Here is a 72,089-nt window from a genome sequence, read left to right on the forward strand (position 1 = left end):
GCTTCTCGAGACACAACATCTGAGGAGATCAATTACAGACTTAATTTAGACAAATTTTTCATAGCCCTTTTTTTCTTCATAGTACATTATCTTTCTTGTTCCATGAAGTTTTCATTAACTCCTGTGGAAAATGAGACCTTGATTCTTCAAATCATAATATGGATGTAAAATATCAGTGCATTTTGGGTATGAAATGATGGATTAATCTGAGACACTGACCAATAATAGCTCCCAGTTGTTCTGTTTGTAATTATACTGCCAACACTGTCTAAAAAATTATACACTGAAGACTGTTATTGTACTATTCTTTTAACTAAAGCTTCTCAGAAGAGTTCCCTCTTCCCAGGTCTCCATCCTAGAGCAGTACCTGCAAGCCCCAGGTGGGAAGCAATTCCACCCCGGACTCAGGATTACAGAATGGAGGTCAGGATCAGTGCCACTCCCAGGGCTTTGGACACCTCCCTGCTCGGAGGGAGCCGCGAACCAGACCTTGGTTATACACACAGCAAGGCACAGCCACAAAGGAATTTCTCACAAACACTTAGATAAAATTTTCAGCCCAATCAGACACATTCCTCCAATTTTCAATCATATCACAGATCTTAAAGAGGAAGGGGAAAGGGAGTGAAAAAGAAGAGAACTAAACAGGTAAAAGATCACTGCGTTTTGGTTCTGCCCCAGGGAATGCCAAGTATTGAAATGCCACTTGCAGTAAACACCTAAATCCTTCCCATTTTTAGACAAGACTACAAGGTCATTTGTTTTGTTGTGCCAAGACAATGAATATTCAGTTTTTGCATACTGAGAGCAAAAATCTCCAGAAGGCCCAAAAGAGAAAGCTTCTCCATGAATTTTCTGATCAGATTATTAACTTGGGGGACACTGAGGACCATACTCAAGTGCAAGTGAATGCTCTCAGCACTGAGACGTGGAAGAGCAGAGGGACTTGGCGAAGGCAGCGGTACCGTATCTGCCCAGCGACTCACAGATGTGCCCCTGACCGACTCAGCAAGCAGACAGTGGGGAGGAGCGGAGCACGCCAACAAGCAGCACTTGGCTCTCAGAGGCTACGTGCTGTAGGAACCTCTCCAAATGCCAAGAGGCAGGGTTTTAAAAACACAAGAATTTTACCAGCATGTTTAACAACATCAACCCATTCAGGGTCAAGCAGCAACTGGCTACAAGTTTGGATACAATAGAAATTATTACAGAAATCTCTGGAGATTCATGTGCCCACTGGAGGGTTCAGCAGGACCTCTGCTTTTTGTGGGTGTATCCTTAAAGCTCCAAGGATTTATATGCCAAACTCTGGATCAATCTGTTGAATGAGCTCTTCCACTCACACCTCCTGCGTGATTAAGTGCCATACTGAATCAAGATAGCTAAATTTATTACTGAGATGCATTAAATAAGGGTGATGACTTGGCAGCCATGTAGAGTCGAGTATGTATTAATAGGTCCAGAAAATATTCAAACCTCCTACTAAGTAGCTCGCCTCTATTCCACAGTACACATTCCTCAGACCTTCTCTCCAACTCCCCCCAGTGCTGAAAGCAGGCTTCCTGCTGTAGCATTCTCCAAGAGTTTACATAAGGTCCAGGCAGCATTTCCCCACCCAGTTTGGGTTACAAGCACAACTATAAAATAACAGTTTAACTATACTGTGTTATGTAAGACCAGTTAATGCTTTTCTGCAAGAAGTAGCAACCAGCCATTGCTTTGTGTATACATCCCCGCTTCCATTTCCAGCACAAAACCAGATTTTTTAATGTCAGTTTCATTTATTACTAAGATGTAGAACAGTGAGAAATCACTAAAGACCTGAAAAATCAATTTGAGCATTTTAACTTTGAGATCACTCTTCAGCTACTGCAATTTGTGTAACACAAGATGCTGCTAAGAGGTCTCCATAAAGTGAATTAGAGCAAATAATTTCTTTGTTCAGCTCAATATGCTTAGAAGATGGCTTCTATATTATATTACATCAAGGGTATTTATCATTAATACTTCAGTAACAAAAGCTGGGAACACAGGAAAAACTGTGGTAAACTACACAAATCAAGATTTGACCCTGGTTTTATTGTAATAAACTCTCTTTAGAATAGTTTTTCAGTGAAGAATATTTTTTTGTTGTTGTTACAAATAAAGTATTTAATTTAATTTCCTATATGGTGTTTAGGAGTTTGGGAGTATAAAGTTTAATACTAAATATTGCGTTTGATGTACAACAACTGCAGACAAGAGAACTGATTTTATACATTGTGTTGTAGGGTTTTTTGTTTGTTTTTTCTTCAAACATTCATTAGTTCATTTACAGTGTCTTCCATTCTGTAAAGATTCAGATACTCACTTATATTTTAAAAGCAAGTTCAATACTATAACACGGAAAAATCTATATTTCAATATATGCAGTCTGTGAGCTTGACATAAAAGATAAGAAACAGATGTAGGTCCAGATGAAGAAATGTGTCTATTGTGAAGTTTAAGGGAAGATTTGGCACAAAAATAATTGAAGTCAATATGCAGAAAGAAAATCTGTCAGCAAATTTGCAAGTAGACTGTATGTGGTCTACCAGTTTAAATGGATTAATATTACATTAGAATTCTTCTACTGTACTTCTGCCAAAGTATCCACTCTGAATATAAAACAAAGAAAACGCTCATTGAAGTTGAACCATAGATCTCTTAATAAAACTTTCATTTGACAACCCCTTCTCATCAAAGGGGCCAAGGCAGCATGGCAGGCTCGCCAGCAAGAGCATTCTGCTGGGACCAGCCAAGAGACCAGCCTCTGCAGATCCCCCTTCCACGGACTTTAACACAGACACAAGAAATGTCTCCCCGTAACTGTGCCCAAAAATGGGGGGCCAAACAATTTTCAACCCAGAAAGCTTTGCAATATCCATAATATTGCCTAGCAATTTCATAAAGATTCTAAAATGAGTAGTCATATTTATTCTAAGTTTTAATCAACAACATCTTTCTACAATCTTTGATTAAGGCCTCCTGCCTCCCCCCATCCCAGCTGATATTACCTCGAGTTCTAAAAAGCTAAAACCTTAAGTTAATAGCAACCAGAAGGCAAATATGGAAAGCCAAATACTGCTTCAAATGTTTCCTCATCCAGATCAAAGGATTTTTTTTTTACATCTTATCTTTTACACTGTCTTCTCATACTCTTATTGATGCTTATACTATTGCCTGAACTCCTGGAATATTCAAAGATGCCAAAATCCAAGTGATGAATCCTTTACCACATTAACAGAATTCATCAGAAAACTTCCTAATGAAGAGCCCTTATTCAGTTTGTCATGGTACCATCTTACTACTTCCTCGTAAATGTTAACGCTTAATTTAAATGTCTTGAACATCCTTATTATTTAATCGAATTTATGCATACTTCATTCCCAGGTCTGTTTTAACAATCCCATAATGCTTCTCTAAAAGAAGTCTAATATTGTCTCTTAAAGTATTTTTACAGCAGAAGCACTGGGTTTGCAATGTGTGACACTATAGATAGAAAACCCTGATTTTGATTACCTTATTTCTTTAGGCCTAATTCTATTTACACATGGCTTGGAAGGGAACAACTACTCATCCTCCAAGTACAATCCTATCCCTTCACTGCTTCTGTAATAAATGAAGCAGTCCAGGGAAAAACTACGGATTTTTCTAAACTCACAGCCACTACAACTGGAGCTCTTGCTACTTATCAAGTTTTAAGCACAAACGTGCTTCCTGACCCATAGAAAGCCACTTTGTGAAGGAAGTTAAACCAGGTCTGATGGATGCTCAGCATCTGAGCACAGTGCAAAAAGTGTGAAAGATACAGGCTGTAATTTTGATTTGAACTTATTATGACTAGGGCAGGAAAAAAAAAAAGAGAAGTAAGTCCGAGAATGACCACCCACTATAAACAACATCTGGAAAGTAGCCACAAATATCCAAGAGCGTGGGGTATTTCCATTCAGTGCCAATTCTGCAGAAATTAAAAACAAGTCAAGAAAAGCTGACTGTGATGTAACAAAGACACATATTTTTTGAAAGATATGTGCCTTACTCCGCTGATACGTGTTGAATTGCATATTATTAAGTTTACCTTACAATATCATGTCTGGGGAAAGAAAAAATAAACCCACACATACCTTGCCAGTGATATGCAAGGTTTTTTTAGACACCCATGAGCTTGACTATAGATTTAAATAGCCCATTTAAACACCTCTTGTTTAATAAACAAATGAGACCAAATATTGTAAACCAAATTTGCTTTTTTCAAATTAATTTTCCTTGGAAACAGGAGTTCGCCTTGGCTGCTTCACATGGCTTGCTTTTTTTTTTTTGCAGTATCAGTTCAACGGGAATTCTCGATCATTCCCTGCTGCTTGAGGCAGTTTCAAACAAGCTCACGCACTTTCAGCACAATTCTAATTAGCTTTGTTCTTATGAGTGGTGAACTTGTTTCAGTCCCATTATATACATGTTAATTGTTATCTTAACAAAGAATAATGAATTTGCAAAAGTAATGGTTGTTTGACATCTATTTAAAACACCCTTTAATCCTCACTCTGGACTAAAAATAATTAAAATGGGTTTTGTTTTGGAATTATTTTTAATTATCATGCCTATGTTACATTTATATTTACATATTCTTACTTATGTTATCTGTACAGCATTGTTTTCCACATAATCACCGCTATTACAAACTGCCTGGAGTTTTAGGGCAGGGCAGGAAAGACTTTTTTATTTTGTTTCTGCAATGTTACCTTTCATTTCTTTAAAATATAAATATTGCATGTGCATGTGTAAATATATAAAGAAATAAAAAGCTCAAAAGCCAATACAATGAAGAATTGTGTTTCACGTTTTTCAGGCACTGAGCCACCTTCACTCCCAGTAGCTGAAGTTTCATCATTTACAGCAGTAGCACAGAGAGCACGTTCCCACAAGGTCACCAAAACTCAGTTCTAGCTCTTTAGGAGCTTGACTAGCTTCCTGCACTGCAATACACAGTGCACAGCCAAGTCTGCAGCCAGACAGGCTAGAAAAAAAATTAAAAAATCTGCTAACATCAAAAGTCTACATACAGTATCCATGTGATACCCAACTGCTATACCCAACTGCAAAATAGCGACAATTGGCAAAAAACGTATGGAAGTAATTTTTCCTCTTAGAGAAGTGAAACATGATAGTTTAATAGCCTCAGAGTTAATTTCCTAACTCTTGAGGGGAAAAAGGCCTAAAGACGTTGAAAATTTCAGAGGTTTGGGAGTGAGCTTCATGTAAAGAGAGGCCCTTCAGCCCCACACATCCACAAGGGTCATTCACCGGGCATCACCACAGAAAAATGCCACTTCATGAACTGTACCTTCAAATGCCATAACTACTCCTTTCCATCACAAGTCAGCTGCTCCTCTACACATTTTTTACTGGTAAATATCTGGTAAGTACTGGTAAAATTACTGTGACAGCTATTTGAGGAACAATTATTCAACAGCAATTTTTGCTCACCCCCAAGGAGTCACAATACAATCAACCATTAGAAAACTAACACAAGACTGCAGTATTCAGAAAGACACAGCACCTAGAAATGAATTGTTTTAAGTTCTGCGGGATTTTATTGTATCCTAGAAGAGAATATGAAAGGCAGTAATCCCAAAGTCTCAATATTTGATACCCCTTTCAATAGCTGTGGTGATAGCACAGTAGAAGTATATATTTTAAGTGAAGGAAAGAGAATTAAATCTGAAACAATACTATAGCTGAAGAGTTCAGAGCCAGCCCTGACTTACTATTAGCTCCTTTTTCTATAATTAGGCAAGCCCCAGGAAGCCCAGAAAGAACAATTACGTTGCCTGAACCAATCTGGGTGAACCCGACCTGATTCAAACGCAAAAAGAGAAAAACTGGATTTATGGTGCTCACATTTTCATGGAAGTAATTCTTCTTTCTACTTTAATTCCCTGCAAAGCCTTTGGTCTCAATACATCCCGTAAACCATGGTTTTCACATTCAATATTCATGAAAGTATCATAATACAAAAACTAATATTGTGTTCATCTATCTTACAGTTATCTTTAAAAGGCTGGAAAAATAACACTTACCTACTGGTCGTGTACGAATGAAAATGCTTGGTTACATGACTGAATCAGCCTAACAAGTGTGAAGGCAAACGTTACCACTCTTGAGTCACTCACCGCAAAATAAGGTGGATTGGTTGGCTGAAGTCACTCTGAATTTTTGATTTAATAAAGTTACATAGCAGCCAACACACCACATCTTCCCAACCGCAAATAAAGATCTAGAATATTTAATTAGTGACAATCTTAATAAAGCTGCTTTGGTATTAGTAATCCTGCCTCAAGTGACAATCCTTCAACAGAAGTTAAACTTTCATAATTCAAGGCACTGCTTTCCATCAGGAAGTTCTGACAAGATATAGTTTATCCTCCTCTTCCTCCAGCTCTCAATCATAGAAGCTAAGGAGAAATGCTAAAACATGCCAAAAAAAAAAAGTAGTTATATGGTAGTATATTAAAAATAATTTAAATTTTGAAAGATAACAAACAACCAGTTAAATAAGCAAGAAAAAGGAAAAAAAGGCAGGAGTTAACTTTGACTAAGTTAATTAGACACTCCCTCCAAATTCACTGATGTGAAGGAGGGGGACAGTTTCTGTAAACATCCAGCTGTTCTTCTCTGCTTTATCTCAACTGATAAAACAATACCAGGATGCCTCTTCATGGTCAGATGCTTCAAATCCTTGGAAAGTAAAAGTTGCAGAGAAAATTTTCCTCCAACTTCTACATAGGTTTTTGGAGATGGGGAGAGGAGAAAAGAGTTGATGTGTTTTTCTCTACTAGAATGCAAGTGTCAGGTGACAGAAACCAGAAAGTGGCTTGTTGTCTATGAAGCAAAGAAAACTCCATAGTTTGGGTCCTCTTCCCAGTTAGTTAACATATAAGTGCCCAAGAAAAGCCGTGCATACGAGCTACCCTGATGGCATGGAGCCTCCGGCATATCCTACTTCCATAACATGGACAAGAATAAAAGTTCACCTTCCAGCTCAATTAACAGAATATCTTGCTTGTGTCAGACTCAAAACTCTGCTGAAGGCTGAAGCAAGAAGCACTGTAAAGGCGTATTTGTATACAAGAACCTCATCCACAGACTGGAAAAGGGAACGTCAGCATAAATCTCTCCTACCAACAGCTGCAGAGTTTCAGAGCACTGTTAATAGATTTTTAGCATGTTTGACACTGCCTGCCTATGGCCCGAGTAAATAGGCTGAGACTACAAAAAATACTTTCCATAACCTGTTTCTCCTAAAGAATTACTGCAAGAAAGAAAATTGTATAGATACCTTCCTGTTAGCGCCTAGATGCACAAACTCCACCAGCAAAAGAATACCCCATTGGATGGTTTGGAAAGTGAGGAAAAAATAATTAGGCAGACTCTCAATAGAAAGGAAATATTTAAAAAAACTAATTGAGCTTTTCAAAATTAAGGCAAGATCAAAACAAGCAAGAAACGAAGTGCCTTGCTTTTGAGTTTTTACAGCTGTATCCCCCACTGAGCCACCTTTGCAGGAAAACATCTTCTGCAGTTTATATTCCCGTTACTGCATTAATCTGTTCTGATTATTTATTCATATTTAAAGGAGTTTGCTTATTCCATTTTGTAATTTGGAATTGCACAGGATGGGGGGGAGAAAGCCACTCTATATTCACAGGCACTGCAAAAGGAGACAGACACTTATTTCTCTTCAGACAGGATCAACCATCTTCTGAGGTTAAGATTGTTTAACAGTCATACCTATAGTAGGAAAAATAATTATTTTAACCTTCATTATTAATGGAAATGGGGAAAGCCCTGCTTTTATTGTTTTGCCTTAATGCTACTTTCTCCCTTGAAAGTGATTCTTTCGAAAGACAGATTCTCAGCTCAAGATTCATAAACTACTAGGAACCTATGGACACAGCTACGTAACACAAGCAGACACTACTAGCATTTGACATAATAAGCTCTCTCAGTAGCCAGCTGCATTTTTAAGATCAGACCATAGTAATTTTAAGGATGTCTTCCTCCTATTTCTTCTCCCTACACAGTTGTTCTACATTCCTAGCACCTAAAAAATCCTTTCCACCTCTTAATCAGCATAAACAGATGCACTCTTGATGCCTACAGGGAACACGGATCTTAGGGTTTTATTTCTAGAATTAGTAAAAAAGCACTAGTATTCAAATTTATTTTAATTATTGTCTGAAATACTCAAAAGCAAATCACTTCCTCCAAGATTTTCAGGATTTTAAGGATCTTAAGCAAACGGGCAGGAGGCAATCCATTATAACCCACTCAGCAACTTGAAACAGGCAATGCTCATGACTGCAGCTGAGCAAACTGATAATAATTTCTGATAAATCCCTCCTCCTCCTATCTGCATATTATCTGAAAACAGATGGGAAAGACAGCCAAACAAACATTAGCTGAATAATTTCTGCCCTGTCCTTACAACACCACCAAATGCCAGGTGAGAAGGCATAAAGGTAAAGTTTGAGGCTGCTTTGAATGAGCATCTTGACAGAACAGCACGGGTCAGTTCTGGCCAGATGCATGCCTGGACTGGGGTCCCACCAGTGGGAATACTTGCCATCTTATAAAGATTTTTCTGAACGCACATTTACTGTATTAGCAGAAAGCATTTGAGTATGGCTTCAAATGAACGTTGGAGCTTTTTGCAGCATTTTCTCAGATGGGTGATTAAAAGTAAACTTCTAGTGCTCAGAAATCTCTCCCTAGCAAACAACTTTTCTGTAAAAAACGGTATCTGGTTTCTTTCAGTACTTAGCAGCTGAGGTGATTTGTCATCTGTTAAAGCATAACGATAAAATGCCATGATCACACAGGTCTTCATAACACAACTTTCAAAGCACTCTTCAGAGTGTACTTTGATCAAAATGTTTACAAGGCACTAGCTTTACAAGAAGTTCACGAACATCAATCTTTATTAGGGTTATTTACCAACACTGAAGTATTATGGAGTTGCACTTCTAATCCAGATATTAAATATCTATGTTTTTTGTGTTAGTCTCAAAAAAGAAAGTTTTCATTAAACCCAGAAGACAAAAAGACAGTATATGGAGCTTCTTAACCTATTTCTAAGGAAAGCCTGAAATTACAGACACAGAAAAAAGGTTGCTGAGAAAGCATGCATAATTCACGTGTACTTTTAGTGAAAAAATACAAGGAAAAGAATAATACTGTAACGCTTGGGAAACTAAGAACATACAGAACATGATTTAACATAACTATAGCAAATTGTTGCAGCAAATACTAATTAGACTTATGCTTCTTAGTCTTCACAGCTCTGCTTTCGAACACTGCAGAACTAAGATTTCAAGACAAACAAACAAAAAACCCAGAAAAAATTAAACCTTTAAAAAAGCCACAGTCATTTTAATATAACTATGATTCAGCTGGAAGACATGAAAAGGTGCACAGCAGAGCACATCAACTAGCTGAAAGAAAACAACCAGGAATGCAAACAATGAGTCAGAATGACAGACTTGATTACAAAACCCTTACTGTTCTTCAGAGGGTGTACCAGCAAGGACTGATAGCAAATCCGACCAAAGAGAAAGCTTTTACAAGGTGATTGCACTGAAGATTATTATTTTCGGACTCTAGTGGCCGTTACAGAACCATTCACGTCAAACATCAATATTCTGCAATTCATCTTATGAAGTGCCAAGAAAATAAGGCAAGCAGAAGTTTGTTTCTACATAGAAACACGTTATACAGAAAACAAAAAAAAGCATACACTCATGCATCACTTCTCTTAATTCAGAAGATATTTCAGACTTCATTTTCCTCTCTCACTGACTAGAGCGATTTTAGCGAAGTCACATACATGTAAAGGGGGGCAGAAAGGTTTTATTTAAAAAATTGCACACCTGCTCCATACTTCAGATCATATTTTATATACCTGTATGAATGGTGGTAGCAGGACAGCAAGATAAATACCCGTAATTCAGTTCTCTCCTTACTCTTTCTACGTGCCTACTACAAACCTCTCTATTCCTTTATACCCTCACATTGCAGGCTTAGGTTGACAGCCTTCCCTCCTCAGTTCATGCTGATTTAATATAGCTGCAGCATCTCTCCCCTCCATCTTTCCTGAAATCTTTTCTAGCTTCTTGACAACCCCCAACTTTCCTATCTGCTTCTACTTGTTATTTAATTCTAATTGCATCACCTTTGGAATGCATTTGGGGTACATATTGTAGTAAATACTATACAAAGAGAATTGTGCCACAACAGGAGGAAAAGAACATAATAGCTTTGTGTGCTACTAAGATGAAGCCACTAAAGGAGGAGTATTTTTATCTCCAAGCATTATGCATTAACAAAAGGAAATATTTTTAGCTTCTGTATTCCCCAGTCTGTACTGAAAGGATCTGTTCTCTGATAAAGAAATACAAAAAATACTTCCCATAGTTCAAATTTGCTTAGTTAAAGTTATACCTTAACAGATTACAGATTTCCCATATCTTGCCTTGCTTTCATTCCAGATCTCAGTACATAATACACTGCCAAGAGAGATTATTAGGGGATAAAAAAACCATCATAGACTCTACACAAGCGTCCCCCAAAACTACCTCACTGGCAAGGTCACCATCGACTCACATATGTGCCACATTTCTCTAGGCTATTAGAATATATTACAGAGATGGAAAAACAAAGCCATATTATTGAAGTACGAGACAGAAGCAATTTCACAGCAACAATAAAGTCCTTTTGTTATTTTGCCCGAGCAGTAGAATAACGCAGAAGGCAGCAGAAGGAAAAAAGGGAAAAGAGCACAAGTGATGTTGAAAACTGGGTAAAATATACATGGGACTATTTCAAGCCACCTGGTAACTACGTCATGCCGTACAACTTCCATGTCAGCCTTAGTAGATCGCCTGACAACAAATTAAGAAGTATTCCAGGCGCAGGTAGGAAAGGAACTAAAATTGTATACTAGGCATCAGAAACAGCTGCAATGGTATGTATATGCATGTTATTAGATACTACCATTTGAGGCCAAACATACCATTCATATATGTCTGACAGGGTAAATACATGCTGGCCATTTCCAATGTTCTCTAATGATACAAAGCTGAAAAACTTTAACATTTATACTAAGTTTCTTTTAACGTACAAAAGTTCAGTGTCATTAACTACAGCCTATGGCTATTTTTCAGGGATATTAAGCAATTTGACTTATTTAACTTCTTTACTGTGATTTCAGATTTTTAAGAATCCAGTTGTGACTAAGTTTCTTGTCATCAGTGTTTTCGACACTGCATCCTGATTTATGTAACTAGACATTTTTGTGCTTTTCTACATGCACAGACGCCTACTTGGTCATAAAGGTGCCAAAGACAGGAAGAAAAATCATGTACCACTGTCCAGTCATATTTTAAGCAAAAAAAAAATCATAGAAAAAGGAAATACTTGCAAATAAACTCATGCAGACATAAAAAGATGCAGTTCTTCTGTAAATAAAGGCAAGTATGATGGAACAAAGTGAACTGTAGTATTTTAGTCTTAAATTCTTTCCAGAGTTTGAATTTCTGCTGGATGCAGATCTAACCTACACTTAAACTAAGCTGGCAAAGCTTAGGCATCATGATTTGCTTTTGTCTACCTGGTATTTTTCCAGAAAGCAATGAACTTTTTTGTAAACTAAGTTCACAAGGGCAAGACTGGATTTTGAGAAATCTATTCATGGCTTTCCACCAATAATATGCCATTTTTCCGCAATGGTGCTGTTTTAACTTCATGACCTTTTTCTCCCAAGTCAATATAAGCTGCTATAAAGAAGCTTGCCCTTTTAATAAAGACATTATAAAGGAGTAGGAAGGAGATACTAAATGCAGAAAGTTAAAAAAAAATCGTTTCAGAACTGAAGATTTAGAGATTAATAGGACTATTTTTTTCCACCTTAAACTGATTAAAAACCTTTTAAATAATTATCATTATACCACATAGAGAACAGTCCTTCACCACTTGGAAAACAGTGTCCCTGCTGCTTGCAGTCACACTTCTCAAACATTACACCTCTTCACCCGTGAAATCAAGAAAAAAAAGACAGTTTATATGGAAAAAACATTAAAAACATATTCCCCTCTTCACTACACTGTATACTAAACACCTTCAAACAATTTCAGAAAGCTGTATTATGCTTCCAACAATTTCAACTTCTATATTTAACTGTTTTCAGGGAAAATAGAAAGGAATTTTAAATACAATGATAAAGATCTTCTTTTGTTAATTGTAAGATTGGGCTGCAGGTTGTGGTCTCTTACAGGCACGTCAGAGCTACCGGTGTGAGCTCCCTGGACTGCTGAAGTAACTCAGGACTGCAGTCACTGAAATGCAGTTACACAGAGGTGAAACTTCGGTGCAGAGTTGGATACAACATATACAGACTCTAGAGGGAGTTCTAACTTTGCCGTATTTTTCCCCTTACAAAATTTTTACCAGTAGTTCAGAACAAAGCAAACAGCAACAAAAAAAGGCAAACCCAGGCAGGATGTTTCTTCTGGATGTCTGCTTCATCCCCTTCCCCTCTGTTACTGGGCAGAGTAGGAATTGCCCGGCATAATCAAAGACCTGCTTTCTGCTGACACTGACACGTATTTCAGTTTTCTTTTTTACCCGGTCACAATGTATAGGAACTCCCTTAATTCAGTTGTTCTTGGGTGACTTTGGTGCACCCTCAGTCTGAATACGGCCCCAGTTCATGCAATGAAAACACTTGCGGTGTTTAATGAGGATGAACTATGCTCAGATAACCAGTCTTTAAATAGCTAACACAACAAAAAATTTGTAAAGATCTTTTCACCAACATAAATTAGCTCCTTTCTAACGCAGCAATGCTGCCTATGCATTCCTGTTGCCAGTTCACAGAGGGTATGTTGGTGTGCATTATGCTGGGACACACGCTAGCGCAGCCCGGCACAGGAGTAGCTGGATCACAAAGATAGCCAGCACGTCTGCCACACTCTCATGAATCCCTGAACTAGCTTTGAGCTTTGCCAGGCCTCTTGAAGCAAGGGGATTTGCTTGGCATTACGCGCTTGGCAAAAATGCCCCCAGGTTGTAGGAGGAACTACTATAGAGCAGCCAAGAATGCAGCTGTAGTACCCGCATCATCTGTCTTCATACAGCATTTTACCCTGGCCTTCCAGCATTGAAACAAACGTCCTTTCTTTATGGCTCTGATTGAACTTTAATAGCTCACAGATACAGCTAACTGACCACTGGATCTTAAGAAGCCAAAAAAAAAAACCAAAAAATAGAAGAGGGCAATATACGTTTCCAATATTTCTTTATACTGAAGGCAAGCTTAAGCAATGTAATATTGCAGTATTTTTGTGCTTTGAGGCACAGCATCCTGTCAGCTCATCCTAGCTGAAGAAATTCATAACAACTGGAATGAAGGCTGGTAATCCTTTATTACTGTGTCTTCCTGTTAATCTAACATCTACTTTCACTTTTGTTATTAGTGTTTCAAAAACAGATTAAAACTTTCCTCCTGCCCTCTTGGTAAAGATGACAATTTACAGTGAGGAAAAAAAAAACAACAAAACTCACAAACACACTTATTCCTTAGGAATGTCTTCTACCTGTCCAAACACTCATTAACACACAAAAAAAGGGAGAGATTTGCATTTCAAATTTTTCTCAGAGGATAAACATAGCACATTGCCCGGACATAACAACAAACCATCTGTAGAAAAACTGAGATGACTTCTAACAAACTTCCATATGTTCCCAGGGAAGAAAGAGGTACACTTAAGACAGCTGTCTACCTCTCAGCCTTCACCTCTCACTTCTACAGTGTTTTATGTTGCTACAATGGTATCAGAATCTACAAAAAACATATACACACACACACATATATACAAAAAATAAAAGCTATGAACTACAGCTGCCCCCTGACCACTCAGTGGTTTCATTTTAATTCAAGGAGTAAAACCAGCCAAAACCTGGACACTGCAGCAATGAAGAGAAGAAGAGTAAACTGCATTTAAAGTGATTTTTGAAGGAGTGAAAAAAGTGTGCTAAGCCAGATACTCTTTATTTTTAAAGTGCTCTTTCATCCTATTTCCCAAACTTGACTCTATTTCAAGTCAGTCTTGCAGGATGCAACTGTGCTGAACTTGGGAGATCATCAGAAATACCCTGCCTGTCAGCATTCACCTGCTGAACCCACTGCAAATGCAGAAGTCGTCTTTGCTATTTTTCTGCTCCACTTTGTAGAGCAGTGGATAATTAGAAAAAGACCCGCAATACAAGTTTCAGAAGCATTTCTGGGGTGATTTTCCCCTGAAGTAATTATATGGCAGGCAGCACAGAAGTCTGGAGGAGGAGCTCCAGCAGTCCTATCTTTTTGTTCTTTCCATGTTTTCAAACCATCTCCTTGGCACCCAGAAGTTAAGCATTTGTACAAAGTACATTTCTTTCTCCTCAATATTGATTTAAAACCATTTTTCATAATAGGCTCTGAATAGCAGAGGGAAAAAACATTTCACTTCTGTCAAAAAGAAGCAATGGAATAACGGACTGACTGAAAACATGTATTCCCTAAAGGCTGCTGCTCTTGGACAAAGACGTTCACACTTAAGTGAGCCGCGTGAAGTAAATTGCCTGTTTGCGTAAATATGCCAAATGACTACTTATACCTCGCTGGCTGGTCGCAAGCTGAAACATTCATTCCTAACTCTAGATCACAAGCTTTTTATTGGTGCTGGCGCAGACTGTGACAGTACCAAAGAGTTTTCAGGGTACTGCAATGCTGAAAATTAGTGCTCTAACAGAAGGGAACGTGAAGTTGTTTGAACAGAGGGGTATTTGCCTGAGCAAGCATCACAGGGCTGGTAGGGACAGTAAGAATAGCCACAGCCAAAAAGCCTTTGCTATCAGTAATTCAAATCCATAATCAATCAGTAAAACAAATAGAATTTACTAGGACTTGGTTTTTTGGAGAGAAAGGTAGTCTTCCTGCTAAGAGTTATGTTTGATAATATTCTGATTGCATCATTAACATTCATAACTCTGTACGCTAAAACTTCACCAGACCTAACAGTACATAAGCACGTGCTCTGTTCCATACATGAGCAAGGCTGCCAAACAGTGCATAACAAAATCCAAAGTTTTAAAACAAAGATCAGATTAATGGCTGGGGTTTTGGGGTTGTTTTTTTATTTTCTTTTATTCATTACATCTTCAACATACCTGGGGTACAGCAGGTCACCTTTGCTCCTTCTGACAAGGATCACAACTGCAGTCAAGCTCAAACCTCGACTGCACTGTGCTGGCGTGCAATAATACAGCTCTCTGGCTGTCCACAACTGCACTGTAACATTTTGATCTCTCACAGTACTGAGGAAAAAGCAAGCTTTAATTTCCAGTTGATTTTTACAATCGTTTTGACATGAATTATACTTGCACTTGAATTATTTTACAGTTATAAGCCAGTGCATTTCAGTGACCGCTGATCGATTTGTGTAGCTTATCATTTGTTATGAGACACTGATGGCTGTTTAATACGTCCTAAACATAACCTTGAGACAACAGGAGCTCAAAGCATTTCATAATTATATTCCTCAGCAGGAAGCAAGTTCCACAGTTGACATATGGAAAGACCAAACTGTTCTTCCATTCAAAATAAACAAAAATATTTCCTGTTCTTTCAACTGTTAACTACTGAACATTTCAACTGTGTTTCACCGCAAAGCACTCCATGACTTTCTGAAGAGCACTTCGTAATTTCCTCCCCACTTTTAAAAGGATACAGAAGAGGTAGAGAAGTATAGAACTACAGCTGAAGTAGAGACACAGAAAGAAAAATCTCAGCATCCTAAAGACACCTATGACTTATAATCACATCACAATTACCATCCGGCATCATTAAAATGGGCTAAATAATACAGCCTGCCAGTAGATCAGACCAGAAGGACATGCTTTGTCATCACCTCCCAGCAACAGCCGTCCTGAAAACCCCTGTCAGTTAAATAGCTCCAAGTGATTTCAGGAGACAGTGGCCCTTCAAGATGCACTAAACCTTTACTATAAAAACCAACCAGCTGCTCCTCATGCAGATCTACTGAGGTGCTTACAAAGGTTTCATGAATAAATGGATAGTTGTGGCTCAGACACCATAAAGGACAAAGCTCAGCAGCTCCCTTCAGTTGGGAAGCAATAGAGAGAAATACTTTGACTTGCATATGCATGGACAACTATAAATCAGTAAGACTGCCTCTGAGCTTCTCTTCCAAGCCTGCACTCAAGCAGTAGTTCATAGGCTGTCTCTTGTAGAAGAGCACGCAAAAATTTCTAAGCCCGAGAAAGGACCTGTAGAAGACAAGCAGATTTATAGACCGAGCAGCCAGTTGTCAGTGGAAAAGTCAGCTTACTCATTCGTCTGCCTCCATATAGGAGAAAAAAAGAAAAAAAAAATTAAAAAAACCCCAACTATGACAAAGTCTTAACAGCAGTAGTTAAGATTAAAGGTAACCTCCAAACCCCCTTAGCCTCTAAAATACAGACTTTTATTTTTAAGGTGTCCTTTCATACTATTTCCCATGCTTTACTGCTCTTCAAATCAGCATTGCAAAAGCCATCTGTGGGGAACTTAAGAGGATTTTGGGGACATCAGAAATACTCTGCCCATCCATACTAGACTGCTAAACCCACTCCAAGGGCATCGACAAATTCCTTTCCAGGGATATCTTCCCTGCTTTTTTGCTCCACACTGTGGTAAAGCTGAGGTAATGGGCTAGGTGCATTTAACACCTAACTACCCATCAACGAGCTGTTAAGCTTGGCGTTTACCCGTTTTCAATAGCCGAGAGCCCAACATCTTTATAAAGATGGAAATCTTTAGGTAGGTGCTACAAAACAAAGCCTAAGCAGAAGATCATCTGCCAAGAGTCCAAGTAAGTAGGCTTGGGGGTTCGGGGCGGGGGGTGGAAGTAAATAAAGTTTTAATAAATACAGTTCATATATATACATATAAATAAAGTTCCTGAGGGCTCTGGAAACTTGCTTTTTAAGAGCTTAAAATAGAAGACAGTCAAATAAAAAAGAAATGAGGAGCTGAAATCGTTGTTCAAAGGACAGGAGCAACTCAGAAGGAGTGAAGCAGAGAAAGGAGTCATTTCTACCTCCTTCATAAGACTACAGAAAACCTTCAGAAGTTGAGAGGAAGGAGATGCAAACTAAACACCCAAGGTAAAACCCGTCTTCTCTAGTTACGTCTGCTGCTGCTCTGATGGAGAGAGCACTCAGATGGTTCAGACAGACTTCTCCAAAGACCCAGGAGAAGGAAAGCCAGCCTCCATCCTGAGCAAACCACCTTCCCAGCGTGCCTGCAAGGCTACACGAGGCCTTATTTGCATGCAAACGCACACAACGGACATTTAAAAAAAATAAAAAAACAAAAGAACTGCCAAGAAGATGGCCAACTATCAATTTTAGCGAGTTCCTGAGGAAAGGAAAGGCCTAAGCCCAAACTGCCCCAAGTTCGGTGAGAGGAGCTGTACCTTGGCAAGGAGCACCAACATCTCCATATACTCGTGCATTATGTAGCTTAAAATATTTATTAAGCAGAATGCTAACGATAACTTTATCCTCCTGTTGATTACCTCTCTCGGGCAGCTAAATATTAACACGAGGTTGTTCTTCCTAGCTAATTTAGCAAGCAAGAGCTAATTTAAACGAGCATCTCCTTTAGGAGTAATCCATGTGAAGAATGATCCTAACTGGTTTTCATACAGTAGTTGCGCCTTATTTAGGCTTTCACGGTACTTTAGGGTTTCTAAAAGAGGCACTATGCAAATTACCCTGCTTAGTAACAGCATTCTGGAGCAAGTACCTCCTGTTCGTGTAGTTTTTATTGACTTGTTTTGCACCGCTTCTCCAACATGCGCTCCTACGTGTAGGAGGGAGTTCAGACACGCCAGATAATGCCTTGTAACATCTTCCTACTCAAGCGTCCTAAGAGATGTTTTCCCTTCATTTGTCCTTTTGAGATAAGCGTGTTGTTCTTTTTATTTTCCAATATTAAGACGAGACGCTTGGTGACACAGGAGCTGAAATGCAAACAGCACTGCACCCATGGAGCAGACTCGCGCTTCTCTCACGTTCAGGCTTTATTTACTTTTCCCATTTTGCTGTACTCATCCTGTTGGGGTTCAAAACCTAACACCACCTGATTTCTCAGCAAATCCCAAAACATAGGGAAACTGAGCCCCTCCCGGCCTCGGGCCACTGCAGGGGACACCGCCGGCCCCCACCTCAGCAACCGCCACGTCCCTACGGCCGGGTGAGGCCCCGCCGGCTGCCAGCCCCCCACGCGCCTACCTGGGCTCCTGGCACAGCTCCCCGCCATGTCTTCCCTCAGAAAACACAGCTTCGCCCAGCGTGGGCCTTCCGCTCCCTCAGAGGACAGCCGCCTGCTGCTCCTGTTCCCCACTGCCCCCTAGGGCGGGACAAGGGAGGCGGCAGTCCTTAACGAGCTCGTTAAGGGCTGAGCCGGCCCAGTGAGGCGGGCCTTGCCTCCCTGCTCCGCAGAGCCACATTGGCCATGAACCACCCATCTCTTTTTTTCTTTCTCCTTCTACCATTGAGGCCCAGTTAACCCTTCCTTTACCAGCCCCAGCTGCCAGGCACCCCCCAGCCGGGCCTTGCCACCCCCAGCTCCCCTTTCCTCACCCGGCTCCTCACCCCCTGCACTACTCCTCCGATACAAGACCCTCCAAGAACCGAATGGCAGCTCCGTTTTCTTGTTTTTCCTATCAATATTCGACTTAAGTAAATTACGAGCCAAGTTTAACAATGCCTTTGCTATTGTCGTGGTGGCAGAGGCAAGAATTGCCCCCTTGCACATCTGCTGGGCTTTATATATCACAGAATCACTAAGGTTGGAAAAGACCTGTAAGATCATCAAGTCCAACCATCAACCAACAAACACCACCATGCCCACCGTGCCCATTAAACCATATACTTGCAAAAAATAGCAAAGGGAAACCAAGAGGGCAACCAAGAGGGCAGGACGTGTGTTCGGAGGGAAGTCTGTGGCCTGTCAGAGTCAGGGGCACTGCCAAAACCTGTCGAGACCCAGATTTCCCTGAGCCGTCACAGCAGGGAGACCAGCCGGTCACAGCACACAGAGGTGGCTAATCAAGGGACAAACAGCTTGCCGGTTATTTTGCGTAGTCAAGAGACAATGAACTGAAAGTTTAATATTCCCCCAGATCCCTTCAAGATCTTTTTCGCATCACAGCTGTTCTTCTAGCATAGTAGCCTGCGTTTCCTTAGAAATTCCCATTTTTCCCAGTTTTTTCCCCCAGAGAATCTGTTTCTGGGTGAAAGATTAGCAAATACATGCATACACTTGCTGGTTTTCCCACTCCCCTTTGGAGTTTGTTACTGGGTATCTGGCTGTGTAATTAATATCACTGGACCATTTTATACCATTAACCATAAAAAGTGCCAGTAGAGGATTTTCTGTGGGTACTAACAGTTGTTGCACTGAAAGACGCCATAAAGCTGAACACTTGGGATGTGCAATCTGTCCAGAGTACATTGCATTAATGCCGTGACTTTTTCAAAATGTAATGACCTTGGTCATTATTTAAATGACTGCTGTTCAGATTTTCATCTTCGCTATTACATAATCATTTATGAGGTGGCATCTCATGTCTTTTCAGACTCCTGCTGGGTTTCTGCAAGGGGTTTCTGAACCCTGTAAGCAGCCGCCGTTAACGATGGCGGATCTCACGGACAGGCGAAGCGACACTGACCCCTGTGTAAACGTCACGGGCACCCCGAGGGAAAAGCTCTGGAACAGCGTGGGACTTAGTATAAAACATGCTTTAAAAGAGAAGGAGGGCTGATCTGGTCTGACATTTTGTGCTCGCTTGCTCACCTGTCTTCTCCGGGCCACGACAACGCTGCTGCGGCTGCTCTGAGTTGCCGTCACGACCTCCCTCCCCAGTTGAACAGCCAAGCACCTTCTGCTAGGGCTTTCCAGCACGTTTTAGTCTACCCCAGCCAGGTGAGCTACGGTTGGTCAAGAGTTTTCTGCTAGTTCGACTCATTTTGACTCAACCCTTCACACAGGGAGCCTAGATAGCAGATCAACGTGGTAGTAGCTACGGACCAAGAACAGAGAAGAGGGGGCACCACGAGTGCCAGGGCAAAGCAGAAGCACAGTCAGATCACTGAGTGTCACTGTGGCTGTAGCTCGTTAGCTGGTCCCACAGCCGCTCCAATCATTCCTGTAACACATTACTCAAATCGGCTCAGTAGGAGCTTGTGAACTGGCTCCCTGTCTGCTGAAATTATCAGATGTTCAATTTGTCTTTATGGCTGAGAACTGCTGCAGCGCTCCCAAAAGAGTCAGACCATGGAAAAGAGAGATGCTTCCCAAAGGAAGGCAGGAGACCTTGCATACATAGGCAAAATTCCCTTGATGCTAAATCCAGTACTAGAGTCTGCTAAAGTAGCCTTAATTTCCACCTCAATATATAGTACAGACGGTCTCAAGGACTGATGCTCACTGCATGGTGCAGCATGGCACACAGTATAAAACTCGTTCGAAAGAGAAAGGCTTCAGTTCGCTTTGCCTGACTTTTTTTCAGTTGCATGAGGCTTGTTCAAAGCCTTCTCCCAGCTACAGCTGTGCCAGCTGAAGACATTACCACTCACATTGGGATGTTTCTTTCTTCTTCCAGTGCCCAGGTCAGGATGAGGTGCTGCTAGGTCAGATTCTTTTTCATGCCATGGTGCACAAGTCCTACATTACACTGAGTTGCTTTGCCTCTACGCTGGCCTAGGTCTGGGAAGCTGCAAAAGTGGTTTTGAGGCACGTTCCTCTGCCTTGTTCCTCTGAGCAGCTTCAAATGGAGGAGAAGTATGAGTGAAGACTGAATTTTGCTTGTGTAACATTTCAGCCCGTCAGGAATATTCTGTAAAAAGCATGGCTGGGAGGAGGGGAAGAAATATAGAGTATTACATTTTTTCTGCAAGCTATCTGTAATATTGTGACCAAATGATTTCTGCTTCTCATTAGATCCCAAGTAATATGGAAAAGGGTCAGTACCTGACATTTTCAAAGCACAGCAGTGCTGACCACTTTATCTTCATAGGGACTTCAGGCAGATTACTGTGCAATTTAGTTACCTTAGTAACATCAGACAGCATGTAGACTTGCAAATAGTTGTTATGTCACCTTGCCAATCTGCTGCTACACCTCCCAGGAATGCAGAACAAGCAATCAATTACAGGGAAATCACTCAAATTCATTATACTTGTATGTAAGAAAACCATTACTTCTTTGCTTATGAAATTAGCTTAATTCCAGTGGGAGACCCCACATCTTTTAGTATGATTTTTTTAAGTGAAAAGTATCCTTAAAAGAACTGGCTACTTATTATTTCTGTTCCTCCTGAAACCGCTTTGCATAAATGATATGACATGGCCTCAAAACAATATCGTCCTGATTTTCTTAATATTACACACACTTAATTTTCAGTTGGGAATTATATACTGAAGCAGCAGTTTTGGAAATACTGGAAACTAGCGAACCTTGCATATGCAAAGAAGGGAAATGCTCTTTTCATAGGTATCATGACCTATGGATGACGGTGAAAAACGAGACTAATATTCACTGTTCTGCAAGCAAAAGGAAGTCTGAACGAAGCCTTTTTAAAAAATTATTTTCTAAGAAACAAATACCAGTCCATTATAAATGTAACAAGAAACCAATTAAAGAGAAACTTGGACCAAGATAAAGGCATATACAAGGTTTTTTTATTACTTTCTAAATAACGAAAAGAGACAAAATGCCTAAAATCATCAGCTGGTGCCTTAAACCACATGTGTGAAGGTGGTACTGGAAATCTGAGGATGATTTTGCTGTGAGCATCAAGACTTTTTTCTGAACCCAGTGGTATTCCTGCAACCTTTTTCATGTCTACCTCCATTACAGCAAACACCAGAAAACTGGACACACATGTATACCTATTATCCAGTTGACCACCCAGTGTATTAGTTTAAAACACTGACAGGGCTGATTCCTTGTTAAAATGCCCTGTTTGGGGAGGACGGTGATTTATGTTGGTCAATGTGCAATTAGGATGATTTGTGCCGTCTCTCCAGCAGACAATTGCACTGGCAGCTGGGGTAATAATGCCTTAGATCACAGCTCCTAAATGGGTGGGATGGAGCACATTTGTTATAGTCCTGCTGCTGGGGTCATCTCTTTTTAAAAGGAAAGCCTATCTTGAAATGACTGGATTATCTCCCATGTGATAAATCTCCTGTCTTGAAAGAAAAGTTAAAAAAAAATTCAGGAAACTTTTTGTGAAGTTAGTTTCTTTCTTTAATTAACAGTTAACAATAATGCGAACTAAATGAGGCTCTTGACTTTTATGTAATTTAGCAGGAAGCAGAACCTTTCTCATGACGCTACTTTACATAGGAATGGCAGCAAGGTATAAACATACTGTCCTCAATTCAAATTTCACCCTCCTTCACTTTAGTGCCTTCGCTGCTTCTTTTATTCAAAGTTATTCTGAGAATTGTATTAGGTTAGCACCAGAGCCCATATGTTCATTATTTGGACAAGAACGAGGGAAGACAAGACAGAGCTCTTGCCCTTTGTTTCCTCTGGCTGTCTGGGAGAGAAGACGGCACAATCTCCTCCTTTCTTCACCGCATCCCTTCTGCCACTCGGGCATCAGCACATAATACAGCCCTGTCACATATGCAGGTATGGAGCTCAAACGATAACTAATTTTTCACGAGTTTTCAGCACCCAAACTTAAGCTAGAACATAGTTCAGCTCCTCAGTGAGAAAGCCAGATTTCTCAGGCAGCATCTTGGGAGGCTTTAAAGGGTTTTCCGGGAACATTAGGTTAGGGTCCACTTTCAGAAAAAGCATTTAGTATCCCTTGGTGCATCAGGTTACATGGATAGATAGATAGTATTTACCAGGCTGGATGCTAAATCCCTTCTGGAAACCTGGCCACAACTGCAGAAGTGGAAGCTGAGGCTGAAGGTTTGTGTTGCTTTCTTTAAAACGAATGGAAGCAGCTGGAGATTCATCTGGTAGCTCCATTACAATCCCAGTGAGGACAATACAATTATCCACCTGAGTGGCTAATTGCAAGAGTCAGACTGCTGTGCACAAATATGTGTATTTATTATACATAATATATGGATATGTATACTAAATTTGTGCCAAACAGCTGTTTATTTTAGAGGAGACAGCTGTTATTGGGATTCAATTTCTGATTTTTTCAAATGTCACAGGAAGAAACATTGCATGTTAGCTTACAGTTGCATAAACTGCTCACTAGAATTAATAAACTTTCTGAAAACCACATATAGAATTGCATTAATAATGAAGACCACTCATTACCATTTCCACGTTTTATGCTGTGACTTGATGAAAAATACATTAAAAAAACGCATTGACTAAGCACATAGCTATTTTTCCTAATCTTAATTTTAACATATTATTGGAAGCAGTGTAGTAAGTTTCAATTAACATTTAGAATTTCATAATTTCATTCAAAATTATTTTTAATTGCAAACATGTACTAATGGCACAGTATTTCAGTAATAAAAGTTTAGCTAGGATAATAGCCCCATTTTACAAGGTCCTGTAAAAATACATAGCGAGAGACAAACATAAAAGTCAGATTTTAAAATGCCAGGCTAGAACGAGGGCAGGCAACACTCCTGTTCCTGCATTGCAAATGGAAAGAAGTAGACATGGTCAAATTTTTAGAAATGCAAGTCTTTTCTTGTTCTCATTGAAAGAGGTGATTAATGCCTTTGGAAACACTGTGGGGCACAACTTTGCCAAACCAAAGTCTGAGCTTTTTAGAAAAGATGTTCAAACATGGGCTTTAAATCATTGCAGGTTTGCCCAGGTCAGAGGAGATGATTGGAAGATCAAGCAACTGAAATGCTTAGTCCTTTTTCTAGCGTGTCAAGAATAAGCTTTTCTTCTCTGCCTGATCCTCATTTCATCTGGACAATAAAGGTTGAGTTTTGAAATTTTAAGTATTAACTGCACAATATATTGGAGCAGTAATTTTTAACCTAGTATGGCTTAAAAATATTTAAATAAAACCCCAAGAGAATATGCAATTTTCTTGCCATTATGCCAACCCTACCTTAAAAAGAAATCTTTGTTTTCATAAAAAATAATGACATAAGACTACATAACTTAAATAGCAGAGCAGCATATTCACAATTTGCCAAAATTAGAGGGAACAAGTCTCATTATGAAGACTGAGTAAAATAAAAAAAGTATTTGAGTTTTCATAATGAATAGTAAATTGGTTTGAAAGCAATAGTGCTATAACCTCTCTGATAGCTCTCTGTTTGTTCAGTGGCTCAAAACCTTTCTTGATGGTGTGCACACTGGGAGTTTGGCTGCTCCCATGCAATGACACCCATCCATCACAACGCAGCCCCATAGCAAACTTACCCAAGCTAGCCCCAAGGGTGCAACCTGGCTACTGCAGGTAGTGCCATGGAGCCTGTGTTAGGGCTTGTTGGGCTAAATGACCCTCCTTGAAGAGGACTAAGATGGATTGACTTCCTCCAGGGCGTCTACAACTTTTCCTGCTACCCTCGGCTATCTACCTCCTCTGTGCCATGCAGACATACTGAAGTTCAATTTGAAGCTAAAAAGCCAGTATGACAACTTGCTCACAATTGCCTGTCTTGGGCTCCCACGCTGTGTTTGCCAAAATGACGGCAGTTTCCCTCCAAACACGACTGCGTGGTCAGGCTGGCCATGCCATGGCCCCAGCTGTCTCTCCAGCATGGATGCAGATGCCCACTTTTCACAGCTGCTCATCCAGTGCCAAGGAAGAGCCATCGGCACCTCCAGAAAACAGTCTGGGTTATTAAAACTTATAACTACTGTAGTTTGGCTTGTGCAGCACGGAGACCAGGCCGTGCAATGGTCATTGATTTTTCAGTTAGGGATGTACTTCATAGGCATTGCTTGTACTTTTCCTCTGTCCCGCTTGTACAGCCTCCTTCCTCCTCAACTGCACACACTCATGCTGGCTGTGGGTGCGATGCCCCAGCTCCACACCGCTTTTTCCTTCTCCACCTTTCATCCCTCTGTCCCCATCTCCATGGCCATCAGGCCTGTTGCTCATCCCTCCGCCGGCCCTGGGCCAGCTTCTGCCCCACATCGGCACAACTCCTCTTCAAGCCCCGCTTCTGGCCAGGGATCGCCATCTGGAACCACACTGCCAAAGTTGTGAGATTTGGGGAGGAATCTGCCTCTTCTGTGAATAAGAGTCTGAAAATAGCCACGAAAGGAAAGACAGACTGCCTGATTTAGGCGATCAGCTGAACTGTATTTAATGAAAGATGGAGCAAGTAGAAAGAATTGCTTGAAAATAAATCGCTGATATAACGGCTATAAAGGCAGTTTGTACATTTAACACGTCCTGTAGCTGAAGCCCCGGCACTCTAAATTGTCATCTGTAGGTCAGATTCATTCCCATTTAAACCAACACTCATACTGTAGCGATAAACCATCCTAAGTACCAAACAAGGTTAAATGTTTAGACAGACCCTTGTTTTGCACATCTGACACATCTTATGGGAGTGAATCCTGCGCTTCCTGGAGTTGTGGTTACACTTTAGAAATCAAAAAACCTTGAAGATGTGTGTTATGCTCCATTTTCTTTAAATGAATGCATCAAGTTATGTAAAATACATAATAACAGTTCTTAGCATGGCTGTAAGGCACTTTAAATGTCCTGTTACTTCATACGTTAAAATAAGATAATTGATCGAGCCTGTTCCAATGAACTATGAACTTACAGCATTTTTACTTTTGGTTACAGCTCCTTCCTTCAACATAAAAAATGACGTGTCTGAGATTTCTATTTTTAGTCATAATTTTAACTTTGAAATAGCAAAAATAGAAGCTGTGTAAATACCAGCAGTGAAAATATGTTTCCTACTTCCATCCTACTCACACTTCACGGGTTAATACTTCATTAGCTTGAGCACCGAGGGGTAAATCATAGCAGCACCGAGGGGTAAACCACAGCAGGACAGAAGCACTGATATCTCAATTTGGGAGCATTTTAAACATGATTTCTTTAAAGTGATATTTTTCTAAAGGGTCACTTCAATGCAAATATTTACATTTATAATAGATACAGTATTTTGGCAGGGATTGCCATGCTGGCTTTTAACGTACAACATTTTTGCTTCTCTAGCAAAGTTATTAGTTCAAATATAGACTGTAAAGTTGAAATGTTGGCAAAAGCTGTGGCAGCAGCTTTAGCGCGTGATACAGATGGATGTTCCTACAGGCCAACCTTTCAGCCTTGGCCATGCAGGAAAGTAGATCTGATCCTGGATATGCACTTCCTAATGGGATAAGTTTGAACTTAATTGCCAGTTTGCACTGTCAATTACCTGACCGAGCGTGTGAGCACAGGATTTTATGCACACAGCAGTGTGTGGGTCAGGACCTCAGCGACCCATGGGAACAGTGCAGCTGCAAAGCAGCAGATGAAAAGACATAAAGACATTCAGACATTGGTCTAGCTGATTTCTCCTTCTAGTTTCCAATAATCTGATAAATTCAACAAGAAGCATTTGGTATTTCCTCCAATTTTCATGGCTTCCTGGCAAAGTTATTTTACGGGATCATCTTGTGATTGAGGCACTGAACTAAGAAACAAATGAGTTCAGTTCAAGCTCTCGGTTTTGCTCCAGACTGCTTGTGTCATGTCATGACAGGTATACCATGAGTAACCTCATGGTATCTCAGGTCCCATCTGTATCATGGGAAAAACACAACCTGCCTAAGAGAGACTATGAGGATACAACCATACCTCAGGAGATTCTCAGACACAACAGTAATATGGCCTGAATAAATACACACAGTGAAATAGGTTTCCGTTCCCCTCCTCTTTATAATTCGTAGGTTGCTACTTCATTACCTTTAGCACTCAAGGATAATTTATATCAGCACGAAAAGGAAATAAACATTATTATCTTAATTCTGTAACATTTTATACACTGTTTGCTTTAAGATGGTATTGGTCTAGAGCCACACAAATGCAAAGCAATAGGGAAGAAGATCCTTTGCTTTTAACTAATTCAACACAAGTGCTTAATTCCTAGCACTCCAGAAGGCCATTTGCCTCTTAAATCCACTGTATTTAGCTTTAAAACCTGGTAAAACATGCAAAGTAAATACCTAATAGCATGCCTGCGCCATGTTCGCTGCTGTGATTGCTAAGTAGCAGAGGTTTTTCTGAGGTAGCTTTTAACTTCCAGACCATACTGCACGCTGGAAAATCCCCCCACCTGGCTTTTTGGGTGGCTAATCTTCTCTGGTAACTCAGTATTGCCTTGGCCTGTTCATCAACTTATTCAACTCAGTAAAGCAGAGGCAAGAGGTCATCAATTAGAGGCTAAGGTGCCTTAGGTGTATCTGCACTGCAGCCATAACAGAAATATTAAAAAATAAGAGGCACGTACAGACCTGGTTCCTGCCAGCAGCACTGGCTGCCTCTAAAGCACAGGGCAGCTGCTGCCCGCGGCCAGCGCAGGGATCCCGGTGCCCAGAGCAGAGCCGTGTAAGCCCAAAGACCAGTGCCTGTCTCTCAGCTCTTGACTGATGAAATCAATCTGGGCAGTGCCCAGAACAAGTGGAAAAGGCAGACATTTACAAACCTTGCAAGGAAATTCAAACTCCAGGCATCAGCTGGGCCCTGATAAAACACGGACAAACTCCTATGCATATGATGAAGCATGTGGTGGGAGCTTCACACTGAACCTAGTTAAATGAGAATAGAGGAAGGATACGTAGAACACAAAGTTACAGGCTGTCACTTCAGTCTGTCGCTTCTATCCATCACCCACTCACAAATGCCGATCAGCGGGAAGGGCTGCGTCCATACGTGAAAGACAGAGGCAGACAGAGAAAGAGCTGGGTTTTGTTTGTGGGTTTTTCAACCCAGAAGCCAATGTAAAAGATAAGACTGGTAAAAGAAGTAAAAATGCAGATGATTTTCTCAGTCACACTTAATCCAGTACTAACTGGTGTTGGAGCCACAGTTCCTTTTGAAGAAACCACAGAGAGATTCAGAGTGGTGCTTCCAGAACAGCAGTCTGGATTAAAATTAAAGCCTAAACATCAGCAGCCAGAAGTAGTCTAGCAAATACCGGAGTCAAACTGGGAGGCGTAATGAGCCGTCCCCTTATAACACACACAGAGCACTGCAGGAAGTTTTTTTTCTGGAGTTTCATAAGAATGTTGTGATTTAAGTATTGTACGCTAGTTTTCCTTTGCATTTATTGCATTTCAGAATGGAAATAGCATTGCTTTTGACTTTGTTTCCTTTTTCATACAAAATGTGCATTGGATTTCTTATTCTAATGAACTATTCTAATTAATGCTATTGTTTTTATTTGTTAGCCTGGGTTGCTGTCTTTTTTTTAGGTTTTTGCTTTGTTGAGATAAAGAAAATGGTATACCTCATCTGGATTTAGCTTTCTTAAAATTTAATCATGGTTATTCCATAGAACGCACAACAGCTAACGAGAGATAGCAACTTTTTCATATTTTGGACTGCAACCGCATATGTACAAACATTTCTCGTTCAAGTCACCAGAAGATTTTCAAGAGGAGAGCAATTGTAAGCCACAATAGAAGATCTGAATTTTCAGTTTTACTGTAGATGGCATGGAGCCTGAAATACTAGGGGTTAAATCACAAAAGGCTGAATGTAAAGAAGCAAAACAAGCAGGAGGAGGTGGAGGAGACTGAAGCAGGGATGTAATGTAGCTTTAATGTTTGGTGGATGGGAGATGAGAACGGTGATAGCAGCAGTGGCATTTTGGAGGGCCGAATAGAAGAGGCTGCAGGGCTTGCCAGCAAAACCTGGCCAAAAGAAGTGTTTCTGCTTTAAACAGAGTAAGGGAGATCATTTATAGTAATTACTATTATAGTTAAAAATTAAAGTGTATTGTAGAAGAAGCCAGAAGAAAAAGGAATGAAGACAGCTGGAGGGCTGACTTACAATGACATTTGGGGAGAAGAGAATACCAATAAAACAGCAATTCTGCTGGGCAGAAAAACAGGAAAGAGGAAAGGAGAAGGCAAGAAAAAAAAAAAAGATTTTAAGGTAACCAGAAAAATAAAATACAGCTACCGTATAACTAAAGCAGATGAGAATCATAACCTAAAGTAGCTGCTGTTCAGAGCTATCCATAAGTTCCTCGGGTATGTACTTCTCTGGGAGATACTGCAGACTTCGTACTGACATAAACGGTTCCCACCACACATGTTATAAGACCAAAAGAAAACTGGTTCAAATACAAAATGAGCGTATCTGGCACAAAGACACTGCATGAACCAAATCCCTGGAGCACACACTGATGGGGGAGATCAGAGCTCCACCAAGTCCCTCCTGAGCAACAGGCCTGCTGCACTAGAGGCTTTCCAGAAATAATTCATAAATAGGCAAAGTTCTTCTGACACATCCTATCAGGACAAATGGTAGACATAATGTCTTATTTATGACAGCCAAATATGGGTATCCACTCTTCAGTGGTTTTTTTTCCCAAGGATGCATAACCTTTTTGTAGTAAACTGAAGAGAAACATCTTTTCTATTCATGAGTTTTAAGAGATAACATGGAATAAGTTAGCAATAAGTCTGGATTTAGCAACTTCCTCAAGAGCACTGCGTGTACAGTCTTAATCTCCAGTGCAGCACCCTTTTCCTCTTTTTTATCCTTTCTAAGCAAAATACAGAGTTATATAACAATAATTCAGATTTATCACTGTGATCCCAAATTTCTGTGCAAAAGATTAAACCATGGCTTTAGTGCTTTCCAAAGTCACAAATTCCTGCTAGGCATCAAGGCAGTTCAGCAGGCTGCTCGTTATAGACAAACTTTACTCCTGTGACCCGTTTCCAATTCTCATCCTCAAGTCCCAAATTCCAGCACTTTGACCAGTTACATAAAAATGAAACATACCATGTCAACCCTTTGAATAAAACATTTATGTTTTCCATCTTTCAGGAGGCATCACGCTGGGTTGCCATCCAGATGCTCAGCAGATGTTTGCTGACTCTGTAGGACCTGTGGGATACACATAGTTCTGTACACTAATGCCGTTATCAACACAGTGACTAAAATAAAGTTCGTACAGGTTCATCATTAACACTAATGAAGTGACAGTGCTCTGCTCAATAAGCCTGTAGGCTCCAGCCAAGACTTAACAGGAGCTCCCTTACAAAGCCGAGAAATGGCAAGGGCGATGTCAGTTTTATAGGGTGAGGGATTTTCTTCATGGACATGTATTAAATAAATATTAATTGGCAAATTTTTTAATTAAATGTTTGTGGTCTGTTAGTGAAAATGCTGTTCTCTGATGTTATGATATCAGCCTATAATTAAGTCTCCTTCTACTAAGGATGAGGCTATGAGGCTTTCATATCCCATTTTGCTGCTACTGGTTGCTGATATTTCTCTGTATTGGTAGTAAAAATACCTTACAACAACGGGATGTACCCAAAAGGTAACTATATATACTAAAGGAGGAATGCAATCACATGTAACGACAGCAAGGAATGGATTTTTTTAACGGATCTGTAACACCCTGGATATTTTAGACAGTGTATTCACTCTGTTAACTAACTGCGACTAAATACCTCATGTCTCAGCCCCAAAAATCAACCCACAAGTTAGAAATTATTCTCCAGGTGTTTTGTTCTGAGAGCCTTACCTTCCCTGGGCCCCAAGAGGGAGAAGAAAACATCACATATGTATGTATCACAAACACAACCACTGCAATATAGTACTCGAGAGAGAGAAATTTCTGCTTCTACTATCTTCACTAGTGATATGGGAAAAAGGAACAAATGGCAAATGCCACCCAGATGAAATTAGGAAATCAAATACAGCGAGGAGCAAGTTAGAGACATTAGAAATATGAATAAGAATGAACTTCAAATGCTTCAAAATAACATCTCTTTAAAAAAATAATTGAAAAAACATTAATGGGACAGAAGAACGTGTAAATGTGAGAGGTGCTGGAGCAGTAAGCAATGACTGATGGAATATTTCTTAGTTATGTTAACGAGCATAAGAACTCTATGGCAGCAAAAGGAGGTCAGTGCTCAGCTAAATAAGCTAAAGACTAAAATGTTGGGCCACAGAAAGAAAGTTTTCACACCTACAAAAACTTTCAAAATTCTGTGTTATCTAACCTGTTCTGCATACGCAGTTTATGACAGTTATCGGTAAAAATGGAGGATAAACATGATTTTACTTGAAAACATTTATAGCAACTCTAAGGACTTAAAGATTTCCTTTTATAAATACAGAATAATAGAAGATGGAATCTAACGTATTTTTATACACCGCATTTTTTAAGATAAGCACTGCTCATAGTACAAAATATTCTTTGCACATTGATAAAAATCAGATGATCGCGGTGTATCCAGTGACTCAAAATTTTTTCCAGGATGCAGTGAGCAATAATTACCGCAAACACTTTTTTGGAACTATACATGGTTGGTCAGTTCCTGAAGAAGGAGAAATATTGTTATTAAAAGTACTGTAATGTGTGGATGAGGATCCTCAGAGCACGATGTATCCAGCTGCTTCCACCGCAGTGCTTGTTTCCTTCATCTTCCTTTGAACAATCTCAGCCACAATATTTGTTTCATGTGTTTTGAAGGGTCTGCAAATAGCTATGCCTTTATTTCATCTTAGGGAGTTGCTGGGACTGACATACCTTGGTGTTGTGCTAATATTTGATTTAAGGAATGGGAACTATTTCAAAAGACACATGAAGCAACTTATTGGTAGAAATTCAACACATTCTGTTTTTCAAGCACTGCTGATTTGTGTTATTTGGAGGGACATAATTTTGATTCTTCTCCAAACAAGCTGGCATTAGTGATTATCCAGCATAGCTGTGAAAATTTATGTTTACTGACACAGAACTAGATATATTTATTAAAAAAAGTAATACAGCAGAGATTATTCTTTCATTTTGCGGGTTAGAGACTGAAAGTTGTAATTAATACAAAGGGATCATCATATTCATTGCTTCACTAGTAGTGAGATCAAGATTTGGGTAAATTGCTAAAGAAATATTACAGAACTTGATAATTTTGAGTGGATGTCAAAGTTAAATCTCAAGGACAAGCAGCATGATATACCAGGCTTGACAGAAGGGCCATATAATTGCAAAACTGAAAGATCATAGAATAAAATCAGAATCATTTAGGTTGGAAAAGACCTTTAAGATCATCAAGTCCAACCATAAACCTAACCCTGCCAAGTCCACCACTAAACCATATCCCTAAGCACCTCATCCACATGTTTTTTAAATATCTCTAGGGATGGTGACTCCACCACCTCCCTGGGCAGCCTGTTCCAATGTCTGACAACCCTTTCAGTGAAGAAATTTTTCCTAATATCCAATCTAAACCTCTCCTGGCACAACTTGAGGCCATTTCCTCTTGTCCTGTCGCTTGTCACTTGGGAGAAGAGACCAACACCCACCTCCCCACAACCCCCTTTCAGGCAGTTGTAGAGAGCGATGAGGTCTCCCCTCAGCCTCCTCTTCTCCAGACTGAACACCCCCAGCTCCCTCAGCCGCTCCTCAGCAGACTTGTGCTCCAGACCCCTCACCAGCTCTGTCGCCCTTCTCTGGACACGCTCCAGCACCTCAATGTCCTTCTTGGAGTGAGGGGCCCAAAACTGAACACAGCATTCGAGGTGCGGCCTCACCAGTGCCGAGTACAGGGGCACGATCCCCTCCCTACTCCTGCTGCCCACACCATTTCTGACAACAGGCCAGGATGGCGCTGGCCTTCTTGGCCACCTGGGCACACTGCTGGCTCATATCCAGCCGGCTGTCAACCAACACCCCCAGGTCCTTTTCCGCCAGGCAGCTTTCCAGCCACGCTTCCCCAAGCCTGTAGCGTTGCATGAGGTTGTTGTGACCCAAGTGCAGGACCCGGCACTTGGCCTTGTTGGACATCATACAATTGGCCTCGGCCCATCGATCCAGCCTGTCCAGATCCCTCTGCAGAGCTTTCCGGCCCTCGAGCAGATCAACACTCCCGCCCAACTTGGCGTTGTCTGCAAACTTACTGAGGGAGCACTCGATCCCCTCATCCAGATCATTGATAAAGATATTAAACAAGACCGTCCCCAAAACTGAGCCCTGGGGAACACTGCTTGTGACCGGCCGCCAACTGGATTTGACTCCATTCACCACGACTCTCTGGGCTCGGCCATCCAGCCAGTTTTTTACCCAGTGAAGAGTGCACCCATCAAAGCCATGAGCAGCCAGGTTCTCCAGGAGAATGCTGTGGGAAATGGTGTCAAAGGCTTTACTAAAGTATAGGTAGACTACATCCACAGTCTTTCCCTCGTCCACAGATGAAAATATTAAATGAGATGAATTCTGCGCCAGTGGTATTAATATGAGATCACATATTTACACATTTACAGATGTGTTTCTTCTCCTAGTTTTTCAGTAAGTTCTACTACAGTGCAAACATAAGAAATAAAAATGTTTTCTAGCTTACGGGTTAGAAATTTATCTCAGAGCTCTGAAGAACCTTCAATATGCTGCATTATGATTATTTTAGCTACAGCTCAATAAGCAATACTAAATTTAAGATGTTTCCTGTCTTTTATAAATAGATTCTAACTGAAACAATATGGAACTCACAGGACTCATTAAAATGAGTACTTTGAAGAGCAGCATTTAACCTGAAATGAAATTAGACCTTGAACGCGGCCAAAAACTGACAAGATACCTCAGCAAACCATATAATCTTTACATCAACCACGCTACATTTCAGGCTTTAAGATGAAAAAGACGTAGTCTACTATGAGCTAATTTTGATGCAAAATTCATGTAATCTGACAGAACCATGCCTAAGAATGAAGTATAAAATTAAGCATTTTTCACCTTGAAAAAAATACATGAAGTAAAGGAAAGACAAAGACCTTTGCAAAACTGATGAAAAGGGTATCTTTATTGGTGGTACTGATAAGAAACTCAAATTCTGCTCTGAACAAATTCATCCACTAATTCAAATGATACTTATAAAATGAAAACATTAAATGTGCTTTACGGTACTATAATATAATGGTCTTTCACCTCTGATCAAGAGGCTCAGCCTCCTTAGCAGATTGATTAGCAAGCACTATGGTAAACAAACTTACTGAATTTTGATTTTCATTGAAAATACCAATTTCTTTTGTTTTCAAGGAAAAGATACTAAATAGTATTTAACTTCGGCTCCTGTAATACATGTTTACCTAAGGAAGGTGAGATAAGCAATGTTTCTAGAGCAAGGGAATGTACCATTCATCAAAATAATAGGAAATATTCAGGTGCATAACTAAGTATCTGGCTTAAGACTATACTTGTAAATTACAGCTCTGTAATAAAGGGAAGTACAGTAAAGAAAAACATCTTATTTTAAAATGATTTTCTGTTCTGTTTCTTGTATTATCAGAAACAAGAAAAAAAATTCATTAGATCAGTGTGGGTTTTTTTGCTCCTCCCTTACCTGGCAATAGCTTGCCAATTGCTAAATATTTGTTATCACCTTATATTTATTACTATCAATATTTGCTCACAAAATTAGCAAGATTCCTCAGATAAGGCAATGATTTGCACTGTAAAAGGCCAACTCATCTCACTCAAAGAAGTATTCACTGCAAGCATCAAGTCTTACAATCAAAGACCGTAAATTGATAGTTCTATATGACTCTAAAGTTCCCTTTAACTGTTCAAGGATAACATAAACGGTATCTGTGATGCACAAGTACCTGTGCGCTGAACCTGTCCATATGCTTAGTGAAATAGGCTGGCTTGGCAGACCCAAATTCTAGATGAACAGAAACTGCTCCAGAGATAATCCTGCTTGGGTTTATTGACTCCTGCACGAGGCACAACGTAAGGGTGTCGAGACCCTGATCTCAACCTGAGGACCAGCACTCCTAGCATGATTTCTGGTACCGGGCAGTGTTTTAAGTGGGCTGGAGAAGTTTACGTGTTGATTTGAGACAGGTTAACGTGGCTGTATTTAAAGATGTCGTTTATGGGTTAGTATAAATGTGATCCCATATCTATGTTTAATGTGTTATGCTGTTTTTTTTCCAGTCAGTTTCAGTTTTAATATAAATTTTATTTTCTATTTTGTCAGTCACGGTAAGCTGGCTTCCCATTATGGCAACCTGACAATTTTCAACAGAACTTTGAATATACCCTAAATAAATTGTTTTCAATTCCACAGAAAATTCAAACCTAGCTTTTCCAAAAGGTGCGGGGGTGGCAAAATGAGACCTCAAAGAGAAGGGATATTCCCAAACCACTAGAGGGGGAAAAAAAGTCAGGTTTCCCAATACAAAGCTTTAGCAATATCCAAAAAAATCCAACAGAACATTCACTTCTTTTTTAAATTCATTTCTGACACCACTGACACCAAGTTCTCTTGTGCATTTTCATGTCACAGAGGAATTGTCAAAAAGAATTTTAATTAAGATCATTTTGCCACAACCTACCTGAACATTAATGAAGTGTAGAAAACATTGTTTCTCTAAATGTCTTTTGCCATACAGGTGGCCTAATTGCAACATATTTCCAGGCTGCTGCACCTACTACTTTGGGGTATTCAAGCTCAGAATAAAAAAATGTCTTTAATACTAGCAAAGTACTCCTATCTGCTAGGAAAATACAAGGTTTGATAACGGACATTAACATTCAGTGCCAAAAGGTGACTTTAAACCTCTAGTCCTGTGTGCGTTCACTTTGGGTCTAGACAAACATTTCTGCTGTAATATCAGAAGCTGCTTACTTTGCTTTCTGCTCTGCTAGCATTTCACCGGCCTGCTTGAAATTACCTATTAGAAACATTTTATTGCCCATTTGCTTTTATTAAAACATTTGAGATGGAAATGTACATGCATTTAGATGTGTGCATGGTTTAGAAATAAGCAAAATAAAACACAGCCTGATTACAGCTAAATCAGTTTGGGGACGTAGGAACTATTTTCTGGCAAGAAACAAAGAAATAATTGAATCTGCAAGTTCCCAATTTCCTTTCCGACCATTAGGTCTGCAGCAGAATTGATCTGTGTGTGCTGTCCACCTTGCTAAAACTGCTTCACCAAAGCATGCCTGCCGAGGTCCCCCACGCTGCTACCGCAAGCTGCCCCCCCCACTCCTGTTTCTATATCTGGAGTCATAAACTTAATGGATGTGTAGGAATGGGCTTTTGTGGAAGCATCTGGAGGATTTGTACAGAAATTATGTGATTCCATTTATCCTGCCCATTACAGAATTGAGATATATGTAGTCTGGATGCATAAACTTCTTCACAGAGATACTTTTGGGGCTAAGAAGACAAGAAAAGCCTGATGGTTGTCCCTGAAAGGAGTCTTCATTCAAATAGTCTGGTATTGAACTAGGAGAAAAATGTCTCTGCTGCAAGAAGTGCATAACCAGTCCTACAGTGACTTGACTGCATTGGAGATAAAGTGTGGGGAAAAAAGCCAAAAGAGAGGAACAGAAGTGAGCTGTTACATTGCTTTAAAAACAAAAAATCCGACACATTCAGGGAGAACACCCAGCTGACATCCACATCGGCCAGGGCCAGCAAAATCTGGCTCTGGAGCCCCAGAAGATGGAAGAAGGGAAAAGCCTTGCCCAGGCAAACACCCCCAGAAAGGGGCAGGAGGGGATGGGGAGGAGCTCAAACTCCCCTCAGGGCAAGCCAGAGAGCCTGGCAGATGAAACAGGGAACAAGGAATTGAGCTGAGCATTTATTTATTTTAAACTGCAAGAAGTCTTTGGGGCAGAAGCTTTCATCATGCTCTAGCTCAAACTCTGTACATTAAAGTTCTCAAGTAAATGTAGTTACGGGTGGAGTAGTGCTTTTTTGTTATCCCTTTTAAAATAATCATTAATGGAATAAACATATTCTTCAGAGAACTTTTTAGTCCTGTTGGAATTTGGAGGGTTTTTGCCCGTAGGGAGCAGCTGCACATTTTAGCTTAGTCTTTGGTGGAAAGATACTGTGTGCTCCAAGATGGGATGTTTGGGGACCTCATGAGTATCCTGATTAGTTATGACTCGCTTCAGGATCTAGTTTTTCTTTCTTTCCTACAGAATGCTATTCAGTAGGTATTTTATTTCTTGGTATATTGGATACACACAGTTCACAGAAAACAATAAGCCCTCTAAATAGTTAGCTGAAAATCAATTTTTACATCTAAAATGTATTAGTGTCATGTATTAGCTGGACCCAGTTTCTCTTCAATGAAAAATAGAGAGCTCAATTTCAGTATGCATTAGCCAAATAATCAAGCCCAGATTGTCCCACAAGGAACATTAATAAGTAAATTATACAAGACACAGTAAAAATTAATCATTTTTACTTCCATCAGAATGCTAGATAATGTATGATAGATAGCTCCCTGTGGCGTATGGCTAAAAATGACATTGTTTAATGACCTTTGCATCTGTAGAGTTAAGACCATATGGGATAATTTAAATTTATAACATGTTACTGCTTCTGTCATTGTTCTAAGTTACAAGAATTGATTTGCTGGGGGAAATACAGCTTATTCCCACAACTTTCTTTACCAAAGGAGTGGGAGTGTTTCGCAGATAGACCCAACATAAGAAAAATACAAAGCTCAGTTTGTACAAGAAGCCAGGAGCCATGCCTGTTGCTACTCCTAGTATATGTAGGTCACCATTATTTGTAACATTTATCTTTCCAGCCTTTGGTAGCTTCCATTGTAAACTCTACTTTATTTAACACATTACTGGTCATGATATGTTGTCTCCCTACTATGGCCTTTTAGAATCTTTTCCATATAATTTTGAACATACCCTAACTAAATCCTTTTCAAGTCCATGTTATTTACAATAATCCTGTTCATTATTTTCTGCCCCACATAGCTCAATGAGCTCTGTGCTGTTCCCAGCTGCAGGTCACTGGACTACCTCGGTCTGGAGGAGACACCCGCTGCCACGAGACCCACGGGCTCCCCTCCCCTCGGCTGCCAGCAGCTGGCTGACTTTGGAAAACTTCACCAGCGCTAAGATGTTCCAGCATTTCCCTCCCCAGTTTGATGTAGAAAAGTGACTGAGTTGGAATAAGAAGTACAGATTAGAGTCTTTTAGGGATTTAAAAAAACCCACACACGAGGAAATAATGTAGAAACCTGAGAAGGGCTGGACCAGCTCAAACTGAACATGGATGTTAAGTCCAACATCCTCCAACATTGCCCACAGCCAACATTTAGAGAACATAAGCAAAGGCCAAGAACGCAACAATATTTCCCACAATAACTTCCCAGCCTGCAACTATTTGTGGTTCAAGGATATCCCAAAACTGAGGTGGAATCTTTGCATGTGACAGGGATTTTCTTCCACGTTTTTTTTCTACCAGTCACTTTTTGAACCTATGCAGATTTTTAGCCTATCCTGCATCCTTTAAGGTGGAGACAAGACCTTACAGTAATAAACCACTGAATACACATAATATCATTACAATTTGAATTTGTAACTTAGATTCCCAGGGCTTATAAAAACAATTCAAAAAACCCCCATTTTAATTATTGATATTTCTGTAACAACAGCTAGATTTCTCCATACCATCTTTTACAGAGAACTCTTAAGCTTCTTCATAAATCCCTTGCCTGATTGCCCAGCAAGAACGCTCCAACAGTTTGTCTATGTGGTTTTCAAAGCATCATCAGGGATTTGGGATAACATTGTGAGATTGCGCATGCAAATAGTTCAGGAGAAAAGAATATCAGTAACTAAAATTTAGTTTTATGTGATTTGAAATTTGAAAAATTTGAAAGATAACTCAGCAAGTCACCATTACTCAGTGTTAATTACCATAAAACACCGATTCAGGAGAAATTTAGAGACAGATATATACTATTATTATAAACACTTTTCAAGATTCATAGCACAGCAAACCTTTGCATCTTGTATCTCATTAATAGTCAAAAAATATTTTGGCTAGGCTCAGCTATTTATTTCAATTGTTACTCCTTATGTTTAACTGTTTATTAAATACCCTAAAAAATAAAAATATACATGAACTAAAAAAGAAAAAAGGAGAAAAATGGCTCAGTGTCTGCACGAGCACAGCATCTTCCTCCTCACAGAACTACATCACAGGTCTGGGAACGATTGCTATAAAAATTGATATTTTTCAATATACATAGGAGAGTTATACATCAAGGATTATTTTCATTCAGAGAGGAGGAAACAGTTACTTCAAATATAATTGTACTGTTATTCTAAATATAATTGGAGCAATGGACAACAACGTCAACAGTGTCAGTTCTGGAATTGTTAAGATAGATGAGTTAGAGCTTGCACTATATGGCTGTTAGGAATTTTAACTTGTTTTCTTCTATTAAGTGGAGAAGTTTGAGATATGCTTGAAGACAAGAAGTTTTAAAAAATGGCTTATTATATTCCTGAATGCCAATTAATCAGTCAGGAAGACAGCTGAAGTACATAAACCTAAAATACCATTTAATGTTAGCCCAGTAAAATTATTCTACAAAACCTAATGTGTTACATGCAACACCACAGATTTGTATTTTACATACTTATGCCAAGCCTGCGAAAGGCTGAGATTGAGAACACGTTCTCCTAGCCTACCATACACACGGTCATGACAAATTTGAAGAAAAAAATGTTAAAAATCCCTCTCAAACATAGACAAGACTTCCAGCTTTGGCTCTGCCTTCACGCTTCCTCCGCAACATCCCTTGCTCCTGACAAAGCAGCAGAAACTTGGGGAGAAGCCTCACTTATATCATCAAGGATTTCTACAGTGTATTTCTAGCAAAATACATGTTAGGCTCAAGTCTCTCATTTGTAATATTCACAATTTTCAGGAGTGTACTAGTAAGACTGTTATTTATATATTTCTTAGTAAGAAAATTGCATTCAGCATAGAGGGTGCGAAACTCATCTATAAAATAGTGCGACAAGGATTGTTATTAATAACAGGGGTTGAGGGAACGATACAATAAAAATACGCAGGAGGTTGTTTGAACATGTTTTACGCCCTATATTTTTAATATATACACGCACATACCTCCAACATTATATTTAATCTATTATAAAACAAATACGCATCTCTTCAAAGCTGTATTATATATCAAATTGGAAGAACTGTCACCTTGTCTTCATAATCTCAATAGTATACTTTACTGAAACAAGAGGTTACATTTAAATACGTTTTAATATTTGTTTGGTGAGATGAAACAACATAAACATCAAAAGATTGTGCTTCAGTAAACTTTGTGTGAACTCTGAACAACTTAAATAGAGGACCGGCAAATGCAGAATGAGTATTTAAAAAATTGCGTCGTAGGAACAGAAAAGTTAGGGAGTTAAAAAAGAAAGCAGAAAAAAGGTCAAAGAAAGCAACCGATAAAAGGGATTGGAAAAAGGACAGAGGGAAGACTTTTGCAAAGGCAAATATAAGTTGACCAATCAACACTGAAGATCAAGGAATAAACAAAGTGGAAAAAGTTATGTCCAGGCTCCAGAAGATGGAAAATTGCATCTTTAAAACCAGTTGATTCTCTGTCCTTATCTGATAATTAAAATGAATTCATTAAAAATTGACAGTGGTGACCTTTTAATATATTGCTATAAGGATTTAACCATTAAGTTCAGAGTATTTCTAATTAGAAGTTGGGTTAATTTTTAATCATAGCTTAATGCAATTTCATATTACAAAAGCAGTTCTTTCCTTTTACAGTCTGAGCAGTTTAATAGTGAAATCTGTGTAAACCATCACAACTGCAAACCAAAGATGCGCTGTGCCTGTTTCTCTTCCCCTTATTGTTAATGGGAGTATTTTCTTAGTATTCTCAACACGACTAAGTGAATTAAATCGCTTATATGGCCTTCATAGAGAGAAGTATGGCAAATTAGTTATTTGTGCTCTCGCATACATGATCTTGAGGAGGCAATAATTGCACTGAATACACATTAACTTCAAGAAAGACCCTGAAAATTGACTAGAGAAGTAACAGATTAGATAGCAAACGTGTCATTTGAAAACTTCCTCTGACTTAATACAAACACCAGCCATTGCTCTGATCACACTGCGCTGGTGTGGTGAGCTGTTGTCGCTGTACCCCAGTCAAACACCATATTTGATGAACAGAAAGTTCCTCGATGCTTTGATTTCTTTTTTCCTCAAATACCAGCACATTTTTCTTTACAGAAGTTAATTGTGTTTTGAAATCTTGAAATGATTTCACATGTGTGAACAGAAATATCTATTTTTAAATCATTATTTTCTCCTCAAAATAAAATAAGATTCAAACTGGCCTTTTAACAAACAAACCAATCATGAAGTTAGATCATCCCTGTTATTAATAGGAAGATTCAAAGAAAGGATGGAGGCTCCTCCCTTTCACTTTCCTATCTCTGGCTAACTAAATCCCAGCAGCCAGGAGCAAGGGGAGAGCGGGCAGAGGAGCCCCAAGAGCAGCCTGTTCCCCCACTGCCAGGGCAGAGACCGATGGACCACGCTCAGGGGATGCTCCACCCATGCCCCACCATCAGCCAAGACTGTGCTGGGAGAGCCCTGCCACAGGTTCACCTCCCCCTTTACCCACTGACTACACCTCTCTATTTTCAGCTGTGCACTATTTTCAGGTAAGCATCAAATTTTAACTTTTGTGATTAGCCTAGCACTAATTTTCCCAGCCACACCTGGCCAGGAAAGGAAAATCCTAAGGTGCTCACAGGCTGACAGGGGCTGGAAGGGACCTCTGGAGATCATCTGGTCCAACCCCCCACCAGAGCAGGGTCACCTACAGCAGTTGCACAGGAATGCATCCAGGGGAGTTTGGAATATCTCCAGACAAGGAGACTCCACAACCCCTCTGGGCAGCTTGTGCCAGTGCTCTGCCACCCGCAAAGGAAAAAGGTTCCTCCTCATGTTGAGATGGAACTTCCTATGACCAAGTTTGTGCCCATTACCTCTTGTCCTGTCACTGGGCACCACTGAAAAAAGACTGGCCCCATCCTCCTGGCACCCACCCCTTAAGTATTTATAAGATCCCCCCTCAGTCTTCTCTTCTCCAGACTAAAAAGCCCCAAGTCCCTCAGCCTTTCCTCATAAGATGTTCCAGTCCCCTAATCACCTCCCCAGCTTACGCAGACAGCCGTATTCTGCAGTTGTGCAGGCAGTGCTGGGGCACAGCAGGGCAAGAACACCTCTCAGCATTTTCAAATGAAAATGGCTGGGGACAGCTTGTGAAAATGGTTAAAAGAAACATGTATTTTCATAAGAACTAGAAAAGATCTAATCAAACATCCACAGAAGCATCCTCTAGTGATAAATGTAACTTACCCTCTAATGTTAGGCGTAGGACATTACATATGCACAGTTTCATACCCATCCCACAGCAATCTGGGTTTGATAGCTAGAATATATATTTAGCTCTTATCTTGTGGAGTGACTTTTAATGACATTTAGAAGTGCTAAGGCACTTTGAGGATTAGACTCTTTATTAGTCCCAGTGTTTCCCTGTAAGCAGTTGCTCAGATATTAAATGCTGCCTCTGCCAGGGTACATAAAACAAACATTGAGCCCATTTGATATGATGCAAATGTTTCATGTAATTTTGTTTCAATGAGTTTATTCTTGTCACCTTTATACATTTATCTGCATACAAACCTTCCTGGTGTAGTAATTATTTACTTCATCTTGTAATTGATAAGTGCTGAGTCTTGAGAAACTGCCTCAGTTTTTATTCAGCCTATTTTTGTTTCTCAACCAGGCAAAACTTTCTTGGGAAGTACACTCTTCCTATTTTTCTTATTGGAAAAAGCGCTGGTTAGCACTTAAACCATAAAACCCTCCCTCCAAAACAAATAAAACAGCAGTTAGATTAAAAGCCCTGCGTGCAATATCCACTGTCCTTTCACAGAGGGTAACTTACAGCAGTTTTAACCCAGCTCCTTCCGCAGTAATGTGTCACCTTAGGCCAGCAAAGGTGACGGAACAAATCTGTGCGTCAGCGGTAGACGGTACTGCTGTGATGTAAAGAGGCGATTTCTCAGAGGGGTGGTTTGGAGTCCCCGTCAGCAGCGGCCGGGTGCACAGATAGTCCCACTCACCGGCTGTGCCTGCCACCGGAGCGCACAGTGAGCTGGTAAAGCATGATTTGCTTCATTGGAGAAGTTCAAAGCACAGGATTAAGGAGATGGATCCCAAAATCCTTCATGCCCTCAGGTTCAATAATAAAGAGAACAGAGTTGCAGTTACACTGGGACTTTCAGTAATTTCCCAATAAGGGCTTCTGTTTTTAAACTAAAACCTTAAATGACTTCCCAGAGCATTTTCCTAAAGAAAAAGATTCCTAACCTTGTTTGTCTTCACCCACCTCCCTGAAGAGCCAACAAACCCACCCATAGACACATACTGCCTACCACTGAATAAACTCAAGCCTCCAGGTACCAGTTTTGTATTTCTTTACACTCTGGACAAGCAGCACAGTCACAAGCCAGGGATGGGATGACTAATAGTTCCCCATCACTCTTCTCCAAAGAGTTCCAAGGTTGAGGAAATTGAGGCACTTTTAAAAGGACAAAGTGTTCATTCTGCTGTAATGTGAAGCTTTCTATACACCAATCCTACTGTTTGTGGTAGCCTGTGATGGAGAGAGACTTCACTGTCAGGGTCAAATTAACAATCTATTTGACCTTCACTCACAAGTCCAATACACCACTGTTGCAGGTTCTTTTATGGATACAATGGAGGAATGCACTATTGCAATTAAATACACAATTCACAAGCGCGCTAGATAGTAATACTTACAAAAAGGAGTGCACTAATCATGATCTTAAAGCATGCCAAATACCATACATATGTTTCTTAATCACTTATCCTCTCTCTCAGGTAAGGCCTCTTAATCCCTGGGAAGTTACCTTGTACAGCGTCCTGGACAAGGGGGAAAGAATCTCCTACAGGCCAGCTGTATCCTTGGAAAAGCAACTCTCCCCATTTTTCTGCCCAAACCTTACGGTTTTTATTCCCTGATTTGATGGGTGGGGACAGGCTTATGCACAAACGTTTATCTCTGGTGCCTCGATGGCTCAGCTCCTTAGTCTGTATGGTAATTTAGTGATGTCTAGCACACAAAGTTACTGAATAGTGGTGGAATGGTACTCAGGGCATTTTGTTTGTTAAGGGGTTTCGGCAGCATTCAGGCAACCCCGGGCTGAGCCGTTTCCACAGCTTCCCCCAAGTCATCTCTGCCTAGATAAGGATTTGTCAAGGTGAGACAAAGCTGAGTCGAATCACAACTCCCTGCATCTCGCCTTTGTGCTCTGAAACAAGTTTAGCTGGGTGATCCCATACTGAGAAGAATTTGGGGTCATGCTCCGGAATGAGCCATCCGAAAAAAAAATAGTAGTGTTTTGCTTCAACAGGGGAAACATCACATGAATATTTTTACTACTCTATTTGTCAGGATCTGATTTTTTTTTTTATTGAAAGAGCTGATAAATTCCCCACTGAGAGGCACCACTCATCACACCTGGCCATAAAGTCAGCTTTTAACACTGTGCACAAGGAAATTCAATAGTTGTACTGAATACTGCAACCTAAATACAGAACCTGGAAACGTGGGATTTTGGTGTGGGGAAGCCAATTATTTTCCTCTTATGAGTTGATTTATATTATAATTCAAAGTATAAACACAATTCCAACACTCTTTCTTCCAGAGGAAATGCACGCAGCTTCAGAGAGGATTAATTTCCTGCAAGCTGTCTTTGTATTGTTTATTGAGCTAAATAAATGTGAGGGCTGTGCAATACATAATCACAAAGCATCTTTCTGCAGTAAGAGGAGCTCTTTTCTACATGATAACTGATAATGTTTTTCTTGTTCTAGTTTTAAAACAAGAATTAGAGCAATCAGTGATAGGAAAAACAGGACAAAAACAACTCGGAACTGTTTCTGCATTCATTGGTGTATAAGTTTCCCCACAAGTTTTGCAAGGCAGGCTGTGACAGGGGTACAGGTATGTCTCAGCAGAGGTGTTTCATCAGATGAAATCAGAATTTCTTGATTTGGGGATGCTTACAGAGTCATGGTGATCATTTACCTTCAATTGTTACTCATGCAAGCCAGTCTTTCCCTCTCCCTATCAACAGTTTAAGTGTTTATACAATTAATTATCCATTATTAAAGTCTCAACTGTAACCATCCTGTGTCACAAGTAATTTATAATCAGAAATTCATGCCTAAAGGTGGGATTTGCACAGCAGTGAAGTTTTGCCCCATAGCTCTCCTATTAGTCACATGCATACAAACAAGCGTGGACTCATCAGAAGGCTCAGGAAGGGCAGATCTGAAAACAATCCTCTAATATTCCTGCTGGAAAATCCTAATATAGACTAGCACTGCAGGTCCCATGAGGTCCCTTACTATCCAGGCTGGTAAAGCAAGTCTTTCTGTGCTTTCTTCTACCTCCTGTTCTGCTGCCTGCATGTGCTGGGGCAGAGATAGAGGATAAAGGAGGATTTGGTGCTGGAGGTTTCTGAGCTGGATTATGATTTTTCTTGTCTTTCTGAATGCACCAAGATCCAATTCCCAACTTGACTCATAAATAAAGCAGGAATTTTACAGCTTGTGCACGGAGCTGTATCCTCCATCTCACATTGGGCCATATCAGCACAGATCTGCTAATATGTAAACAGACTGTGTCCCTGTTTTCAGCGGGAGCAAGCAGTAATTCGCAATGAAAGCGATGCTCAGTTTGATAAAACATTTCAGATTTCCCTTGAAATGCACCTTCTGCCACAGTTGCATAGAGCTCTCTATTTCAAAAAGGCTCCATAAAGTAAAGGACATTTTCATGTGTCCTTATACAGACCCAGCAAGGAAATGCTTCTGTTAAAAGAAGTCCCTGTAGAGTCAAATAATCCAAATATTCATGCAATTCCTAAAAAAAGACTGAGCAATATTTTCAAACTCTGCAGCACTGTAGATCTTCAGTCGTTTGTAGAGAAAATAGTAAAAATTTGCAGGCCAGCATTCTTACTGCAAACCTGTAATGACTAAATTGTGATTGATAATACCAATTTGTGGGCAGAACTGCCACCACAACAACCCATAGCAACAAGAGGCATCCTGCGCAGGATTTCCCACTCATGCAGTGATTACAGTAATAATGATGAAATTGTTTTGAAAGGGTTTCCAAGAGTCTGGTATTCCAGCGGAGTCTAGAGTCTGAAGGAAACAAAAACTACTTTCAAACTTCTACTTCTGTGGGTAAGTTGGGACACACTCAAAAATTACACACTTCAGACATGCAAAACCTGGGTGGGAAACTTTCACCCTTCACAGATGGCTCATTACCACTTCAGTGACTTGGCAGCAATTTGCAGAGGTCAGTTGTATGCTTCAGTACCCATTAGATGGAAAAACCTTACTCACTGGGCAAGGCACAAACTGAAATCAGCACTTTATTTTTGCTGGTCTTAAGCATATCTGTAGAACACTTCTAGCCAAAACCATAATTCTATCCACAAATGTGTTACAACATTAAGAGATTTTCCCTAACATGGATGAAAGGTCATTTTTGAGGACAGGGGATAAAATGGGAACATCCTACGAATTTACATGAAAACCCCCATGAGCCTCACTTATATCTATCTATTTCCTTATTAGCGTACCAGGGACACAAGCATACTGTAAAGTTCATGTTGAAGAGAAAGGTCATGCTTCACTATACAGAAAAGGCTACTCTTGAAACCAAATCATCAAGGAAAAATTCAGAACAGGTACAACCGAAAATGGGATTTCACAGTTGCTTAGTAACATTTTTCTACACTTCCTGGAAAAGGCATTACAAATACTACAGTATACCTAAGAAATAATTATCCATTCTTTCCATGAGTCTCCATAATTATTCTGGTTGCCTGTTTTGGACTGGGGTATGACTTGCCCTACATCAGGGCACAGGAGAGAATGTGAGACAAGACATTTATTTCTTTCTGCTGACTACCAGCTGTGGGGTCAACTGCAAGGAAAAAGCCTCCCTGAATGGCCCCAGGTTCTTCTGCATGCATAGATAGGACTGGGCATTTGCTTATGCTTCCATGTCTATCCACCCTCAGAGAGGTCAAACATCAATCCACAACCACAGTTTTCTTCCTCCTGGTCTGTTCTTTGGACAACGCGATGTTATATTTGATTCACACATAAGCTCCTGGCTCAAGCTGAGCCCCGTTCACCTGAGCCAGCTCCCAAAGCCAGCAGAGATCCCCGCTGTACCACACTGTGTGACAGAGAAGGAGGCAAGGCAGAGAGGCAACAATAACAACCTGACTGAGATGCCATTAGGGACAGGAATTGCTAATAATTTTAGTCTCTTATCTATTTCCTGAAGTTTAACTTCCCTTTAATCCTTCATTATTTACCAGAGTTTTGAATTGTAAAACAAGAAAAAACAGAACCAATAAAGCCGCTGTGCTATCTGCAAAGCCAAACCACCGCAGCAAGCAAGATCGATGTGATACAACTCCGGCCAAATCAAGCTGCAGGGACTACTCATCCCTCAGGAGAGCTCCTCTCCTCCGGACAGGGCCAACCAGCCTGCGACAGCCTTTGCAATGAGCTGCAGTACATGGTGGGCTCACCCTTTCCAAGATGTTCTTCCTGAGAAGGATGTGAGGATTGGTTTGTGCTAGATTCTCATGTCACCTATGGTGACTTAATTACAATGATATTATTTCTACATAGAAGTATCTATTTTCAGATAATCTGATTTGTATTATGTTGACCATGTACACGGTAACCACATTTGCAGTGATATTTTTCCATGTATGTTATAGCTCTGAATCACAGCACAATAAAACTAAAGGGCTACAAAACATTAGCTTACTTGCTCTGTATCTTTTTATGCTCTGTTGATAGCTCACCATAACTAAATTGTACTGTGTGAAATACCGTAGCTGGTCACTACACCTCTGTCATTGCAGTCAGGGCAATATCATTCCACCTCAATTAGAAAACCAAATCAAAACCTTAAAGTAACCCTGAGTACTTAAAGTACCCCAGCAATTGAAGACCGGTGCCTAATTAGGTTCACGTACTCTTTACTGCTGTTACTTTGCTTTGGGACAGAGTGTGACAACCTGAATTGGGAATTGCTATTCATCCATTTGATCACTATTACTGTTATTTTTGTTACTTGGCATAGCCATAGTGCTCTAGGCTGTGTCTTAACAGCTTAAATACAGTAATCTTTTAGGGTACTATATTAACCCTGTAAAATGCCTTATCTCCCAGTCTGGTCCCTGATCATTCACAATGAACACACATTAGTTCAAGTTCCACACTTTTGGAGTAAACCAAGAAGGTGGTATTCCCTTCCAGAGATCAGTCTGTACAAGGAATAGCATCAAGATTGCTTTGCGCAGCCTACCCACACCTCCAGCGAGCCCTGTGCCCTTGCATATTCCTGCAACCTCACTGCAAAAAACCCATCTCAGCAGCTTGTGACAGCATCATTTTTGCAGGCATTTTGAAGTGAAAAGGTGCACACAATAATTACGAGGGGCACAGCAACACTGCCTGGGGCAGGGGAAGGTCAGGGCCGAAGGCTACCCAGCACAAGCGAGGGAAAGGGGGGTTGTCCTGCACCTCTTGCTCTGGTGGTCAGGGCTGGCTCCCTCAGGACCCCAGCCCAGATTTGCAGACACAGCCTTGGCAGGTCTTTTGCAGCTGACACTACAAATGGTAATTAGCGTGATGAGAGTTCACTCATATGATTGTTTAGTTAACAGGGGTTTAGAAATATGCAAATACCATGGAGTACAGTCAAGGAATGCAAATGAAAGCTCCATCTGCAAACACAGAGTCCATCTCCTTGCAACAGGCATTGGGTAAGTATAAATGAACCCTACTGGTTAAAACTGAGTATCCTGATGTTTACACAGAACCATGTATCAAGAAAAAAAATAATCACTGACAAAGAAAATGCCCAACAAGAAAGTACTGTTGCCTGGTACTAGACTACGAACAGAATCACAGAACCATTACAGTTGGAAAAGACCTGTCAGATCATCAAGTCCAACCACCACCCCAACCCCACCATGCCCACTAAACCATGTCCCGCAGTGCCACGTCCACACAGTCCTTGAACACCTCCAGGGATGGTGACTCCACCACCTCCCTGGGCAGCCTCTGCCAGTGCTTCACCACTCTCTCAGGAAAGACATTTTTCCTAATATCCAGCCTGAACCTCCCCTGGCACAACTTGAGGCCATTCCCTCTTGTCCTGTCGCTTGTCACTTGGGAGAAGAGACCAACACCCACCTCCCCACAACCCCCTTTCAGGCAGTTGTAGAGAGCGATGAGGTCTCCCCTCAGCCTCCTCCTCTCCAGACTGAACAACCCCAGCTCCCTCAGCCGCTCCTCATCAGACTTGTGCTCCAGACCCCTCACCAGCTCCGTCGCCCTTCTCTGGACACGCTCCAGCACCTCAGTGTCCTTCTTGGAGTGAGGGGCCCAACACTGAACACAGATCAGTTCATTGGTTTTGATCCTGAAATTTATTTTCTGCTGTTTCTGTAGAACATCCAGTAATACAATTATCTTTATATTTTGTTACAGAAGACATTTGTGTATAAACTAATAGTACTTAGTGGAAGGTTTGGGACTGATCAACATGATAACATTGATTTGAAATTAGTTTTGTGTAAAAAGGGATCTTTACACCTCAGTAATGGGAAGGAATAAAATGAAAAACCCCAGGAGTCAATAAGATAATTAATTTTGGATGTTTGTTCTGTTCTGCACTTGCAGGAGGATCACTTTGAAAGAAGTAGTCAAAATTTTTACTGTACTGCATATTACTGTAAATAAAGCAGACCATATTTTGATATGTGGATTAAACTATTGAATCACCTTAGTGATATGATATCTTGTGCTATGAAGGCAAACAGAATTTAACACCTCCTTGTATAAGACCATTTTGTTATTACTCTTCAATCCTTTAAAATAATATATAAAAGGCACATATTTTACATAGTTCCATGCAGGCAGTCAGCACTAAAATCTCCTTTTTAATATTTCTTGATGACCTGAAATTACGATCAATCATAGGAAATGCCAACAAATTCAAAAAGCAGTTTCTAATATCTTTTATAAAAGGTTGTAGCTGCCCTGCCCCTCTAGAAGCAGATGGATCACAGTATTCTGCTGGAACAGGATCTCATTTGCTAGACTTAATAGCATATGCTATTAAGAAGGAATACTTTTAAGCTGACACTTCTAATTGTTTTAGCTCTGTTTATTCACAGGTGTTTAACATCAAGAGTATTTTCTGAACAGGTCCTTTAGAGCCCTCTTACAGATGAGAATTTGCTCTCCTAAAGTAAAAACAAACAGATATCAGAACTTCTCTGAGAAACTTTAGTGTTCAGAATTAACCTTTTGTTCTAGAAGAAACAGGTCATAGAAATGACTAAATCATAGCCAGCTTCTTGTTAATCAAAGGGAAAGAGGACATTTGCTCTGTACTGAATGAAGAGCTCTCCTCCCCAAAGGAGCACAAAGTCAACCTTGGCAGAGCCATGACTGTCCCTCTTGTGGTCAGAGGCACAAAACCAGTCCACATCTCACTTCAGCGACTCTTCCTATAAATATAATCAGCATTCAAACTGTGCCAGAAGAGTTGAAGAAAAAAAGGAAGGTGTGGGAATCATTATGTGGGCATTCAGGAGTTAACAGCATCTCCAGCAAGGCCAAATACTCTGCTGTAAAATATGATCATGTTTATGCCCTATAAAGGGTTACAAATACATAATAAGTCCTCAATCAGGGCTTTTATATCATCCAGCATTTCTTCTGCTTCCCGTTCCTTCTCTAACTGCCTTATCAGTGTTACTCTGTATTTTACCTGCTTTAAGTCCAAGCCATTTCATTCTCATCCAACTCCTTGAAAGTTGGGTAAGTCTTTTTTTGTCTTAGTTGCAGTACCCAAGTAAAACACAAATATATTCTTTCTAGTTTTTGTACCACTAAGTACTTGATCTTTCAAGAAAACCTTCATTTTTATTGCTACTCCAGTTTCTCATTGAAACAGTTTTGCAAAACATTACATGTTAAGATAGTTAACTTCAGGTCATTTTTTCAGTTCATTTCACTTAGTAGTAAAAATCTTAAGGCCAAATCTACCTATTGATTGATATACATGAGATTTCTCTTTAAGTCAATAATAGCCCTTAGCAAGAATCAACAGCTCTTTGCTGTTATTTATACATGTAGAGTTTTATTGAACTAAACTGGTGTTCACAGTTTAGCCTTTCAGAATTTATCATTTTATTTTTTTTAAGGATTGTCCTTCTTAACTCTGTTGGAATCTACTGCAAACTAAATCAGACCAGAAAAGCTTTCAAGTCAATGATAATCATAATTCAGTGTTTACTGCTTCATACGTTGATCTCACCTTCTAGCAGCAAAATTTCTTATATACTCTTAAATTAGTTTTCAGTGGCATAGCAACAACCAATATGCAAGTAATAATAAAAGGGCTGTGTTAAAGGGAGCACTGAATTTATGATCTGCCCAGCAGAAATCTATCAATTTTGATCGGGTCCTTGGCATAGTTACTAATATCGTTTCACACTATGTTGCACAGTTTCTCACCAAGTTTGTAAATTGCCTCATAAGACAATATAATATTGAAGGAAATAAACAGAGCTAAATCATTGAATAGATTATTTATTCATTACTTAAGAATGTGCATTTTGATTGGAAAAAAATACGACCAAAAGCAAATATTCTCTACTTTGTCTCACTGATTCATTCTGCATCTTATTTGGTATATTGTTATTACTCTCTCAATCCTAGAATTAGAACTGTAAAAGAATAACTGGACATGGAAGGCCATGCCTGTATGTTACAGTTCCCTATAAAAGCCTTTGTTTCAGGGATGTTCCTCCCCTTTTTCCAGTCTAGATGACAGCCATCTACAAGATAGAGATTCCTTTTTTTAAGATTACAGTCTGATTTCACTTATTCCTGATTTAAAAAAATAATCAATCCTTATGATGAATAATCATGATCCATGATTAAAATACCTCCAAAATAGTATGAAATATTTTCTAAAACAAACATAATGGCATAAGAGCTCTGAGTGGGATCTTCTGATTTTCACAAGCAACTCTTGACTTCTACCTTAAGTCGTCTGCAGATTGCAAGCCTAGTCCTGTAAAGCTCATTTAGCGAAACATTCACAGAAGGGTTATCCTTTGTGAAGCCTCAAAGAGACAAGGGAGACTGTGAAGGAGAAGACCTTGGCCATTCAGGGCTCCATCACTGAGGGTGTCAGCCTGGACCCTAGCCCTGCTCTGGCCAAGCGCCCTTTCAGCGCTGCATTTGCTTGGTCACTACCTGCTGGTTAATTGAACTCCTGAAGTTCAGAGGTATTTGCTGAACTCCTGAAGCCTGTCAGGACTACAGCAGATGTAAGGACAAGCAGAAATAAGGGTAGAAACATCTGGGGGAAGCTTTAGAGAAAAGACCTGAAGCATTTCTGAGCTGCAGGCATTTCTTACAGTTCTGAAGGCTCCAGTGAAAAGCAGGCACCCCGAAGAAGATGGGGCAGTTACTGCCGGTGTTTAGAAGCCAAAGTACTCAGATACATGCCCACATCTCTGCGCTGAAAGCGAGTGCAATAAGTTTTGTAGGAGAATCCCACACACCCCACCGCAAAGCATGCATTTTCCATCTTTAAAAGGTTGAACCTCAATTTTACTGCACGCTTAAAACACTTCAAAGAAACCTTCACAGTGTTGTAAATACTTCCAAATCTATGCCCAGAACAACTCTTTGCTTTTAAAAGCTGCTAGGGATTTAAAAAAATCTAGTCTATATCTTAGTCTCACAGACTACGCAATCTTAAATCCTATCTGGGCTAGTAGTAGCAAGTGTAATAATAAAAAAGTTAGAGTGCAGAAAACCTAATGGTGAAAAACTTGCCCTCAAGGAAGTTTCTTACCCACTCCTGTCAGCTAATGTTTAGAGATCCTGTCATTTAAATGCTAAAAACATGAGGATTTCTGTCATGCATTCTGATTTTCTGTAATAAATCTTGATCTTCTCATTATCCACATGAATATCATATAATCCCTTATTTATCCTTCAGAGCTCTTGGTCTTAAAGTTATCTAGTGATAAAAAGCTCCAGAGGTTAATTGTGCATTGTGTGAGGTAACTATTTCAGTGTATTCAAAGTGTGTTACCTTTCCATTAAGCTACACATTCCATCTGAAAGCATAAGTGGGAGCATCTGATAAACCTTCCTCGCACTATTAATTGTTTTGTAGGACTCTGCTATTCCTTTTGTATTTTTTTTTAGTTATCCAAACCATATTACTCCCCCCTTTCTTCTCAGACATTTCCTATACCAGTATTCTTTAAATGCCGTTTTTGCTATGAGATCTTCCTGAAGCAGAGTGCCAAGAACGAAGTAAATCAAGGCACTGTATACGAAGCATGTAAGATGCAATGACTTCTGCAATATCTCCAACAACTTCACAGAATCACTAAGGTTGGAAAAGACCTGTAAGACCATCAAGTCCAACCACCACCCCAACCCCACCATGCCCACTAAACCATGTCCCGCAGTGCCACGTCGACACGGTCCTGGAACACCTCCAGTGATGGTGACTCCACCACCTCCCTGGGCAGCCTCTGCCAGTGCTTCACCGCTCTCTCAGTGAAGACATTTTTCCTAATATCCAGCCTGAACCTCCCCTGGTGCAACTTGAGACCATTTCCTCTTGTCCTGTCGCTTGTCACTTGGGAGAAGAGACCAGCACCCACCTTCTTTAAAGTTAGCATCATTTTGGAAGGCAGTCACAGGCAAAATAAGCATCATGAGCCATGATCTTGCTCCAAACCCCAGAGCCACTATCCTTCTTCTGTACATAGCAAATGGTGTTTGGTACCTGTTCAGACCATTCTACTGGAGGGGTGCTTGAGCAAGTGCCTACCTGCCTACACACTGGGTTTCAGTTTAAATAGCAAATACTTGTACAGTGCTTGATTGCATTTTGTCTAATCAAAATGCAAAGTGGTTGACTCCTACAAATAATATATGTAGAAAATTTATAACATGGCCTAACTGTTCAATAAAATAATTTCCATGTTTCCTCCTTAGTAATAAAATAAGCAAGGTGATTTTCCTGTGTTATGTTTCAATGTTAAAGAAAATTATTTCAAATTGTTATTCCTAAATGGGCTGAAAGCCTTAATCCTTCCATTCTGAGTTGACTTCAGGACAATGACATTCTTGTGGTGATATATCCTTTGCCATTGCTGTTCTAATAATGTACTAGTGGAAAAAGAAACAGCCTGAAAAGGATGTGTCCGAGAGTGCATTACAGAGTGTGCCCAGGAGCACATTGCAGCAGAACGAGCACTGAGTACCACACTGAGGGGACCATGGACCACTACAAACCCCTACATTCTGCACTGTACAGTATAAGAGTTTTGAAGAAAAAACCATCGCAGGCAGAGAATGAACCTACAGCATTTCAGCAAAGGAATAACTTATACTGCAGGATTTAACAGCCAATATTTGTTTGGTCCTGAGTCATGGAAACATGGCAAGGTAGAAACCAGACAAAGAAACAAACTGTTTTACCTAAGTTTCTTCTATGGCTTGGCTTAGTGTAGGTTCTCCTGTGCTATTCTTTCTCAGTGAATTTTTGCCCTGTAATGGGAGGCATTCTTATTCTTACTAATGGGGAAGTAATTAATTAATCTGGAAACCAGATTGATCAGTTCAGGTATTTCAGTAGATACACACCCTATAATTTCAAGCTTTGCTAGTACTCTACACACATTTTCAGTATAATTATGCCTGCTGAGAGACCATATACAGGCGGCTGTGCAGCTAGCCTGTAAATAGTTACATAGGCAGAAAATGATCTTAAACTGTTCAAATGCTTAAACTGTTGAAGGGCCAAGGTAAAGGAGGGGGAGAAAAAGGTTATTTATGCCTGGTATATGAAACGGTCAGTACTTGACAGCCAACATGGAAGTCCTGCTCATCCTGTCCCTGGAGGGTTGCAACTGCCCGATCAAGGCCACAGGAGCACCCTGCCCTGTTCAGCCCCAAACACGCCACCGAGCTCAGCATTTTCCACAGTCCGTGGGAGGCTCCTGCCTGCGGGACACGGCTGTTGGGCATCTTGCTCCGAGGTACCCACCCCTGGCAGATATTGAGGCACCATCTGTTCAGGGCAGTCTGGTCTCCTCGGCAGGCACTGTCATTAGGTGGACAGAAGAGCTACCACATCTCTTTGGGATATACAGTTGTATTGCATAGAAGTAATCTTATTTTTTTTTAAAAATAGGGATAATTCCTTGTTTAAAATGAACAACCAAACACATTTAAGTGGGATTAGGCATGTATATTCTCAATGAAGACATGCCTGAGACAACAGATGAACTATTCCCTGTTAGCTAGGAACCGTGTATTTCACCTTCTTTTAGGGTAAGTCCCAACGGTTCCTGCAGTGAAGGATTGGATGCACCTTGTAAAACATGTAGCAAAACACATACAGATAGTCTTTTCTGTCCACCATGATGTGTCTGCAGAATAATAAAGACCTAAATATTGCAGCTGGGGTTGGCAGACTCCAAAATTCAGACTTTTGAAGAAGCTGGGATCATCTCCTTTTTGGATTCATCTTGGGTAAGCAAATATAACTAAAGGATGAAGATACCCAAGACCTATCTGCACCAACTTCTCACACCTGGGATCCATTCTCAATTTAACAAGCCAATTAAGGAAAATTATTGAAGTTATACCATGCTTCAGTGTCTAGAAGGTATAAACCCAAAGGGATAAACAGCAGCACAAGGAATTTTGTACTGCCTCAGAGATTATTTAGGCATTAGTAATTGATGGCTTGAAAGAAAAGAGACTACACCTCCTGATTTCACACAGCAGGATTTTGTTTCCAAGACAAGAGTCAGAAATTGCATTCAAAATCCCCAGGGAAGGCAGTATGTTTCCCCCCACAGTTCTTTCACTGCAGCTACTTGCTTTGTGTATCATTTCAGCTCCACTGACCTCAAGTCCTACAGCACATATTACTCCTTGTGAAAGATAATTTTAAAACTATGAAATAAGAAAGTCAGTTACATGCCAAAAACATCCTCAGCTTCTGATGTTGCAGTCAGTAGCATCATGCAGTTGCATATCAGATAGCTTCAGCAGAGGTCTTGGACTCAGTGATGCAGAATCTTTCACTAAATACGAGGATTAAATTAGTCTATTAATTGATTTAATTCTTTTACAGTTTTTTTTAATGCTCTGACTTTCAATACTTACCTGTCCAACCTTATTCTTACTCTACAGTGGTTAGATGCATTCACCTTGTATCCAGTTTTTATTCTTTGTGACTAGTTAGTGCTCTAATAGCTGCATAATCAATATTTATATTTAAGTGAAATGCTGCAATACACTGCTAATGCTCCAGAAACAGATACATTTGATGTGTTAGTATGAACTGAGACATTAGTACAAAGTTAAACCGAGAATATCCTCACTTTTCTGGAGTAGAACTTTCCTGAATATTAAAAGAATATATTACTGCCAGACAACCTGGAAAAATGTTCTCATCTCTTCCCATTTATCTTCTCAGCATATATGGCATCTATGTGGCTCCTGTGCTAAAGCAAACCAGGAGCACATGAAAGTTATCTAAATGTGGCTAACAGACCAGAAGGATTATCTAGTGGTTCTGTAAAGAATAAAAATGCTTCTAAAAAACTATAAAACAGGCCTACAAGAAAAGGAAAAGTAGTCATGTCATTTATTCCCCTGCACTTTCATTCACATTAGTTTTAAATTATGTCTAAAAGGGCTTTTTCCCACTTCCCTCTTGAAGACATTAGTATACAGAATAACCACAGTCTGTCTGTTTGGAGGGGTTTACAGGTATGGGAAAATCTAGATTTTTTTGATATTCATCTATTACTCTTCTGGATCACCTTAAAAGACAGGCTAAATAGTTTTTCTCCCGGGACACACACTTGCAAGGCCTCCTGCACTATTTTCACCTGCTCAGAAAAAGATGCATTCCTTCATTCACTCTTCAAGGAGTCACAACCATTTTTATATCCTGAAGGTGGTCACATGGGACAAGAGTAATTTATATTTCAATTATTTGGTTCACCCATTCAGCTTCCTCGGATGATACATTTGAGAGGGAACAGGGAAAGAGAACATAAAGTTATGTGCCTTTCCTTTTTTGACAATGAGCCCCTGCACTTTCCTATGATAAATAAGTATTTGTCCTCTCTAAATAATCTGTCTTTCCACATTCCTATGGTGCATATTCGCTGAAAAGTGGGTCTCGCACAGCATTTGCTGTCCCGGGACACCCACAGGGGATGGTGGGGGCACAGCGGCGTGGAGCCAAATGGATGAACATCTACAGGGAAGGAGCACAGACGATGAAGCACAATATGTCAGTATTGCTGATCAGTACCTTTTGGTAATCACCTCACTTTTTCCAAGGCAAAGGTAATTGAAAAGGGGGTTTGGTGGTGGTGGGTGGGTTTTGTTTGTTTTTAAAAGAGTAATCATGGCATGATTACAACACAAACATTTGATGATGGCAAGTCAACTTTTCCATGTATAAAAAAGACACACTTCATATCTCAAGGTATATTTCAGTCTAGGTGGTTGCTACAGAAATTTAGTAGAATAAGAAGCAATAACAAAGTCCCTTACAAATCTGCCCATGACTTGTTGGACAAGATCATGTAGTCCACAGGACACCTCACTACAGTTACTAGTCCCTCCCTGAATTTGATCAAATCACATTTTCTCTTTGAACCCCAATTAATATTTTGTGGGTGGGGAAAGAAAAGAAAAAGAAAAAAGGTTATCTGAATTGAGCATTTAAACAGTTAAACCTTCAGAGGTTTCAGTTTAGCTTTTTAAAGCCACCATCTCTAGCCATTTTAGAGTTAAGATTAGCAATGTCTTGGAAAAGGTAGTACCTAACAAACACTGAATCAAGCAGCACTGTATTTCTACTTCTTGTTAAGATTATAGCTCAGGCAGCTTTCATTGCTCATTCACTGTGCTGACAGTAAATTTTGGAGAATAGCCCATATATTGCACAGCATAGATTGTACCAGAGCTGGTAATTACCCCTTCACATGTGGCAGCTCAAAGTTTTGAGAAGTATTAACTTAATATAACAGTGTTCTACTGAAGGCCATATATTCCTAGTAAACAATGTGGTAAAAGAGACAGAATTTTGTTTTGCCAATATTTTCTTTTAACAGATCAAAACAGAAAGCATGCATTGTTGATTAGTTGGTAAGATTTTTCTTAAAATTTTCTTTCACTGAGCACAGAAGTATAAAGAAAGCTACATTAATTCATCCTGAAGAAAAAATAAAGCTTTCAGTTGGCTTAAGCATTGTTACAAAGTGATGTCTATTCCTTATATTTGCTTGGCTACCCCATGATATACAGTGCACCTGGTCCTCAGCCAGCATAAATAGGTCTGGCACACGCCCATTTAAGAAAACACCTGGTAGGCTGGATGTTAATAATACAAAACCAGCCAAACATTATAAATACAAGTTTATCTTCAGAATGAGATGTCTTCCAAACAAGCACTGCCTGGGATAAACACAAACTCCCCAGGACTGCTTATGGTATGCTGGCTGCAGCAGGTCATGATGCTCTGGCCAAGGCAGCATTTTAATCAGCCCTGATGGACCTCAAACAGAGCACACCATCTCCCCGCTGTAAGGGGGTTTGTTCTGCACAGTTCACCCTGGCCTCTTTGCAGCTTAGGCACACACAAGCAGCAGTTGTGCCTACAGCATGCTTTATTAGAGCCTCTTTTCTTTGTCCTTTCCTTAGGAGGTGTGGTTTGAGTGAGATAATTGGAATACCTTCATGCTGCTCCTTCAGCCCAAGTCAGAAAAAGAAAAGGACAAATGTGTTTCCTTTCTAGCTATGTAATCTCAAAGCAGCACAGTTTCAGGGTCTTCTGCCTTGACGAGGCAAAAAATATGAATTTTATTGCTGAAGAATTTTCTTCAGGAATCAAACGCAGCATCTGCCTTGTCTAGTAATTACTCATCACCTGTGCCTGCCTCATTCAATGCTGCTGTTATGCTTTTGTTTAAAGGCAAATGTTTCACCATGAAACCATTTAAGCCTCTTATTAAGAAGTATTGGTGGGTCTGACAAGGGAAGGAGACAAATTAAATACCTTAAAAAAGGCAAGGGGGATTAGATTTTTTCAAAGCCTACTTTAAAAAACACACTTGGAAAACAATTTATATGTTAAAATAGATTTCTAACATCAGTCCTCCAACACAGATACATTATAAACATGACAGTTGTAGAAAGTCAAAGCTTTGCAGTAGCTTTGCAAAGCCAACTAAAACAAAAAACAACTTTTGTCCTTAAAAAAATAAGTGTATTAGTGAGTTATTGACACTCCCTTTAGCAGAAGTAGAAAAGGGTAAGTTACAGACTTTACATTTCCTTTTAGTTCCCATAAGCTGTATTGAGCCAAGTAGCATCCTTGTAACAAAACTTACCTGTTGTACAACAGGAGAACAGAGAGAAGTAAGATTTCTTCTCTTGGTTCCAGCAGTTGGATGGGCTGGAGAGAGGGAAGGGGGGGAACAGACACAACCCCACAAATATTTGGGTTTCTCACTCATAGCAGAAGGCACTCTCTTCTCTAAGCCAGATGCAGAAGGACAGAAAGGCCCAAAACCAACCCACACCCCAAAACTGTGGCGCTACCAAGAAAGAAAAAGCTGAACCCCCCCTTCTCTTTCTGCTTTTATAAAACCCAGCAGCTGCTTCCACCTGAGTGTTTTCCCTCCTCTAACCGTTTTCAGCTGCCCAGGGATGGAGTCCTTGCATTTGCTTCGTTAAGACTAACTAGGAACCCTTGGGTTGAGTGCGAGGGGTGTGCATCTGCTCTGGGTCACCACCAGCACCACTGGTGGTAGAGCACAAGGCTCTGCTGCCTGCGTGGTGCAGGTCACCCGCTGCTCCATGGGCTTTGGGGTCCCTGGGTAAAGCAGGACACATAGCAAACTAAACCCATGAAACTAGACTCTACCAGCTGGCTGGTAGGCTTCTAAGTATCCAAAACATCAGAACATAACCATCTTGGAGCCAGGCATCCTTGCCAAAGTGCTGCTTTCACCGGCGCCAGTAACACCGGTTTTCCATCCATTATGTCGAATGCCCAGGGTAGGAAAAGCCGCGACCCACAGACAGATTTGCCTTTTGTGTAGGTTTCGACATGAGAAGCAACAAATGTCTAGCGCTCGCAGCCCGAAAACTGTAAAAGCCAATTGTTTTCTTTGCCACAGCCAGCACAACATGTTTCCCCCTTAATTAAGTTCTCAGACCTAGCCTGATTTCACATCAGAGAAGTGATGTTTGCAAACGGAGCAAATGGATCAGCTGGCACCTCACGTTACAGCACACCGTGGGCTGAGCGCCAGTTTGGCACCAGTCCCCAGGATTTCCACGTCCCCCGGTCACACGTTCAGCAGCAGAAATGATGATTTAAGCAAGGGGGAAAATAAAGGGTAGCGTTTCGTTCCCAAATGTATTATTTCAGCAGGTTCAGCGAAGGTTTGTTGAAGTTAGGGATGACCGGAGAACATGTGTCAAGAGAACATATGCAGAGTCAAATCTGCTCCTTCCAAGATAAATGTCAATAAAGAAAGTATGAACCTTGGGTTTATTTGTTTTGCTTTATTCAAATTCCAGTTTTCAGAGTTTTCTGAGCAGTGTTCAAATCTCTGCATGTCACATAGCATGCAAGATTTTCAGTATCTGGTGATATCAAAGATATATAGGATGGCTGTCATTAAAAACAAATGGACTGGCATTTTTTAATTTCTGGTGCTTTCTAGCACCTTGCTAAGCCCTTCAGCCGGCCATACCGAGTACGCAGGTTTTGAAAACTAGTTTGCTTTGAGGTGCTTCAACGTGGACATGTGGAAAAGGGAGCCACTCAAATTCAACGGGTGCTTTAGAAAACAGCGGGAAGAGGGGTTTATGGCATAAGTTGCTTTTGCTGATTTTTTAATGTTTTTCTTTTTTTTCTGGTTCCCAGCCTTTGAGAGAAGTTTGGGCAGAGTCACAGGAGTTAAACTCGAGAATAAACCTCCAAACTAGGCACATTTACGGATGTGCACTGGGGGCTGTTTGTATTTACTCTGGAATCCTTGTTTCATGATCTAGATATATTCTAGGTGCCATGACCAGTTTCTGAAGACATTTAAGTTAAACACCAGATTACTGAGTTTTGCGTCATTACCACACAAATCATGAACTTCAGCTTAATTGAGTTTTACAAAGCTTGGTAGCACCAGTTGCATGATGCATTTGAACAATTTTTGTCATGCATTCTTCTGCTTGTAGAGAATGAGCTGACGTATAAATAACCATTTGCTGAAAACTCCACACTTGGGATGTCTAGTGAGATTAATCACATTCCCTTAGCTATTGGTGTGGCTTTTTGAGTTTTGGCAAATTAAAGTATGGCGATTTTGATGTCCGCACAGCCATTCTACTGAAGCGGGATGCCATTTTCTTCTACTGGAATCACTACCTTTACTTTGCTAAATAATATAGCTTAGGTACTGCAGTATATTTTTAAACACAGTAGATGATAGTATAAATGTAAAAGCAGCCAGTCACCTGCTCTTTTGCCTTGAGAAGTGATTTCTTTTTTTTTTGATGAGCAAAACATGGAGTTAGACAAAAAGTATCACAGAATAATCCCCTAGTATTACAAATGTCACTGGAAGATAGAAATTAATGGAAATGACTGTGATATTTATTTTTTTTTTTTAATAGAATGTTTCTTTCAACAGTATTCAGACCTGTCCTTGGAAAAACTGCAGTGTGGCCTCTGGTCTTCCACTTGTGTTGCCACTTTTGTTGACATGAATGTTTTAGTGGATGCAAAAGTGAGCAGATGCACACATGCATACAGTGAACTGTACAGTCAAGCTTCTAAAGTGTTTCTCCTCCGAAGAATGGTTAAACATTTATTTAACCCGAGAGCTCAACAGGTACTGCGATGACTGCAGAGCACTGAAGCGGCCAAATCAGTTTCCGTGCGACACGGGAATGTCTTGCCCACTAATTTAATTTTACATTGGTAGCAGCAACAATATATCTAAAGTGGAGTGGGGAAGCTGGAAACAACTCATTTCCTAGGCAGAGTGCATTGGATTGCTCTTTAACGGTATCCTGAATTAATCTACCAGAACCTGTTTCGTTGTAGCACATAAAACCTGTGGGAATATGGTGTTTCGGTGCAGACAAGAGGTGCCGAGCGCAGGGCAGGTTGCAGAGCGGGGGGTGGTTCAGGAGCAGCCTGGGCTGCAGCCGCCTGCACCGGGACGTGTTGGTGGGACCAGGGGGTCCCCAGGCACGGGACAGGGGTGGATGGAGATCAGAGTGCTCCAGCAAGGCAAGAGGCTGGAGGCTGCCTGAGGTTTCGTTAAGCCAGACAGATTGGAAGAGCATCTTGACATCTCCAGCCGCCTGGTACACACCATGTTCTGCAGTATTTTCCCCAGAACCGGTCGCAGCAGCAGCAGGGTTTACAGCTCTGACAAACCAAACGATAAAGCCTTTTTGTGATTTGCAATCAACCATTTGCATTCCCTATTACATTTCACATCTCATCGTATCACTTTTGCCTTTCTTCTATCGACTGGCATCACTTCTTATCTCTGTCCTTTTAAGAAATCAAATGGTACTTTCTGGACTTCACTATTTCCTTTAGTCGCAATACTTTTGACGTAGCAAGTGCAAAGACATTTCTTTACTCGGGTAAAAAAGCAGCAACAGTGATTGGCCCTGATTCTGCAGTAAGTTACACCATTTCTTTAAAGTTGAGGCTGTGAGTGTGTGGCAAATGGTTTCTATTTCGTTTGGGGAGCAGAGCAGGTAGTAGAAATAGCTCTGTACAAAGCTAAGCTATATATATTTGCTAAGCTATGTACCAAGCTGTGCATATTTTATGTGCTGCTGCTCTAGAATTGGTAATTAACGTTCATTCATTCACTGCATTTTTCTTTTCCTACTGTATTCTCAATTTGTTGTATTGTGCTGTCTACACTCTTCCTGAAATATCATTTCTGTTTACCTAAATTTTAAAATTTATTGCACTAATACACTCACCTCTGTGTTATATCTCTCATCAATTCTTAATTGCTGCTGCCTTTGTCATTCTATTTTTCCTGTGCTACTGTTTTCCATGTAATTACCTCCACTTTTGTATGTAACTCTTCCACTTCTTATCACTTATTATGAGCAGACGAACAACAGAACTGTTCTTCTTCCACAGCTGTGTTAACCTGGCACCTTCAGGGAGATTTGGGCCCATGTGGAAAAAATCTCAAGTTTCAAAAAAAAAAAGTACATGTGTTTTTAATTTTCATTACTCAGTTGTTGTAGAAAACCAGCAATTTTTCCAGAGGATTACTTCAGAGAGTAGTAAAATCTTGTCTCTAGGTTTTTCCAGCTGGGAAAAAAAGGAGAATTTTAGTCTCATTCTTCACATTATATTTATGTTGCAGCAGCCCCAGCCTGCAGGGACGGATTGTGCCGGGATCACGGCGTGTGCCGCGCAGTGGGAGGTCGAGGGCAGGGACCGAGGAAAGCTGACCTCTTCTTTCGGGGATCATTCCGTCTACCAAAGCTCCTCAGGTCTCCACTTGCTGATATACTGCTGCATAACCAAAAAGTCAAATTAAGAAGAGAGCTGCCACCATGCTTCACCCATCAGAGCAGCACAGTGTTACCTGTATTTTGTTGTGCTCATCCCTCTGCTCAAGGCAGGGGGAGGTACTGGATCCCACCAGGTTGCTCAAGCCCAGGTCTTGAAAAGCCTCCCGGGATGGAGACGGCGGAGCCCCTCGGAGCAGCCCGGCCCAGAGGCTCTGCCCCCTCCTACCCAGGGAAGGGACAGTCCAGACTTTCCAAACACTCTTTCTTCAAGAGGAAAGGAGAACAAGCAATAAGAAACAAGAACAATTTCTTAGCCACTGTTTGCACCGGTGACTCCAAAATGAAGCAAAGGATTAGCTCCCAGGACGTTTGGGCTACCAGCGCATTTAAAAAAAGCAGTTTTAGCCCCGCAGCCTGAAATGGATTTAGGCCGAATTTACACACCTAAATCTACAAGCCAAATCCTGAAAATTTCTGCTCAGCTGCATTACCATGGAAACAACAAAATTATTCTGGCGTCCATATACTACATAGGAAAGGGGCTATTTGCCCCTCTTGGATGGGAGTTCGGTGCCGGCGGAGCGGGCAGGCAGCGGGGTCTACTCCTTTCTCTGCCCAAACCTCTGTCTCCCACCTTGCGGAAAGCGAGGAGTCATCTCCTCCTTTGGACCCAGCCCTAACTATCCAGCCTTAAATCCCCCGTGTGAAGACCAGCAGTCACAAACCACAGCGTTAGTCTAAGCTTCCCATAGTACAGTTAGATTTATTGCACCAACTTGCCAATATTGTTATCTGCATTTAACCTCCGCTTCACTCATGACCATAATTCTCCAGGCGGGACATTTCTAACTGAGCATCATTGTCATTCTCCATCGGTATTACGATAAAAAGGTGTCCCTAATCAGCATTCCCTTGGTGCCGAGCCCAAAAGCAATCTGCTCGAGAAGATGTGATGAAACCAGAAGAGATCAATACCAAAAAGTTTTCACAAACTCAGTCTGGCAAGGTTAGGGTGGATAGTATCGATAGGTAAAGATCTAACTCTACCGCGTGTGACAACGGGATGAAAATAAGGGTGTGTAGTAATGTGGTACTTTAAGCTTTATAGCTGTAATTTTTAAAAAAATTACAAGAATCTGTTGTATTTTCCCTAATAAAAATAATATCAATAAGGATGAAGATGTACTACAGTTATTACAGATTTTAAGGATAAATTATACAAATTATGAAATACCTACTGTACTTTTTGATGTACAACTGCTGCCCTGCTAAATAACTGTTCCTTTGGAACCACTGCTCTTTGATAGTAATTTCAGCTTTCGGACTGACAGTCAGAGGCAGGCGGGGAGCAGAGGCCGGGTTGACGGGAGGGAAGAAGTTGGTTCTGGGACACCAGGACCCAGAGGGTTGCACTGGGCTCCTTCCCCACCGTCACAGCACCCAACGGTCACGTTGCTGCTCCCCTGGGGAAAAGGAGACAGTTTGCAGACTATTTACAAGTGTGTAGTGTTTAAGTAACTCCTGGAATTAATTTCGTTTGCTTTACAAGCTATGAGTTTAAAAGCAAATGTAGATGAAGAATTCCACATTTCAAAAACAGGCATTTTTTTTTTTATATATATATCTATATATATGAAATAAATTTTCTCAGATACTGCTAGAAGTCTTAAGAAATTCTATTACATCCTTACATATTCCCTTGCTTGAGGGATTTTTTTAGAAAAGAAATAATTTGTAGTATGGAAAGACTCAAGGCTAGTCACTATGTTGCCCTACCATGTTCACATCAGTGATATAAGAATTAAATCATCATGAACAGGAAAGAGTGAAGAGAAACAGCCCTGAGGAAGCTCTTTCTTAATATCTCTTTCCTCTTTTACTAGTCGATATAAGGTACTAATTCTGATTGATTTCCACCAAGCTGTGGTTTTATTTGTTTTTGTAATTTTGTATTTCAATGACATAAGAGAGCACAAAGTAAAATAAAGGTAGTGATCACCGGTACCTTTTCTTCATAGCACTAAGAAATTGCTCCTGCGGCACAAACCTGTGTCTACACTCTGTGCTTCCAAAGGACCCATGTTAAGACTCCAAAAAACAGTTACAGCTTGCAGAAATGGGATTTTTCTTTTTTCTTCAAGGCAAAAGTAGGGTGCAAACTGCTTACATTTGTTTATTTCTAGAAAGGGGTACGATTTATCTGATAATGTCATCTAGGTGATTTTTTTTTGTTTGTTTAAAAAAAAATATTCCTCTCACCCTGTAATGAAAGAAATCCCTGTGAGGGCACTCTGGGAGAAACTTTTTTTTTTTAATCTTCCTCTGGATATGTCACAGCAAAACAAAATAAACAGTACAAGAACTACAGACAGCGTGGTATGCATCTTCTGATATTACCCTGGTCTTGGTCCCCTCCTCCCAAATCTCAGGATAACTTTGTTCTTTGTATACATATATATTTGTATGCAGTGTGGGCAAGATCCTGGTTTCTCATATCAGAAGGACTTCAGGAAAGTATTAGTCAATGTTGTGTATCAACTTTAGAAACTGCACCTTTGGGACTATGCTCTGGATGTGACCTTAAAATGCTAGAGTCCCTAAAATCCTATACAGGGAAAGTGTTTCATGAGTAACCACTAATAATGTACATCCACAGCTGTCGAGCTGAAGCAGGACAAAACTGTGACAAAAATAGTGTTCTCATGTTTTGAGAGATTAAAAAGACAGAACGAAGGAAAGCAGATTAACTGCCATAAAAAGCACTTGACAGTGTCCGTCCTGTTTCATTTTTATATTTGTCTGAATGTTCTGCAGACTCAATCGTATTTTGTGTGAGTGTGTTTAAATGGATTCTGCAAATGTTCACCGGTAAGAAGATGCCTTTTCACTCCATAAACTTCAAAGATGACAAATTTGCAAGAAGCCTTAATGTCATCACCCTTTCTGATAAGCCACGAGAAAACACGTGTTTTTAAACGCTTGGGATTCGTACTGTATAAATCAGCGCCAGCGAGAGAACCGGTGACAGCTCTTGCAGAAAGCATCGCCTGTCTGTTCCCAGTAATGGGGCCGAGCGGTAACTCCTCTGTGCTCTAAATATCTAAACAACAGCAACGTGAACCTGGGTCTTTAAATTGTATTGTTTTCTACTTATCTGACCAGTATATAAATTTGATTTCATGCAAATATTTTGGAGCAGATTAGTTGATAGCAAACCAGAACTGGAATGCTAATGATTTTTGGCTGCATATACAGAAGATGAAAACTCATTCAATCCAAGGCAAAGTGTCAGCTTTAATAAAGTAATGTCATGCTATACCTCCCCCATAGCTGCTCTATACTGACATGAAAAATTATAATGGTGGAAATGCAGAACTTTGCAGATATAAATAACTTGAGACTATGTTATAAAATTTCCAGCTGGGGCGGAGGAAAACTGTAAATATATATTAAGTAGCTGCAGTGAAGGATATTATTGCCACCTATTGGCAACAGAACCACCTGAAATAATACAGCCTGTTTGCTTCTATTGAATTGAAATTCCTCCCCAGTAGCTTTACAACAGACTGTTCCTATTAGATTTGTATGGCAGGGGATACAGGCATTGTGAACAGCATAAATGTCTGGATTTAATGAATATGACCCTATCTGAGGAAATTTAAAAAGAAACAAACAAACAAAAAACCCTTAGGGAGGTGGTCTAACAGTAGTTCAACACCCTGTCAAACCAGGACTGGCATTCACCAGCCAGGGCATGTAGTGCCACCGCCACCCGGAGGGATGGAGCAGACGCAGAGGAGGAAGGGGACCGGTTTAAGTCCACGTAGCGATGGAGGGAACGTTGTCATCTGCTTGCAGAAGCAAGTGCATTTCTCCTCTGGGACTTGTCCGCAGAGCTCCAGCCGGACGGCTGTCTGCAGAGTCCCACCGCTGCCCTTAGCTCGTTCCCCTGCTCTGAGAGTGCCCAGCTGGAGACGACCCAAATGCTTCCGAAAATTTCCTTAAAACATTTATTAGAAAATGAACACAAATGCAAATCAAATCAAAGATAAGTGGCGTTCAGCCATACAAGACCTAAAATCTGGGTAATTACTTAGCCAGAAATGCTGGTCTTGTAATTAGGCTGATTTCAGCCAATCTGCCACAGGAATTGTCTCAGTGTGACAATCTCCCCTTCTTCCATGGTGTCCTTTTAGCATTCCAAATATGAAAACCCCTCCTACCCCTTCTTGTCAGGGACTCAGTTATATTATTAGGTACTTCAGTGTGATTCATTCTTGACAGCCCACTGAGTTCTGATCTAATTTGGGTCAGACAGTGCAGATGGTGACCAGTATCCTACCCTATCTTATCGAGTCCCCCAATTCATTCGCTCTTCAGTGGAAATCCAAGCCCAGAAACATCTGTCTTTCACTTGCTTCTCAAGAATACACCCTTTGAGCCATATGCACTTAAAGATGCACAACCTTAGATATACAACTTGGTGAAAACAAAAATCTATAGAGGTCAGAACAGTTTTCTGCCATAGAACAATTTTTGCACTGTCTTTGCTTTAGGTATTAAAAGGTATTCATTATTATTTGGGTGTTATTTATGTGTTCCATTTTTAGAATAAGTTGAAATGATTGTTGTTTGAGTAATCTGTGTCAGGGGAATGAATTTGAGTTTACGTGACTCACGTTCTGCTTCCTGGGGAAAGGTTGGATTCACTATTCAGTGTCTTGTGCAGTCGCATCAATTTTTTGTTGTTTATTTAAGAAAACATGACCTGAATATAAACAAGATTTGGATTACAGTATCCAATCGAAAGAGGAACCACTGTTTTGAAGAGTGAATAGTTGGTATTTCTTTTGGGGAGTTCATGATAAATTCATTTTCTTGAAATATTATTTAGAGAACAATAAAAAGAAACAAAGGTTTCCCAGTGAAATGTAGGAAAGATATTGACTACCTTAAGAAAAAAAAAAAAAAAGTCCATTTTTTTCCTTGAAATCAATACCAATGCAATGGTCAACACTGACATCATATACAACAAAGGACATAATCCTGCTTGAGTGAGAATATTCTTTCTTAGAAAACATGTTGTCTTGCACAAAACTTTCACAGTGAGAAGAAATTCAAAATGATGCCCGTAAAGTTACTCCATAGGTTAACTGCTCCTGTTGTTAAAAAGTTGCATCTGCCGAGTATGACGGTGGCTGGATCAACTGCCGACTGATCACATCATGGTTTTCTCCTTAGGCAAATTCTACACTCTGATATGACTAACACCAAGTTACGCACATGGTTTTTTTGGTTTTGGGTTTGTTTTTTTTTTTTGAGCTCACGTTCAGCTCACACCACGAGCTGTAAGTCCTCTGAGTTTCTTATTGCCAGGACTGTGCAACCCAGCACACGGGATCAGCCACCTTCCCCTCCTCAGCTGTAGGACCACATTCAATGACACTGAATAAGTGGTGTTTGAGCCCAGCTTACCAGTCAAGCCAGCGAAATCTTCTTTGTTGTTTATGACCCCAAACAGCATTCACATCTTTCTCAATATAAATTCTTTCTTACAGTTTGTTTGGCTCATATTTTTTTCCAGCTTTGTGAAATTTTTGAAGTATCAAGCTCTTGGACTTCATTCTGATTTTGCATAGCAAATATAATCAGCTGAAGATGATTTGTAAATTTAAGAGATAACTTTTCAGTTCCTTGGTATACTTCATTCTATTTGCCAAGAAACACTCTGCTGTTCAATTTGAAGATGCAGCATGTTTTGAGTTCAGACTTTTCCTTATCAGCTGTCTGAATTCAGTGGAATATGGACAGAGTGATGTTCCCACCCCGTACTACTCACTCTGAAGCCTCACGTGATGATGGAAGATGCTTTGGCTTTTTGTTGCTTATATTTCCATCTTTCCCAGCATGATTGTCTCTGGTGTAAAGAGACTATTCAGGCCATTCAGGTGTGGTCTTGGGACCTGTTGCACACAGTGGTTCTGGCTTTCTCTTTGAGGCCACTGAGCATTGAAGATCGTTTACTCCTGAGACAGAAAAGAACTAATATAAATTTTATTACAAAATGTCACTCTTCTTACTTTTTCTCCCCTGATTGATTCATCTTAAATAGGTTCTCACTATTGATTTTATCATCGCAGCCATGCCAGCCTTCCTGCTAGGTCTCAGTAACACAAAGTGAGTCTAATTTAGGCTTATAAATGAGTCATTCCAATTACCCTTCCTTATTACTCTCTCTACATAAGCTATTTGATTTTTGTTCCCTTTTGTGGTCCTCTGTTTGTTCATTTTGCTTTCCACTACCTTGATTTCCTGCAGAAATGAGTGTTCATTTATTCCTCCTTTCCACTCATTCCCTTCTCTTATCATTACTTTAATGCTTCTCTGCCTAACCTTGCCTGGCTGGTCCCCAGAGGAGTTCTTCAGGTTCTGTCTCAGCATGGCAGAGGTCACCTCTCCCACGGTTTCCCCACCAAAGGTGTTGCAACACTTCCAAACCAGGGAGGGATCACGCAGATTTCCAAGCCTTTTCTCAGTGCGGAAGCGCGATGCTGAGGTGCCAGCTAAAACACACCTGTGGCCAAATCTCCTGCAAAGGAAATCGGTGTTTCACTGATCTCGAGCATATGGGAAATACAAATGGGAAAAGCATCCCTGATCGCTGTGAGGAGGCGAGTTGGTGCAGCTGTTCCAGCTGACCCGCGTGTGCATGGATTTTTTAAATCTTATTTTGCTACGAACGTAAATTACCTTGAATTTTCTATTATGCACTCACTTTCTGCACTGTTTTGATTGTTCATACTTTAAAATTTTAAGGCATATACAGCTTTATTGCTCATTTCCAGCATGTAACGGCACCGTCTGCAGAAATAAATAACTCCACTGACATTCTCAAGCTTCAAGGCTACAAAATAAAATGAAGGCATTGATTTCATCCAGCTATAAGATTTGTGAACAGAAAAAAAAACAAAACAAAACAATCCAAAACCTTCACAATGAAGTGTATTATCCTTATTTGAATGCAGGATAACCGTTCCCAAGAACATCCGCGCTAAATACCTTGAACAATTGCTGTGCCTCCTGCCTGTCTGCAGCTCAATACCTCAATTACAGATGCCATGCAGGACGAATGTCTTGAACATCCTCGGATGTGTGCTATTATGCTCCGAAGGTGCCACTATTGTTAGTTTGTGCAGAGAGATGAGTAATCACAGAAACAAATGAGCATCCTTCTAACACGCTGAACGTCTTACAACAAAGTAATTGGGAGTGAATTAATTCATTTCAGCTTCACACTTTTCCTGACCTGGGTTCAGACCAAGGGCAGAGGAAGATAATTGAAGAACTATCTGGTTTTGCAACTGGGTTTGTATAATCTTCAAATGTTCGGTGACAGGCTTTCCATCTACGAAGGAAAGTGTTTCTGATGTCTTCCAAAAATACCATGTAAAGTGCTCAGCTAGTTATTTTTCTGTTTGAAAGAGTGGGGAAGTGTGGCATGCTCCCCGTACCATCAGCATCAGAGACACAAACAAGCTTTTATAGGCATTTTTCTGGGAAGGTGCCCCTAGACAAAACTCACATGCTCCGAGTCCGATTACAAAGCAAACTCAGCATCTGCCAAAGTATCTCATCACAGGAAAGCATTTCAATATTCGCTTAAGTGCCTCCTGTGTTGTCAGCTCAGTTATTTCAAATGATGTATCTACCAGTGGACTGCCGTAACTAGGAGAGAAGAGAAACTGTAGGATGGTATTAAAGACAAAATGATCTGAGATAAAGCTTGGTGGCTGTTACAGGAGGGCACAACGCCTTCGTCACTCAAGAAGGAATGGGCCTTGTTGAGTGATGAGCCGCTTGGTAACACAATCTGCCTTGGCAGGACAGGATTTGCAAAAGCCGACGCCAACGTTGTCTGAGAAAGTAGGTAAAAGTCTGGATCCTGCATGGGGATGGACTGAGGTGTGAACGGGGCAATGGGATATGCTGGTTTACAGAAGACGGGAGAAAAGAGTTTCTTGCGAACAAAAGTTTGCTTTTGCCTAAACACCTCAGCGATGATTCTGCATTTTGCTCTGCATATCCCAACTCTCCTGCTGGTTAACCCTCCCTCGTA

The sequence above is a fragment of the Gavia stellata genome, chromosome 11 (assembly GCF_030936135.1).
Source record: "Gavia stellata isolate bGavSte3 chromosome 11, bGavSte3.hap2, whole genome shotgun sequence".
NCBI classification, from domain to species: Eukaryota; Metazoa; Chordata; class Aves; order Gaviiformes; family Gaviidae; genus Gavia; species Gavia stellata.